The sequence below is a fragment of the Saccostrea cucullata genome, unplaced genomic scaffold (genome assembly GCF_032062105.1).
Source record: "Saccostrea cucullata isolate Sc308-1 unplaced genomic scaffold, CSIRO_AGI_Scuc_v1 ctg719, whole genome shotgun sequence".
Lineage (NCBI taxonomy): Eukaryota > Metazoa > Mollusca > Bivalvia > Ostreida > Ostreidae > Saccostrea > Saccostrea cuccullata.
The window spans coordinates 12,471-84,559 of NW_026927445.1; the positions used below are offsets into that span (position 1 = coordinate 12,471).

General features: G+C 31.9%; 2 protein-coding genes, 1 long non-coding RNA gene and 1 pseudogene across 5 annotated transcripts; 3 read left to right on the forward strand and 1 right to left on the reverse strand.

Annotated features, from left to right (window-relative positions):
• The first annotated feature begins 82 nt into the window (after positions 1 to 82).
• Positions 83 to 2,639, forward strand: LOC134274510 (alpha-(1,3)-fucosyltransferase C-like). Its single transcript, XM_062756795.1, has 2 exons — positions 83 to 193; positions 1,369 to 2,639. Exon 2 carries the CDS (start codon positions 1,369 to 1,371, stop codon positions 2,614 to 2,616), a length of 1,248 nt encoding a protein of 415 aa, XP_062612779.1. The 5' UTR covers positions 83 to 193; the 3' UTR covers positions 2,617 to 2,639.
• Positions 2,640 to 8,953: 6,314 nt separating this feature from the next.
• On the forward strand, positions 8,954 to 47,540 carry LOC134274514 (beta-1,4-N-acetylgalactosaminyltransferase bre-4-like; annotated as a pseudogene).
• Positions 27,483 to 32,880, reverse strand: LOC134274511 (uncharacterized). Of its 3 annotated transcripts, none has more exons than XR_009993636.1 (4): positions 32,579 to 32,880; positions 29,857 to 29,992; positions 28,633 to 28,728; positions 27,483 to 28,151 (listed from the first exon to the last, which is right to left on the reverse strand). XR_009993636.1 is itself a non-coding variant. In XM_062756796.1 (4 exons), the coding sequence occupies exons 1-4, from the start codon at positions 32,712 to 32,714 to the stop codon at positions 28,071 to 28,073; spliced, it is 411 nt and encodes a 136-aa protein (XP_062612780.1). In that variant the 5' UTR covers positions 32,715 to 32,880; the 3' UTR covers positions 27,483 to 28,070. The 3 variants fall into 3 exon arrangements, 1 of the variants encoding a protein (XP_062612780.1); XR_009993635.1 differs by having other exon boundaries at positions 29,857 to 29,996; positions 32,579 to 32,877; XM_062756796.1 differs by having other exon boundaries at positions 29,857 to 29,996; positions 32,621 to 32,880.
• Positions 34,927 to 36,115, forward strand: LOC134274512 (uncharacterized). Its single transcript, XR_009993637.1, has 3 exons — positions 34,927 to 35,013; positions 35,135 to 35,212; positions 35,939 to 36,115. It is a non-coding gene; the product is annotated as an uncharacterized LOC134274512 (long non-coding RNA).
• Positions 47,541 to 72,089: the final 24,549 nt, after the last annotated feature.

Consider the following 72,089-nt stretch of genomic DNA (forward strand, 5'->3'; position numbering starts at 1 on the left):
ATCATGTAATCATATATACAAGTATTACAACTTGCAAAAAAACGTATGACAGCTGTGTGGCTTAATATTTTTTAAATATCATCTTGTTCGATTATCCAAAAAATATCACTTGGGTGGATTGCTTAGGTAATTAGCACATGTCCCGATCAATGGAAAAAATACAAAGCAAACCGGAGCAAAAACATCTAAAAAGGTCAGTAATTGTGTTCTTTTCTTCATAATGCAGGTAAATACACCAGAGCTGCTTATGTATTGATTCGGGAACACGAATGTGTACTATTTATCATAGTTTAATAATTTCCTGCTTTTAAATTGTACAAATGAACCTCTCCGTATTATTAATCATTAAAAGCTAGCTATACACGTGTGTGATCTTTCCTCAGTGTACAGTGTAAAAGAGATCGATATGTTACGAATTATTACGTATTTTGTTGCAGTAAACTTTGATGATCCCTACACCACAGCGACTTGCCCCCGGCGTATGATTTTTTATTTAAAAAAAAATCATAAGTGGAAATAATAAAACAGCATTGGAAAATTCATACTATTAGACATGCTTTGAATGAAGAGATTCCTCAAGTTTGTGACCAGATAAACCTATTTAAATCAGTTATGCTACTATTGCAGTAAATTTCTAAGTAAATGACCGAGTAAAAATGTTAAGAGACGATCCATTTGTCTCAGTCTTGCTTCAATTACTGTAAATTTCTAAGTACATGTATATGGCCAGGTAAAATTGTTTAGAGCAGATTCGTTTGTCCAAGTCTTCGTCAATTACTGTATATCTTTCAGTAAATCACCAGGTAAAATGTTTAGAGCAGATCCATTTCTCCCAGTCTTGCTTCAATCACTGTTAATCTTTAAGTATATGACCGAGTAAAATTCTTTAGAGCAGATCCATTAGCATAATCTTGTTTCAGTTACTGTAAATGTATAAGTAAATGACCAAGAAAAAATGATCAGAGAAAGCCCATTTGTCTAAGGTTTTCCTTAAGTACTGTAACCTTTAAGTAAATGGCCTAGTAAAAATGTCCAGAGCAATGCCAATTTGTCTCAGGTTTGTTTCAACTACTGTAAACCTTTAAGTATATGACCAAGTAAAAATGTTCAGAACATACCCATTTGCCTCAGTCTTGATTCAATTACTGTAAAACTACGTTTGTTCAAACGATAAAATTTTAAACTTCATTCAACAGATTTCCATTAATGTAGTTGTTTGTTTCCATTAATGCTCTTAATGTCGAACAAAGTATAAGTGTATTAATAAATACTGAATACTATTTAGCGATATCTTTTTTTCTAAAATTTAACGAAGTCAAAGCATCGTCAAATTTAGGTTATATTCTCTGTATATAATTTATTTTTCAGATGAAAAATCTCAGAAAAAAGAAAAAAACCATCGGAGGATTTTCATTAAAGTGTTATCAATGCTTATTCGGAGGAATCATTCTTATTGTGGTTTTACTTATCGTCTTTTATCAAAAGCATAACTGGACGAACTCTTTTATCTATAACAATAAGGACATACATGTATTTCCAAAAATCCTCGGGGTATCAAAATTTGCAAATAATTCCACTGACCAAACCAAAACAGTGCTTCTTTATAATCCCAAGCACTGGGAAATACAAATACTGAACAAGTTCACAAAAGGAAGACTTTGGGATAATTGCCCATATTCTTGTCAAATTACGACCGATATTAAATCATATGATAAAAGTGATGCTGTAATATATGTGATCGACTTGTTGGGAGGAGGTGAATTACCTGTTAAAAAGACTCACCAAGTTTGGATATTTGCTCAATATGAATCGACCGATTACTTGATAAAAGAAATAGGTTCCAAATTTGTAACGCAGAGGAGTTTAAAAAAGTATAATCAGAAAGTGAACTGGACAATAAGCTACAGAAGGGATGCAGACCTTCCATTTATTGATGGGTATTATAGTGTTAAGAGAAATAACGATAGAGGAAGAAAGAAAGACTCGAATGCTACTAAACGTGGTATCGCTTGGTTTGTATCTCATTGCAATACCTCTTCTAAACGAGAAACCTTTGTTAATATACTAAATAAAACCACGGCAATTGATATATACGGTCATTGTGGCCATTTGAAAGCTCCAAATTGCCCGAAAGCAAGAATAGATGCCATCAGGGAAAGTTGGGGCTTACAACACAGTAAATGTTTCGACATTCTTGATAAAAAGTATATATTTTACTTGTCATTTGAAAACGCATTGTGTCGTGATTACATCACAGAAAAAGGCCTTCATCACGTGACTCAACATGACGTTATCCCAATCATGAGAGGAAGTGCAAACTATTCTATTTTTAAACCTCCAAAATCATACATAGACACACAAGACTTTTCCTCTGTACAACAGTTATCAAAATACCTTAAAGAGGTGGAGAAAAACAAAAATATGCAAGAAGAATTCTTACACTGGAAGAAACATTATGAATCCCAGTATCCAATAGAGAACTGGCGCAGTAATATGTGCAATATTTGTCAGCGACTAAATAATCCCACAAAATATACAAGAATATATAATGATATATACAAATGGATTGTTACACCAAATAATCAAGATGGATGCTATTCATCCAGAGATTTGTAGATCTTGATATGGATGTGATAATAAATAGGGTTGTAATCGTCTACATATTTAAACTTTTAATACACAATGTCTCTCTTTTGATTCATTGCTACCTTATATAAATCAACAGTAAGGTCTACATCATATTCGCACCAAACTTTACTCACTCCCTTTGAAACTTTTAAATAGTTTTCTTCAAAAGGTAAAGGAGAACCCATTTCTGATCGGGATATAGGCTCGGATCTGTGATTATGGATATTGCAAATCAAAGGCTTTTAAACGTGAACGTTTTACTGAAGAAAATGCAGCTAAAACAATCAGTTTTTTCCTATAACAATATGCCAATAAAGGAATTCGCGCGCCTAGTATGAGATATTCTTCATCACAAAAAGGTCAATTCTTGTATTCCACCATATTTCAACCCAAAGACAATACCCATGTATTTTTTACAAATATACATCGACTATTGCTTTCAAACATTTTAATTACAAGAAAACTTTACATGACCTAGTTATTGAATATCTGAAACATAATCCTCTATTGTGTTCATGTTCTTCTTCACCCTATAACCATGGTCCTGTTGAACACGTTAATATTACAGGTGACGTAAATATAGTTTATAATGAGGACCTTAGATCACTTATTTTAAAAGGACCCCGATCTGTCAACTGACGTCGGAATTTCATAAATATTATGGATTCCATTGATGATTACTCCAGATGATGGACCAAATATAAAAAAAAATGTGGATACTTTGTCAGAATGGATTAAATGTATCAAATCTATGTTAAAATTACGTATTTAAAAAAAAAAGATAGAGGAGCAATATAAAAACCATCTCTCCTTCTGTATTCAATAAACCAGAGGTGAAAAAGGACTAAGATAGAACATCTGACCAGTACATACTGGTCCCTGCTGACAAAGCAAGTAACAACATTGTCTTCGTTTGTTTTCGTTTCGTCTTCATTATATAAATTGTATTGTAGAAGAAATCTTAGATGGATTTAATTCTGCATGTGCTAATTCGACTTAAACACATAGTTTCCTTTCTAAGGAGGAAATTCTTTAGTTTTGAATATTTTTGATATCCTAAAGAATCAAGATGAATTTGTACTACCATTAATATATATTAGATTCCAAAAGTTCATTAGAATCTTTACAAACAAAGATACATAGCTGGTTCCAGAAAATGTTCAATCAAGCCTCTTTATTTACTCCTTACTAAGATATTGATAGTACTGAAGGAGAAACTTCAAGAGTACATTGCAACAATATTTTCAAAAAGTGGTTTAAATCAGATGTGGATGCTTAAAAATTCCAAGGATTTTTTGGACAATTTGATATCACAAGATTTCACCAAAATGAACAACTTAAAAACTTTTGACTTTTCAATTTCATACACAACAATTCCCCATCATATATTAAAGAGCAGGTTTTTTCTAATCATTGACAGCTGCTTTTTCAATAAAAAGAAACTCGTAAATTTACTTACCTTGTGATTGGTCATTTGCAAAATTATTTTGATAAAAAACATTCTGGTTTTACACACAAGTACTTGGAAGTTAACATAAAAAAGATGCTTCAGTTTCTGATGACAATATATATTTTTGGAGAACATGTCTTCCAGCAATCTATTGGAATTTCAATGGGTATTAATTGCGCTCCGTTATTAGCAGACCTATTTTTGTATTCATATGAAGCAGAATTTTTTCAGAATCTGTGTTTTGCTTGAAAAGAAGAAAACACTTTTTGTGGCCTTCAACTCGACATTTAGATATATCGACTAGGTATTGTCAATTAACAATGACAATTTCCAATTCTTATGTCAATAGGATGTATCCTGGTGAGCTTGAGATAAAAGATACCACAGAGTCTGACACATATGTTTCATAATTGGATATTTTACTTGAAAAAGATGTTAATGGTAATCTAACAACCAAGTTCTATGACAAACTGTTCGTTATGTTTCACGTATGTCTTCTATGATCAGCTGTTTCTGCTGTATGTGAGTATTGTTTGCTTCCAACGGCCCCTGTTCTTTCATATGATTGTCATGATTACATAGCTTAGAACCTTAATTTTTTATTATTAATTTGTTTCAGTAAATTTGAAACTTGAATGCATAGATTTGATAAGCAAGAATGTGGCCACTTATCGGATAATGAATTGATGATGTCTTTTAGAAATTGCATCTATTGTAGTCGTAGATTAAACATATTTACGTTTGACCAATGAAGATTGTGTCAAGAACAAGATGTGTAACAACAATTTCTTACAAAGTCTGACACAGAATTAACTATATTTATAAATTAATAAATTTTGCAAATTAACTCCAACACAGGTGCACTAAATTTCTTACAAATTTCCCTATCAATACACCATATACAAGATGATGTCCGCATAGTTGATATGGTGCATTAAATCAAAAGTTTCTTTAATTTTCTATAAATTAAAATGATTTTACCACCAACCCCCCCCCCATCCCCCCTCACAAAGGGAAAAAAATTCTCAGTAAAATGTGCACATTCGTTGTTTTTATCCTTCACAGAAATGAAACAAGAAAACATTGATGTAACCATCGATTGCGCCCGGGTAATATATAAAGTTTACAATGTACGCGAGACTTCATCTTCAAACCGCTTCGGTGTATGTGTGAAAAAGGCATGCGTCTAAATGATGGAGATTATATTCGATAATATTTTGACAGTCGAACAAAAAAAAAAAGATACCCTTTTTAAACTTTATCAATTCCTCAAATAAATTTTGGCTGCATAAAATAAAAATTGAAAGTAAACTGATGCATCACCCTTTTTTTTTTTTTTTTTTCAAAAATATAGTTCATTTAAAGAATATACAAGAAACATATTGGCGCAAGCGTCAAAAATCGGCCGCAAACCAATTATTAATTCTTTCATAATACAATTAGAAACTAAATTCTTATATTTATCTGTTAATATATATCCCTATGACATTAATCATTTGAATGCGACATTCCAGGGTTTTCTTCAGTACATAATACCTGTACATTTCTACATGTACAATGTATTTAAGCAACTTACTCATAGTCCTCTGCGTCCCCGCACTCAAATTCATTTGTACAAACGAACTCTGGCGGAAGTTTGATGTTTAAGTAGTTTTAACATTTAACCATCAAAACTAACGTTTAAACTTATCTAATTAGAGATAGTTTAACTTTAAATAAAACGTAACAACTATGTGGGGCTCCTCGCTCGCTCAGAGGATGTTGAAATCCCCATATTCCCTCTAGATCCGCCACTACATTTTTTCTCTATCTTGTTTTGGTGTGAGATGTGGCGGGAAAAGGCTTGGCATATTGTAAAACGCGCTTTGTCCTTGTCTGTTGGAGAAAAATCTCCTAATATTCTGTCTGATAATAAACTAGATTAAGTCATATTTTTGAAAACTTTCAGTATTAAAAGTACATTGTATATTTATATTTACACGTCATTTTAAATTATATATACAACAGATCCTGTTGAAGTAGAGAAAGTAAATTTGTTTATACATGTATATAACGCGGCCCTTGCTTTAGACTATGCCCAACATGTGTGCTTATTTCTCCGCACTTCAGTTACGTCGGAGTTTGTCAATCAGGATTGGATGAAACATTTAACCCATTATTTATAAAATTTTAATTTTATGATTATTGTGCGTTTTTGTTTAACATTTAAAAAATCTGTCTTAATATTCTATTACATGAATGTTAAATATTTTTTATTCAAATTGTTCTAACTCCGCAGAAACGCACGGCGACTTAAAACTTTCATATCATATAACCGACCGCCTCCTGGCGGCCGGTAAAAACACGAATCGAACTGCGTAGAGAACGTTTTTATGCGATAAGTAAAATTCGATGTTTAAAAAAATAAGGACATGTCGTTTTTACGATAGTAAATGATGAGCAACTTTATTTATCCCGCTTCAGACAAATTTGTTGATTACTGATTGGATAAAGGCTGATCACATGACGCCCTGAAATTTTCCGTATTAGGTCTCCGTTTCCGTATTACGTCTCCGTCGAGGCGTAATATGAAAATCGGGCACGCGATTCCGTTCGAAGCGTATCGTAAATAAAAATGGCGGCTAAGAAACGGTTCACGTAGGTAGTTTAGTTAAATTTCTTGTTACAAATTCACTTTATGGAAGTAAATATATATCTGTATTTCTTAATTAATAAAGGGAAAGAGCATTCTGATTAACAATCCTTTTAATGTTAAGAAAATTTTTCATTCTGATTAACATCTCCAACCTCAATACCCATACACCAACATTTAACTTATATGTATAGAGCAGCCCGGTCCTTCGGGCTGCATTAAGCGAATGTAAAATACAGTATAGTATCCATTACAAAGTATATCAAGTTTCATAATAAACGACAATATATAATGACATTGTAATTTTTTCTGCATTGTTTTTGCAAAATGGGGGTGGTTTGGAGACTTGCGGACGTTTGAACAAAGTAAGTTAAAGTAGGCTGCCTGTAGAAAGTTAATGACTCATTTAGGTGAGGCGACTACCATAATCGCACGCTGTATTTAATCCGTTTCGAAAAGTCTATATTATATTGAATTGAAATTTTCAGGTCTAATTTGAAATAAATACAGATTTTATCATTTGTAATATCGTTGACTTAAGTCGACTTTTATCAATTTTATCCAAGTTTTGACATTACTTTTGGATGAACCCTCGTATTTTTCCTCATTAACACGCAGCATGGGTCTCTTTTGCTTTCATCACAATGTCTATACACTCTACTTGAATTGGATCATGGAGCAACATCAAAATTGAGTAATTTACTTATTTTCACTCAACCGGGGTATAAAGTATTTATAGCTATACCTCTGATTAATGGAGCTGAAAAGAAATAAAACTTACATGTATAAATTACGTCTGCTGTATTACTTAGGATTCTAGTCAGGTAATGCAATATAATGCTCCGTTTAAAAGATGTCAGTTTCTAAGTCCACGTGGACTTGATTTAAAAAATGCAAAACCCATGACGTTAGAGGTTGTCAAGGAGCAGCGAGTAACAATAAAGTTTTGCTTTGTATTCGGAAAACTTCTGTTATAAACTTTTTAAAAAATGTATTAACATGGAAATGTATGAAAAATATGCAGTGTAATTGTATGGTATGGAAAATACAATTTTAAAATGGTAGCGAGTTTGAATCGGACGATGGATGGTCTGCAAAGAACAGGTTATAGTTCAAAGTGTTGTCAATAGAGTTAAGAACGCCATTAAACGTGGTGTGCACTTTACTGTTGCGGATCTAATAAAGTTAAGCGGGAAATGATTTGAAAACACTGACAATGTCATATGTTATTCAAATTTGGTAGAAATTATTAAAACAATAAATTGAAATGATTTGTATTAATCAGTTTGAAATATCACGATTTATTCAAAACTTATCCCGATTTTAAAAATGCCAAATTTGAATCGCGGAGCAGTTCAAACTTTAGTAAGTTACAAGGAATACATTAAAAAAAGTGTCTGTATTCATATTCACTGTATAATGGAGCGAAAACGAAAATCAGTCTAGAAATTTAAATTGAGAATTGTTACATCCATTCGTATTCCATTTTATGGCGTAATATTTTGCTTTGCTGAAAAGAAATAAACTTGAGAAGATAGGTAGTCCTCATTGAAACCGACAAAAACGATGACGTTTTAGAACGTCACGGAGCATCAGATAACGATGCAGTTTTGTGTTTTACTCAGTGAAATCCTTCGATACTGATCATATTTTGTAAAATGTCTTACAGGAATTAGGCATAAAAAAGGGATTTAGGGAGCGTTTGGGGAACATCTGTAACGGTCCCCGTTACAATTAGCACTAGTTGACATGTGCATTACCCGTGCCAAGATTTTTTACGGACATTCTATGATTTATGACCCTTCACCTTCACGATTGACCTTATTTCTTTTAAAAAAAAATCAACTTCAGTGAAAATTTCTAAATGACATATTAAAGGACCTTCGTACTTGACAGAATACGTCATAAAAATATGACATCTCATCCACACAAACACCGAAATCGGGGGACTACAATTCTTTGAATTTGCTTGTTTAAGCACTGTAATGCACTTTAAAAAAGTGTTTGCCCTATGGGAAGTATGCTAAAAATTATTTTTTGTCCTGTGGCTCTCTTCGATTAAAAAAAAGCATTGCCCCATGCCTGTTTGTGCAAGTCCAATCATTGTGATAAATTTTGCCTGGTCCCTAATTATTTGCATTTGAAAGATTTCCTTATGGCGGTTATCTCACCTTTTGCCTAGAACTCGAAAATAAAAGGTTCTTTCTGGAGAAGTCTCAATCCTTTGTTGATGCATTTAAAAGTTGGATTTTTGCCAAGGACGCTCAGCGCGCTCGTTTTTTCAACGATATTTGTTTACCTTCTCATATTATGCGATAGAGCTAAATTTATTTCATTTTCGGTAAGCAGCTCTCGACAAGGGTAAGATTTTTTTTTTTTAAATTTTGGTATTTTGTTTTTTATAAGCATTTTTAATGGTTAAATTAAATAGACTTTATGTTAACGGTTTCTACCGAATGATAGAAACAATAAAAATCATCTTTTTGCATGGTTTTCATGTCTGCAAAAGTCAAGTTGCAAAGATTATTGTATTAATTCAAAAAAGAATTAGTTTAGAAAAAATTCAAACATTTACCTTTGAATTTGAGAAAGTAAAAGTGGAATTATTCTGACAATTCGATATTTTTCCGAGTTATCATCAATCATGTATTAAAAAAAGTGAATTATTGTATTTTACGTAATTTACAAAAACTATTTTCAATAAATTTTTTCTCTAACACTTGCATTAATAGGAATGGAACTAAAGATTTTTGAAAGCGCCAACAATTAGCACCCTGTCTTGTTCTATTTCAAATTTCGTATTTGATATTTTACCATAGTTTTTATTGAATCAAACCATCTAATAACTGCAACTGCGTTTTTGTTTCTTGCTTCACTAGAAATCGACAGACATTCACCCGTTTCAACAAAAAAATTTTATTTTTCCTATTGGGTTTCATATTATCATAGTTTTCTTCTGAAGAAAGATGCTTCGATATATAAGAGAAATTTTGGTTGAAAAAAAATGCGATTTAGGAATAATCAACTCTGAACAAACTATCTTGTCAATTTCGATGACATAAATATTTTACAATCCAATGTTCTTAATTAAGAAAATGGCCAAACGCTAACTTAATGGGATTAAATAACAGAGTTCTGCAGTAAAAATAGAAAAATATTACAACTGTATTGCAAAAAGACTCGGACAATAAAATAAAAATTTCAAGGCATTTTGCCTTTTTTATGAATATTTATTTATAATTGATATTATCTAGCGATTCCCCCCTTGATCATAAACTACAACATAAATACAACCAGTAAAAAGTTTCAAATTTAAACCTACGTTCAGCACTTAGGACCTTTGGAATCATCAACCTCCATCGACATTAACGTTCTTAAGTTTTCACTTCTATTGTCTGTTGTTTAGCCTAGAACAATGACTACCATCTCTAACGTCTTAGGTTTGACACAGAAATCGGGAACAAAGAGCATGAGAAATAAAAACAACAGCAACTAGTCAATCTGTCTTGAAATTCATACTGCTTTTGAAACACTAAAAATGTGTAAGAATTTCACTATATCCTCATAATGCTAACATGTTGATTTTTTTACTTTTAATTATTAGAAAAAAATAACCCGTTAGTACAAAAATGTTTAGTAAACAATACCTTACTTTTCATATAGTTACTTCTGTTTTAATATTTTCAAATTATTTTCTGTACTTCGAAAAATGTATGCTTGACGATCTCCGTCAGTTATTTTATTTTAATATACGCTTTAAAACCAGTTTATGATTCTGGCTGAAAACATTTTTTTAAGCTACTGCCTTTCTGACAAACAATCTCATGATGCTTAAATGGTGTTTCTTGAATTGAATAAAAATCCACATACAAAATAAACCTGTGAATAGGATATAAAACAGAAACCCTGGAAAATCCAGAGCTGGAATCTTATGTAATTTTAAACAAAGCTGGTCCATGTCAGTGATCGTATCTTCCTGCTTGTAAACGTAAATCGAGATCTAAATTACGCTTAAATAAATCTATTTCAGTGTCATTTAGATCCTTTTCTGAAGAGATTTTCCAAAATTAATGGAAATATTATCCTAATAAATTCTGCTTGCTCATCCTCATACTCTTTTAAAGTTTTAGAGTTATGGGTTTAGATTTCTATTAGAAAATTTTATTCGTTCTCTGATTGTTAGTTGACAGTCGATTTTGAAGACCACAATTGGCCGTTCTCATATCTTATTTTTCCCAGTAACATGCTAAATGGCTCTCTTTTGAATTTATCAAAGTGTCTACACTCTACGAGGGTTTTCCCGTAAAATCGTGGACAAAGAGTTTTTCTCGAAAAGTAATGGGCGCACTAAGCTGAAAATTTCAGTAAATGTTTATTTATCATATTTTTAAAAGTGCATGTTAATTTTTTGATAAAATATAGGCAAAAATAAAGATTTTATTATGCCTGAATGTGCACGAGGTATTGTCCTACGGCGCACGGTCAAAAAAACCAAGGTTTTATTAAAGAATGCACAAGTTTGAATTCAAAAAAAAGTTTTAAATACATAAAATTTGGATTAAAATTATCCTAATTCAATTCCACAATCAATTTTGTAGTCTTTGTAAACATTTTAAGGCATTTGCTTAATTTTTGGCAGTTTCTCGAGAATTCGAAATGGGAAAGTGGTAAACACAACACACGAAAAATGGCGACGTTTTATGACGTTACGGCGCACCGGAGAACAGTTCAGTTTTATTTCGATGTTGTAATGACACCTTTAGAGAATTGAAATGACCATAGAAGAAAAAAGATTATAAAGATATCACCATCTATGTATACAAATGAAATAGGAGTTTTCTTAGCGAAGTTTTTTTTGATCGAGTCCCTGGGGAGTACAAAACATACGGACAAACTCCTAATGTAATAGCAAAAGACGCTGTCACAGTAGACCGCCGATATGAGATTTTCTATTAGTTGAAAGATGGTGAGAATATTGTCCGTAACTTACTAATAAATCTTTAGAAGATCGCATGAGGGTGCCAATTGGTTCTTCGACTGTTTATGGAGACTAAAGAATGTGTATCAATGAAATTCCTAAATTTAAGTCGGACTCATCCAACTTCATTTTCAGCAAAGATAAAACGTGACGCTGTTTACACTTTGACGTAATAATCCATGCGCCGTAAGGTGATACAATATATGGCATAAAATCTCATAATTTGTTTATTTATGCATATGTTCATCTGAAATTTGCTGTGTATATTACTAAAATATGTACTAAATAATAGTGAAAATTTCAGAACGCAGGGATGTTTATTTTTCACACTAGACAACTTGTCCACGATTTTACGGGACAACCCTCGTATATATGACGCTGCTTGGCTTGGTTACTTAAAATTAATAGAATTTTTTAAGTCTTCTTGCTTAGCCTAGGATTTTCAATAGTTTTATATTTTTGGGTTTAGATTCCTTTTTGTATAGTTCGCTTTTCCTCTGACTGCTTGTTCACAAACCAGTTCTGAGGACCGCCATTATTGTCCCCCGCTTTCGCGAAAGCGAGGGGACATTTAATCTCATTCGTCTGTCTGTCTGTCCGTCTGTCCGTCAGTCTGTCCGTCAAAAAAACTTTAACCTTGCCCATAACTTTTGATTTAGTGGAGCTATGACTTTCATATTTCACATGTGTATTCCTTGTGACAAGACCTTTCTTTGGGTACCATCAAATTTGACCTTTTGACCTTGACCTTGGAGTTTGACCCACTTTTACACAAAAATTCCAAACTTTTACTTTGGCCATAACTTTTGAATAGTAGGTACTAGGACTTTCATATTTCACATATGTATTGTTTGTGGCAAAACATTTCATTGGATAACAACAACCTTGACCTATTGACCTTGATTTTGGAGATTTACGTACTTATGAAAAAACTTTAACCTTGACCATAACTTTTGAATGGTGAGGACGAAGGCTTTCGTACTTCACATATGCAATCCTTGTGAGAAGACCTTTCATTGGATACCAATAACTTTTGCCCTTTGACCTTGACCTTGGAGTTTTAATTACATTTTAAAAACTTTAACCTTGGTTACAACTTTTAAACAGTAGATACTAGGACTTTTATATTTCACATATGTATTCCTTGTAGCAAGACATTTCATTGGATACCAACAGCCTTGACCTTTTGACCTTGACCTTGGAGATTTATGTACTTATGAAAAAACGTTAACCTTGACCATAACTTTTGAACGGTGAGGACTAGGGCTTTTGTACTTCACATATTTGATCCTTTTGAGAAGACCTTTCATTGAATACCAATAACGTTTACCCTTTGACCTTGACCTTGGAGTTTTAACTACTTTTTAAAAATACTTTAACTTTGGTCACAACTTTTGAACGGTAGATACTATGACTTTTTATATTTTACATATGTATTCTTTGTGGCAAGTCCTTTCATTGGATATCTACAACTTTGACCTTTTGACCTTGACCTTAAAGATTTATGTACCTATGAAAAAACTTTAACCTTGACCATAAATTTTGAACAGTAAGGGCTAGGGCTTTCGTTCTTCACATATGTAATCCTTGTGAGAAAACTTTTCATTGGATATCAACAACTTTGACCCTTTGATCTTGACCTTGGAGTTGACCTACTTTTAAAAAACTTTTTACTTTGGCCATAACTTTTTAACGGTCAGGATTAGGGTTTTCATCCTTCAAAAAAATCAACTTCAGTGTTACTTTCTAAATAAATGACATATGATAGGATGTTCGTATTACACACAATATGTCATAAAAATAACATCTCACCCACAAAGACACCGAAAGCGGGGGACCACAATTCTTTTTTATCCTGCATCATAAAGACTGGTTCTCATATTATTTAATTTTTCTCAGTAACATGCAGAATGGTTTTCTTTTGATTTCATCTTTGTTATGTGTTTAGCAAAGGACGTCGTTTGGTAGCTGAATATCGTTTGACTTCATCACGGTGTCTACATATAATATTTGACGCTCCTTCTTTTTGGTTATCTGGACATGATGAAAGAGTTGATTATATGATGTATGTTCTCATTACTACGTTAGGCTTTTGTACTTCTGGGATGTTCTCTTATCTTTCGTTCCTATGCTTTATGTCTTGAATTTTAGAAGACTGTTTCAAGCGATTTCATCTCTTATCTGGACACATCTGTTATCAAAATAACGTTTTCTTTCTTTTTTTTTAATTGCTGTGGTTATGTATTCCTTTTTCACATTTTTATAGGCATCTTCGACACGATTCTTAAATAAAACATATTCTTCTTAGTACTAGAATACTATGAATGGTTTTTATCAAACATGTGTTATGTTCCGGATTTTTATTTGGTTTCTCTCACAAAATTCCTCGTCAGCCTGTATGATAATTCTTTTCAATATCTCCTCTTAAAATTGCCGGGCTTATTAGTGTGTGCATTATTTTCATTCTTATGGCATATCAGTATATTCCAAAAGAGAGTTGATCAGATATGAAACATTCCTTAATGCTTCAATTCTTCCAGGTTTATTCCTACTAGTGGTGTACCTTATTTTAAGCATGCTGTAATTATCCCGGTGTGATTTTTTTTCAAGCACTTGAAATTTTAACTCTTTCGGAGAATGATTCATATCAACAATGAAATATATATTAAGATAACAAACATTATATTCGAGCTCAAAAATCCATTTAACAACACAAAATAGGAGCATAGCAAACACAGACCTCCAAAACATCAGGGGTGTGATGAGGTGCCATATCTTTAGGTGGCAGGGGATTGGTTTCTTTTTTAATGCTATACCTGTGCTGAGGGGTACACATATATATGCAAGCCATAAAAACATTTACATAGTAACAGTTTTCCAGGGGCTAATTAATTACACTACATATGCCCATGACTCACAAATTATGTCAACAAATAACGTTATCTGCCTTTCAGAGTGCACATGTACCAAAAATGCACACTGAAACTACCCAGATTTTTGTTTTTTTTTTCCGAGATTTTGGCCTAAGTCGCACCCATACAGCCCACCTCAAGGTCCGACCGAGCAGGACAAAACACCTAGTATTCTGTAAATCAATATATGCCCTAAAAAATTCACCAATTGATATGGGATTATTCACCTTCCCTCTGAGATATACATCTTCTTCTGAGGCCTACGGCTTTTCAACTGAATTTCCTCTGCAACTGACCTCGTGTATTAGTTTCGCATTTACATCTCTGTATATGCTAAGTGTCTTACATGTAGTAATACCTACATGTTGCATATAATTTTATTCAGCAAGCACTCTGCTTTACTGCAAATGTATCCCATAATTATTCTATTCATTTTTCTACATAAAATATCACATCAAACGGAATATCGTATTTTTTAAGAAATTTGACCGGGTCTTTAGTACGAAACTATCCCCTGCCACCTTAATCAAAATACACGTACGAACAATTCTCTGCTTATTTCAATGTTTTTATTGACTTTCTCAAGCCTTAAAATTTTATGTCAAATACAAAATGATACGCCATGGATGAGTATGATGAGTATGCAATAATTAAAGGAGGCTCATTCTGAAAATCACTTATTTCTAATTTATTTTTTTTTTAGTAAAGACCTCAACATTACCTATTTAGGGTCTTATTTTTCTTAACCAATAGCGCCCACAGTTAATGTCGAGTACGTTCTTTTTAATATAACATATATTTAATTCTTAATAGGAGATGCATCTATTTTTTATAGTATAAAACGAGTACTGAAAATCAAAATATGAAAATAAAAACGGGTAAAAGCAGAGTTGCACATCTTGATTAAATAACTGGTTTATTCAAAAAATATTTAAATAAGCATATGCGCATGCCGAGTTTGGGTTTTGAAAACACTTTCATATTTCGGAGCCGAATAAATACTAAAACATCCTATATTTCTCAGAAATGGTCTACTACCCGAATGATTTAACTAACAATTCGAAAACACTTAATCTTCAAAAATGTCAACCAAGCTTGTTTTCAAATGCATGAAGAAGTTCTAACAATTCAAAAACACATAAGTAAAAAGAAGGGAAATTCTTCTTTACCTAAGCTAGACACTAAATATATTATATTGTTGGTCTGACATGTAAGGAATTTTTCAATAGACAAACAGGAAACCTAATCTGGGGACTATAATAGCTAGTTATAGAAATATTTGACATAAGCCTTTTTTGTGAATTTAATTAAAAAAAAAAGATTTAAAATGTCTTTTTCTCTTTGACTTTCCATATTAATAATATTGTAAGTTAAGTTCAGAAAAAAAATGCTTTATTTACAGGAAACTGTTTAATCGTTTAAAAAAAATCAATTGTAAATAATGCTAGATTTTGCCATTCATAATTTTATATATATATTTGTATGTGTCACACTTAAATAAACTTTTGGAAATTTTCATGAGACTTTTTTATTTTGAGATCTCAATGTTGTAAAATAAACATCGGCAAATAACGTTATCCGATACCATAGCTGATATAAAAATAAATATCTTTTGATCTAGAACTTGTCAAAATCTGACAAAACGCTAGTCTTTTGTTAAGTTTTAAACTTCCTTCTAGATCAAATCAGCCAGGGACCTCTAATGATTTCCTGTTTTCTGTTACTTATATCCTTATTTTGTAAAATTATATGGTGAAATAAAATACAACTATAATTCCTCTTCTCATGTTTCCTTATAGAAAAAAGATCTAGGTTCACTTTATGCATAATATGGCCCTGTACTTATATCAATTAAATAACTATCACCTTCTTTCCCACTTCATATATCAAAATGAAGTAAAAACTTGATGCTTTAATTTCCTATAATAAAATTTCTTTTTGAGAATCGAGATATTGGAAAGTAGGCATTGAGAAATTGCAATGTTCTTGAAATTTGTTGAGAACATGCGTATTTGACTACCTTCAGCAAAGAATTAAAATATGAGCACAACCCACGATCCAAAAAATAAAACATGTTTTTGATTTCGAGAAACAGATCTTTCACTATGTATTAGCTTATTTTGGATCAGAGGTTGTGCTCCATATGAAATATTGAAAAAAAAATACTTCATATTTAGGCCATTTTTAAAGGAATTTACAGGATATGAGGAAATGACGCATTTTATGACGTCATGATGCATTGACTAGAGGGAAAATTACGTCATGATTAATAGATACGTACGTGGTCACCAAGAGTCCATGTGAAAAAACTGATCTGAAATTCTCAAGGCCAAATTTTTCCCAAAGCGGATCTTGGCAACTCTTTGATCGTTAAATGTTAATAATTCCCTAGAAATCGTTGTGAATGGACTATTGCCCATGCATTAGTTAAATGATCTTGTCCTTGTTTCGGAAGAATCCGGATAATTTCCCAAAAGTGCCCGTTACACTTATGTCATTTCCGACCAGATCATTTCTTTCCAAGATCATTTCTTTCCAAGATCAATTCCCTCTAGAGGTCAGGTCATTTCACAATTAAAATTACAATGTAATCATTTAATTATTAAAATGTATTCATTTAATTTTTAAAAATCTCTGCTATATGCTAGAGTACATGTATATGTATTACTGCGATTTTAATTTGAATAAATATTGAAATTTGTGTGGACTTTGTGGTGGGTTTATTAATTTTATTTATTAATTCATGTTTAAAGATCCATCAAATTATTATTTTTAAACAGTTTGGAAGAATTCAATGTCTTTTTATAGTTTTATTATCTAAATGTTTTTTATGCTTTACATTATCGACCGTAAGAATTAGAATAGTATTCTGTATATCAGAATTTGTTCTCTCATCTTTATTTGCCTTTTGTTGCTTTCATCAAGAATATTAATGTAGCAAAATGTGTTTGTGAAATACTGATGCCCCCGTATGGCAGCTTATGTCAAAGTTTCTCCAATGCAAATCTAACTCTTAGGCTAAGACCAATCGGTCAAAGGGTAAAAACTTGTGATACTCAGAGGAAGACTTTGATGTAAAAAAAAATATACAATTGTAATAAAAAAAATCTCTAGCACATAGTGTTTAAAAGTTAAGTTTAAAAGTACACCTGTGAAAAATGAAAGGCGTAATACTTACTGTTCACAACTTTTGACCAAGGTTAAAGTTTTTTTTAAAAGTGGGTTTAACTCTTAGGTCAAGTTCAAAAGGTTAAAATTATTCAAATATACATTTTCACAATAAATACACCTGTGAAGTATGAAAGCTCTAGCAAAAACTGTTCAAAAGTTATACCAAAGGTTAAATTTTGGTTATTTTTCCTGCAAAATTTGGTCAAACTCTCTTAAAGTCAAGGTCAAGACGTCCAGTTTGATGGTACTAGAAGAAAGGTATTGTCACAAAGAATATACCTATGACAAACGAAAACATTTATCCCACCCACTCAAACGTAATGCCCGGGTTTTTTTTTTTTTTTTTTTTTTTTTTTTTTTTTTTTTTTTTTTTTTTTTTTTTTTTTTTTTTTTTTGCTTTTGCGAACAAACGAGCGAGCAGACATACATTTCTTTTGATATCATTTTATGAAATTATATCAACATCATTTTGGTTTAAATGGACTTAAATGTTAAAATGATTATAACCGTTTATAGCATATATGTCTGTATTTAAGGAGTTGAATTTCTTTTTCAAAACTCTATGATGAACTTTGTAGGCGAGTAATAAAAAGTTGGTATTTTCTGGACGGCGACGTGTAGTTTTCTCAAACGTTTCCGATGAATACCATTGATAAAAAGTCGGAAATGTTATATTATATGCGAAATACTTCAAATATCCTTTAAATGTAGTACACTTTATTCCCGATTACTTGCAAAACATTTTATAGATTATCCAAATTGTGCTTGTGGAAAATTGAAACAACAACACACTCTTCATTCGAAAGTTTTGTTGACAATCGTGTAAGAAAAAAGCATTGACACAGAAGTACAAATAACTGTAAACATTTCCTTATTTTAAAAGCCCAAGTGGATATTTTTCTTTTAAGTCGAACATTTTTAAACATGCACTTTATTTTGTCATCTAAAAAGATTTTTAACCTGAAACTTGTCGGTTTTACTTTTCATGGTTATATTATTGAATTATAAAAATTGAAATTTATTTTATGAATTTTTCAAAACATATCAGTTGATGCAAAAATCAATTATTTAGTCTTTTAACAAAAATTCTGAAGTGCCATTTTAATCCATTATCTTCTAGATTTTACTTTTGTATAGAATAATATTTTAATGGACTAATCCCTGTGAGTAAGTCAAATGAGCTAATCCTCGCTCTGAAAGCTAGTTCCCAGATATCCTTATTATTATTTTTTTTTCAACTTTTATATCGGTATAAGAAAGCAGTTAAAAAGTTTACAATGAAGAAGATAACAAAATAGTTCAATTGTATAAAATCTAAGATCCAATCTGGAAAAAAAGAATTTCTATGGTCAAATCTTTGATTTCATAGTAAAAACATTACTATAAGAATAAACCATATATAGTTATCTAAAGTATACTTATTAACTACATGTAATCAAGTTAACTATAGTATACTTTTTAGATAAAAGCCTGAAAACCTTTCAATCATAAAACTTGCAAAATTATAATTTTAATCGAAAATCATGATATCCTCGCTAAATTCAAATCTAAATTCATTTATAAATAATGCTGTTTTTATAATTCAATATTATATGTGTGCTATGTGTTACAGTCAATTGAAAGGTGCGATGAGGTTTTATTTGTGCCTTTAAAGGTCTCTTTGCCACCATAATGGTGTTGTAAAATATCGATTATAACGTTATCCGATCCACATCTGATTTGAAAATAGTTACGTAACTATTGGTGTGGAACATTTCAAAGAATGACAGAACAATAGTTTTTTGTTAAAATTTAAACTATCTTCTAAAATTGCTAGGGAATTCTATTCATTTTGCGTCTCTAAGCGTTCGAGACCTTTTTTTCCGAGCTTCTTTGTTTTTTCCTTGATAAGGGATGTATAAAAAGGAAATCGTATAAAACTATTAAGGCGGAACAGGACCTTTAACTGAAAAAATTCCTGTCAATGAATTTTTTTTGTATTTTTTATATTACTAATTTAATATGTACTTAACATTATAAAACGGTCCTGTCATGGGATTTCTTGACTTATTTAAAAGATATCGCCCCACAAATACCGCCCTGTTTAGAGTTTGTATGGAGTTTAGATACTTATGTTTACGGGCCCATAATGGAGTCCATAATGCGAATTTTTACGCACAAACGATAGATATGCTAGATAACACTATATACTCAAATATTTCATAATATTCATTGTGTTTAAATTATCTGAAAGCAATTGTTTTAATTTTGTATAGTATTTGGGTGGGATAATTTCTGCATTTTTCAAGGCAACTTCAATGACAAAAACCTCATTTGGAAAAAATTCTGTGAATAAATATTTACTGCATAAATATCACAGGGTGAAGCTTACCTCAATATCGCACATGACATCATTGAATTAGACGTAAGCATGATAAAAACGCTTCACGTTTGTATTTTCTAAGTGCGGGAAATCAATTGTGACGTCACACGATAATATAAACATTCAAAATTATCTAAGACGTCGTGCACAGAATTGAGGCTGATTTTGTAACGTCAAAATATACTTTTCTGACGTTATTGCATGCGTCGTTTAAGCGTAAAAACGTCAAAACTTAAAGGCGTAACAAATGAGACTAGACATCCAATTCTTGCTCACGTTTTCCTAAAAATGTCTTACTTTTTAGTGTTCCTTTAAATACAAAATTTTAATTATTTGCACATTTTAAAAATAAGATTTTATTTGTTACAAGTTTTCCCAGTAAATAGAGAATACAGCTAATATTGGTGCTATACACCCGGTTAAATACCATCAGCGCATATTTGTGTCCTAGTAACAAAACCGACTAGACATCAAGATCGCTCTATTAATCTGTCCTACTACTTGCTTAATTTTTCTAAAGGAACATTTCACTACTTTTTTTATTTGCACATTTCATTTAGCAACTTAGTTTACGAAAAGAACCTGTTATATATTAAAAAAATCTTTACCAAACATTTTATCTTTTCTCGTTACTTGACAAGAACATGGCAAATTACGGAACCCTTTCAATTTTACGAACAGTAGAAATCGGCCAGTAAATTGGAAAATTATTAATGAATATTGTGTGACATTATCACCAGACTTTATAGAAGCATCGTACAAATTGGCAGAAAAATCCATGTAGCCAAAACGATAAAATGACCAAAAATACCAACGCCCGTCGTTTACAGTGTTACAAGTTACGCAATTTCAAACCCCAATACTATGCGCGACGTCTTAATAGAGAGAATCTCTGCTACTAAACACGAAAAAATATTAATTTTAAAAAATCTGCTTCAGAAATTTATCACGATACATTGACTGTGACCTGTTTCTTATGAAATAATACTGATCATGACGGGGGTGTGTACTTGATCTCTCTGCATTGAGAATTCGAAAACTACGTCTATGACGTCACTGACGTCAGACTGCAGGGTAAAGAGAAACAAATGTGTGGATTGGGCGACTTCACAATATCTAAATGGCAAGATCTTTAAAAATTTTATTAATACTGAGTAATAATTTCTAAAATTAAATGTTTAGAAAACAATTTTAGAATTTAGAATAAAATTACACAAGAACTGTTGATTTTAACAAAGTTTAACATGTATATCATCATCGGTTATGACGTGATCTGTCTTTTTAGTCATGTGACATGTGTCCTGTCTCCCCTTAATATCTATGAAACAATGTTTGTTTGCATTCTACGGCTTCATTTTTTTTTCTGTTAAATGTTCCTCATAAAATTGTAGGTGCTAAGTATCGCCCCAGTTCATTGTTTAATAACCTTTCGATTGTTTTGCTCTGGGTGGGTTTCATTTTTTCAGCTTTGCTGTATCACCTCTTTTACACGTAAAGACTCAATTCTAGTGTTAATATTTAGTAGTTGTTATCATCTATGTCCTAAACTTAAAATAAGAGATCTATATAAACGTAAAGAAAGAGAGAGAGGGGATAAATACTTCACAGAAACACATTTTCTTCTGTTAAAAATAAAAGTATACAGTATATGTATATACATATATCATTGAGGGAGTCAGCAAGATTTCTATTTCCTAAAAATGATCCTTTTTCTAGTGACTCTCTCATCAGTGATATACTAAAACTATTTTATCATACCAATAAAGAATAATTCAGTGAACAGTCTATTCAATGCATAATAAAAAAAATATTACTGAGGTGTGAAATTGTAATAACTGTCATTCAGAATGTAGACTTAAATGATATTAATTAATTCAATGGAAAGGCTTTGCATTTGAAAAATTGGCTTATAGAATATATTGATCTACAAGCGATGCTCTATTTGTTAGGTCACAGCTCCTAACATATTCTTAACTTTCACTGAGCTGTGTTAATCTTCATTATAGATAGTGAGATGTGAGTATATGTTTCCAGCCGTTTCTTAGTTAACATTTCGAGATATTGACAACGTACAGTGTATTATCATTTTCAGATATTTACTTCCATTCATATAACGCTTCGATATATCTTAATTTGCTTAAAATAGAAGATACCAAGGAGTGTGACATTCTGTTTCTTATTTGAATATTTCACTAGAAAAAGACATTAATGAAACCTAACAAGAAAGATAAATAATTCAATTTTGTTTATATTCTCGCCTCTCATTGGTTAATTTCCAAAAAGGAACACAAAACATTTTGTATAATTTGGTTTGGTATGGGGACACACCCCCTTGACGACCAGCTTAATCATCTTATACATGCAATCCCCTCATTTCCAGTCCTCGGAATCCATCGAAAATTCAAGTTTTAATAACTGTATCTTTAACTTCAAACACTAACTCGATCTTACCTCATGTAAACACACATAATGACCGCTAGATCTATGTTTCAGTTATTACCTCCCCTCGCTTCACATCACTTCCGTTACTACGGTTGTATTATTGCGTATTTGTAAATTTGAACTCGTAAAAAGCAACACAATTTTACATCCAAAGTTGTTTAATTATTTTAAAATTAAATTATAAGGAATGACTCTAATTCTTGGCCAAATTATTTGGCCAAGAATTAGAGTCATTCCTTAAATGAAACACGTGATGACGTAAAATTTTCAGTTTAAAACTTCCCTTACTTATGTAGTAATATACCCTTAACACCTGCATAAAAGGATGATGCCTTTCAGTTAATTATATAAGCAAAAGTATGCTCTACATATGAACAATTTCTAAAACGACGCAATGATAATGATAAACAATTTGATAAAACAGGGGTAGCGTCAGGGACGTTTGAAGTCATCATTTAGCAATTTTTTTAAGGATCGATACAATGACTTTGTCAAAAATACAATATTTCATTATTGTCAAAACATGCTGACTGACGCTTTTCATACTAATTTTTTTTTTATTTTCCAAATCTTTACAGGGAACACATGGTGAGTGTGTTCTGTTGGCAGGGGATGCTCACTCCTTCATGGTACCTGATCCGACCTCTGGTGTTTTGGAGGAATGTATTTGCTCTGCTCCCGAGTTGTATTGTTTAAAAAGTCTTTGGGCTTAATTTCAAGATCTCATGTGTTTGATAATGATCCTTTGATTTTTTTTCTCATTTTGAGTCGCAGCCTTTGTTGATGGAAGGTTTAAATTTAGACCTGTAGTTGAAACATTCAGACTTTGAGCAGTGAATGATCTTTTCGTTCCAGATTAGAACCCGCAATGTAAGGATCAAATCCTAGCTTCGCGACTTTAGAGCAAATGCCAACTTTAGCATTCTAACGTTCACTATAGTATGCGGGGGACTGATATACTTGATTTATTGATAAAACAAATTTAAAAACTATTTTCCTAAAAATTGCAAAACTACTATCTTTAAATCCGTATTTTGTCGTTTGGCTGAAGATGACAAAGAGAAAATGGCAGATTTTATAACTTAGATACCTAGATCTTATAAGAATGTTAACACCTTCAAGGAAACTGATTCCACCTCTATTGCTTTTTTCTATTGCGCTTGAGCTTCATTATTGTTTGCTCTTCTCAATTTTTTTTGAGATGTGTATGTGTGTGTGTGTGTGGGGTGGGGGGGGGGGGGGTCACTCAATAGTAGAAGTAATAGTAATAGTAGAGGGGGGGTAATAATACAGGTTTTCGAATTCTGAATTAGTGGGAGAGCAAATCAGCTAAATGACTAAAGGGTTTGTTTTTTTATTATGGTGAGAATTAAGAATTAAGAACAAATAAGAAACAAAAATGTTAACATTTACCTGAGCGGAAACAAATAAATAATCATTAAAAGGCTTATTATAAGCTCACGACACTGAAGTTTAGACTGTATGATCTGCAGTAACAATAAAAATTCTATAAGATTTATATATAGGGTCCGGTAAATTAAAATAGATCGGACTAAAATATATCTGTAAATGGCATTAACAGTTCGACTAAAATTTCCTTTAGTTACAATGCTACGGAATAACTTATTATTAAAATAAATACATATTAAAAGACATAATTTTAATTTAGCTTTATGGAATAAAAAGTCATATTTCTATCTGACTGCTCGGTTCTATTCTACTGCAATCTTATATATGATTTTTTTCTTTCCCTTAACAAGCAGATGCGTGACCTGAAATTACGTATGCAAATCAGAAGTAGAATCAAATGATTTATACTCTTATTGCGTTTAAATTTCGTTAGAATGAAATTTTGGAGATAACGAATAATATTCAAGATCTAAACAAAGGATTCCCATGCTTTACTTTACATTTGAATAACTATCTTACAATATGAACTTTTTTCTGTTTAATGCTTAATCAAATTCTTTATTTATACTGAAAGGAAAAAGAAACGCATAATAAACTTTTGAATAAAATTAAAACTTTTATTTCCAATATGTTTTCCAGTCTTGTTATCAAACAATTTAATCCAACTTTAAACAACAAGTAACCGAAATCTTGTTTGACTTTGACTAATAATTCCTGAGTTGTTGAAATTGATATATCGATACCCCCCAAAATTAAAATAAAAATTCTCATCATCTCCCTTGCGCATCGGTAACAGCCTTGATTTTCTTGTGCATTGAGTTCATCAGAGCATTTATCTTTCTCATAGAATTATCATTCAAGCCTTCCGACGATAGTCTTAATGGTTGAGAGTAGCTGTGTTATTCCAAAGCCAACAAATCCCCCCGCCCAATGAATCCCACGAATTTTCGATTTAGGATAGAATTTACAGAATTGGTACACTTGAATGTTTGTAAGGAAGTCTCGACAAACACTGGCTACATTTTCTCAGCGTGAACATGCTAAAAATATTACGCATACTGCGCGTACGTGCGCGTGTGAGAGTAAAATCGACGTAAAGTTGCCAAGCTTGCGTACCAAATTAGAGCAGAGAGTTTCTGTCAGTATTAGGGTGAAAATATGAGTCTGACTGTCTGCTGTAAAAATATCGGTGTCAGTGATAATGACTTGACAATAACCGAGGTAGCATGATGAAAACCCCTTTCTTGATGTGACGTTGTTACGCGCCAACGTCACCGTCATGGTTGGTTGGAAACCTTTTAAGTTACTCTCTGACAACCGAAAAAACTGTTTTGGTTGAAAATTTAACAACAAACTGCACAGCAACATGTTGTTGCCTTTTATTCACTTATGAAATTCAATTGCTGCACCCAACGTAACTTCTATCAGCCATACCATGATTGCAAGAAATTAAAACTGACTTCAAATATCGGAAAACGATGTTTGTAACTCTAATGCATCGCTTGGCACTACAAAATGGGATCACAAAAATGTCATCATCAACATGCACGTGTATTTGGCTTTTTATCACTTCCCATACGTGACGCCATACATTTCATGGTTGAGTAATTTTGACCAGCGATTTTAGTGCACAGTAAACAAGTTACACATCTGACCAATTTTCATAATTTTCGGCCACATAGTTAAATATTTTTCGCTATAATGCTATTATGCGTTTCTTTTTCCTTTCAGTATATATCAATATCGCCTCTCTTTTTGTACCTTCATTTGATAAACAAAATAATCAGACTTCCAAACTGCATTATAAACAATTGCCTTACTATTTAAATAAAGCATGCCAAAATTTGACAGAATGTCAGCCTTAAGAGTACACAATTTTTTTGTCGCGTAGCCATTTTTGATTTTTTTTAAAAATTAGTTGCATGAAATCAATATGGGCTCTCCTTTTCAAAAAAAAAAAAAAAATGGAGATATGGAGTTACTGTTCGTTATCTCCATATGTTTCTTTTATTCAGGAAAAGCGCCAAATATTACACATGAGATTATATACACGAATTTTAAAGTCAAAAGAAACCTTATTTCATCTTAGGAAAAAGTGTGCATGTTGTCCCTTTATTCTCTAAAAATAATATCAATGTTACTTTTGTTCTCTCTTATCCTCGATTATGCCATTTCCTCGACGCACAGTTTGCAATGTAGAGGAAGTAGAGTTTGTCTTGTCAGTGATAATTCTCAATTTCTGTCTTATATCTCCCTCAGCAAACTTGGCAAGGATTTGTTTTCTCTTCCACTTAGCGACTTTTTTTTTTATCTATTAACATGTCATCAATATCAAACAATATATTGTGATCAAATTGAGCAACATACAAAACAAAAATGACATAAAAATAAAGGCGATTCCTTAATAATATGCAGTATTTGTTTCATAATATTATTTTTTTACTTGTTCAGTACTCATTGCTCACAGTACCTCTAGTTTTAATCAGCATACTCCCTCAAGGAAAATATTAGAGATTACAAAGACTTTTTCGTTAATATATTTACATTTTCCAATCTGTTAAATTTTTCTTTCGCGAATCGGAAATCTGTATTTGGGTCTACATGTAACTTGATGGTATTTTAGGCTTGCAGGCGTCGTTATAACCAATTTCATCTCGCCCAGCTAGGAGCTGCTCTGCAGGATGGATTGAATAAATATCTCTATAAGAAAGACAAATGTGCTGTAAATAAATGAACTCCATGCAGAGGAGAATCAAGATTGTAATAGATGCTCAAGAGAAATATTGAGAATTTCCATTATCATTTAATGGGGTAACGTAATCTGGATTTCAAAATTATATGAATTATCAGTCAAAATCAAATGAAATTTTGGTAACATATTTATATAAGATGTGTTTAACTTTTAAACTCAAATATTGAAAAATACCTTCAAAATATAGTATTTCATCACTTCAAAAACTTACCTTGCATTTTTCCTCCTTCAATAGATATAAGTACAAAAATTGTTCACAGATTTCAGTTTGGAAGAAAGTTAAGATTCCTTTGTTACACTATTTTACTAACATCAAGGTTCAAAATTTCGAATTATTCTCACGACGTTGTAAACAGCTATTACACTTTATATATTTTTGACTTGATAGACATCTGTGTTGCATCTACTATTGAAATAACGACGACTATTGAAATAATTCTATCAATAGTGGTTGAGAGTGCATTTCAATAGCAAACATAGTTAGTAACCACTATTGAAATACGACCACTATTGAAATAATTATATCAATAGTAGTTGAGGGTGCATTTCAATAGCAAACATAGTTAGTAACCACTATTGAAATCGGACCACTATTGAAATAATTATATCAATAGTGGTTGAGAGTGCATTTCAATAGCAAACATAGTTAGTAACCACTATTGAAATCCGACCACTATTGAAATATTTTTTTCAATAGTGTTTGAGAGTGCATTTCAATAACAAATGTAGGTAAAAACCACTACACAGGCAAAAGTGGCTCGCATGAACTTCATATGAAATTCGCACGAATATCGTGCGAATTCTTCGCATGAAAAGGAGACGAAAAGGACCACGCATGATATTCGCATGAAAATATCATGCGATTTTGACATGAAATTCGGACGAATATCATGCGAATAAAAATTCGAACGAAATTCATATGAATATTTTTGCTACTTTCTTTACAGATTTTCACATGAATTTCATGCGAATTTCATGTGAATATCATAATATATTCATATCAAATCCATGTGATGTACTCAGTATATATTTTTCCTAGTATATTGGACTTTCAATTCTTTTAATCCATTTGATGAAAAGTATTAGGAAATTCTAATACTTAGATCTGTATATGAATTTGTACAACTAATCATCAAGGTTTCACTGTTACTGATATTCAAAAAAATGCAATAAGTACAATCTCAAAATCTGATCCAGCAAATGACTTAATGAGCTTTATCTAAATCTTAATTTGAAACTGCTTAATTTGAACACATGCAGATTTTGAGGAAGCACCACTATGATTATCCAAGTTATTCTTTTGATGAACAAACAACTGGACACATTCTGTTTCTTAATCTTCTCTATTGCATGCTTCAATTCTTTTTAACATTCTCTGCTCAAGGGCCACCCATCTGTCTGGAGATTGTTTCATCTGCAAGAGAAAATAATTGTAATGACTACTGGGTACTGGTAAATGAAATACAGTCATGAATTTTACAACTGCATTTCCAAAGTCAATATTTCCCTATTTATCAAGATAACATAAAATATGAACAAATGTAGATATAGCAATCTCATATCACCCCTAAGTTCAATTTGGTAAAAGGTTGAATTTATATTGCCTACATTGTAAATGATCTTTAAAAAAATTAAAAATCATACATTATAAATTATAATTAATTCAAAATCATACATCATAAATCATAATTAAAAGTATAATTATAATGTTTCTTAAGTATAAAATTATTGACAAAAAATGAAAACAATTTTCCTGCAAATGACTTTAAACTTAAAAACAATCTTGTGTCAGGTATCGATTAAACCTTGAGATAACTGTCTTTGTTTCATTGACCTAGATCTGATGATGCAATTTGTATCTGTTGCAAAGGAATTTAAAAGCAAAATTTACCTACCATTGCATCTATGTTCCTTTTGAGCGCACGCCAGAAATCTGTGGCTGTGGTAGCTGGATTTTTTCTGAACAATCTGTGTCCATCAGCGAAAGATCTCTGTAAAGCAAAGAACAGAAATAAATCTAAAAATATTATGAAGACTAGTCATTAATTTTATATCTTCAAAGTTCAACTTTTTAAAGGAATAAGTTTGAATCTGTTTCATTATTTAAACCGTCATGGAAAAATTATGCGCTAATTTAGCCTCTGTTATCAAAGATTGTTGGGTTTATATTGTTTTTGTACTGTATGCCCTGATCTTTCTGTCTATTTAACCTTTAAACACATTACTTATGAGTAGGTGGGTCTATGGCTTCCTATTCCACAGGTGTATTTCATGTAACAACTTTATGTACTATATAGGGTACTATAGAATTTGACCTCTTGACCTTGATATTAGGGTTTGATCCACTTTTACAAAAAAATCCCTGAACTTTAACCTAGGCTATAATTTTGAACAGTTAGTGCTATCAATCTGATACTTCACATTATTTTGTAATCATTGTGACAAGACCCTTCAATGAGTTTTTTTTTACCTTTAGGTCTTGACCTAAGAGTTTGACCCACTTTTAAAAAATATAATCTAGGCCATAACTTTTTAATACTTAATTCTAAAATTCTCATATTTCACAGGTTTATTTCTTAGGACAAAACCTTCCTTCAGATGCTAACAATTTTCACCTTTTGACCTTGACCTTTAAGTTTGCCTTGCATTTCAGAAACTTCAGTCCTCGCTTTAAGATGTCATATAGGCATATATAAAGGCTTAAACATAGGATAAAATAAAATATGTATGCATTAAGTTTATTTGCTGAGTACCTAGGAGCAGAAAAAGATGACTGTCAAAGAATTAATGCATTTTTGATATGTCTACTATAACATCAGAACCTATTACTGGGTACCCAGGGGCAACATAATGTACAATTTTGGAAATGGAACTCTTTAATTCTCATTATAACCATACATGTACTTTACATGTACTTAGTTTGTTTGCATTCTATCAAGAAGCACTTTTACCATGCAAAATTTGGTTGATAATGGTTCAGTCAGTAATGGATAATTTGTTACTGATGACACACAACAACTGATGAAAAGAGAAGCAATAGATCTAAAAACAAATAACAATAAATGGACACTTGCATCCCTCAAGTGTCCATACTAATGAAATTAAATCTCAATCCTTACCAATGCATAAGAGTCACCTTGAAGTTGGTCTTCTCCTCTGAATCGGATGGTGATAACCAGAAATTCCTGAGAAGTCAGGTATACCCCTGCAGTCGAGCCTTTATTGGCATTTACTCCACATTCTTCTCTTGTGTCACTAGCTGCAATGTATCATATTATTGAGAATCTCACAAACTTAAGAATTTTTAATAAGCTGGTATTTTTACAATTGTACTTTTTTTTTATAAAATGCATTTAAAGTTTCGATCAACAATGCATGAAAATAAAAAATTTTACGACAAATTTTGACCAAAAACAAGATATGTTTGTGAAACACTGATGCCCCCGTATGACAACATAGCAAAGATTAAACTTTTCTTAAATGCAAATTTAATTAATAGGTACCAAAAGTAGGATATTCTCACTGGAAAGCAATTGTGAAATTTGATAGTATGAGGCCATTATTAAAAATTTTTTTTTATAAGTACAAAAATCTCCAAGGTCAAGGTCTAAAGGCTAAGTTACTTGGTATCCAATGAAAGATCTTGCCACATAGAATTACTTATGTAGAGTATGGAAGCCCTAACCCTAACCTTTCAGAAGTTATGGCCAAGGTTAATTTTATTTTTAATTAGGTCAAACTCCATGGTCAAGGTCAAAGGGTCAAAGTTCTTGTTATCAAGTAAAAGGTCTTGTTACAAGAATTAAATATGTAAAATATGAAAGCACTAGCCCTAACCCTTTGAAAGTTATGGTCAAGGCTTGTTTTTTTAATGTAGGTCAAAGTCAAAGGTCAAGGTCAAAGGGTCAAAGTTCTGGGTATCCAATGAAGGGTCTTCTAACAAGGATTACATATACATATGAAGTATTAAAGCTGTATCCCTTACCATTCAAAAGTTATGGCCAAAGTTCAAGTTTTTCACAGGTACAGAAATCTACAAGGTCAAGATCAAAGGGTCAAGGTTGTTGGTATCCAATGAAAGGTCTTTCAGTAAAAAAATACACTTGTGAAGCATAAATGTCCTGGTGTCTACTGTTCAAAAGATATGGCCAAAGTAAAAGTTTAAAATTTTCATGTAAAAGTGGGTCAAACTCCAAGGTCAGGGTCCAGAGGTCAAATTTTGTGGTACCAAAAGAAAGGTCTTGTCAGAAGGAATACACATGTGAAATATGAAAGTCATGGCTCCAATAAATCAAAAGTTATGGGCAAGGTTAAAGTTTTTGCGGACAAACAGACAGACAGAGAGACAGACAGATGGACACAAGAACAACTATATACCCCGAAACTTTGTTTAATACAAGGGCATAAAAAGGGCTAACTTAAGCTTCTAGCTTAGGTGAGAAAAATTCAATGAAATATTCCCAGCTTAGTCATAATTGTCAAAATTTTAAACAAGAGGCCCAGGGGTCACATCGCTCACCTGACCATATCAGCTAAGAAAACACACAAATCAGATCAGAATTAAAAAGTTTACTGAAAAGGTGTGGTGGTGGGTCGACGAAGAAATTTGACACCCCATCATTTCCATTCCTACCCCAAAGGGTACTCATGATTTGAACAAATTTATATCTTCAATACATGAGGATGCTTACATGTCAATATGACTGTGAACATAGCTTTTCTGTTCCTGAGATTTTTCCCTTAATTATCCTATGTAAAAATTTGATCCACCATTGAGATCCTTACCTATCCTTGGAGGTTATGATTTAAACAAATTTAATTATACACTACCTGAGGATGATTCCATATGAGTTTAATCTTTCCTGTCCCTGATAATATAGATCTTGAGAATTGAGATTTTTTTTAAAAAAATTCTTATATATTCCAATGTAAAACTTTGATCAGTATTTTTTGCCCCACCCTTGCCTCAGAGATCATGATTTGAACAAACTTTAATCTACACTACCTGAGGATGCTTCCCTATAAGTTTCAACTTTCCTGGTACAGTGTTTCTTGAGAAAAAGATTTTCAAAAGAATTTTCCTATATATTTCTATATAAAACTTTGACTTCCCATTGTGGTCCTGCCCTACCCTCGGGGGTCATGATTTGAACAATTTAGAATCTACAGTATCCAGGATGCTTCCACATAAGTTTCAGCTTTTCTGGCCCAGTGGTTCTTGAGAAGAATATTTCTAAAGATTTTTCCTTTATATTTCTATTTAAAACGTTCCTTCCCCATTGTGGCCCCGCCCTATCCCCGGGGGTCATGATTTGAACAATTTAGAATCTACATTACACTCAATACAGTGTTTCTTAAGAAGATTTTTAAAGAATTTCTCTATATATTTCTATGTAAAACTTTGATTGGCCATTGTGGCCCCGCCCTTCTCCTGGGAGTCATGATTTGAATAAAATTGAATCTACACTACCTGAGGATGCTTCCCTGTAAGTTTCATCTTTCCTGGCACAGTGGTTCTTGAGAAGAAGTCTGAAGATTTTTAAATCATACCATCAAATTTTCACTATTTCAAAATTATCTCCCCTTAAATAGGGCATATGGCCTTTCATTTGAACAACTTGAATCCCCTTCACCTAAAGATACTTTGTGCCAAGTGTGGTTGAATTTGGCCCAGTGGTTCTTGAGAAGTCAAAAAGGTGAAAAGTTAATGACAACAATGACAACGACAGACAGACAATAGACAAATTTTGATCAGAAAAGCAATAGACAAATTTTGATCAGAAAAGCTCACTTGAGCCTTCCGCTCAGGTGAGCTAACAAAAAATATTATAAAATACTTACATGTACTTTTGACAATCAGGAAGATTTAGGAGTTAGGACTACCTTGGTACTTGAATTCTGATCCTTGTGATGACAAGTAACTGTGCCTACAGAGAAACTCAGAAATGTCAGATAGTGTCTGTAGGTTCAATAACATTTAGTTCTTTATCCCTTTGTCACTTTATTTAAAACATGTATTCTATAAATTAACGAAGATTATATACATGTATTTACATTAAAGAAATGCAAAGATAAGCAAAAATAAGCTGAATGGTTAAGGTTTTGCTACATGTGTACATGTAATAACAAAATTGTTATACATGTAATAATATATAAATATTGCATGTAGTTGAGTGTAACATTGAAAATTTCACCCCAAGAAAACCATTGTCAACCGAGGCGTTGCCGAGGTTGACAATGGTTTTCGAGGGGTGAAAATTTTCAATGTTACACTCAACTACATGCAATATTTATTATATTATACTGAATGTTTTATACAAATACATATTAGAGTGAACCGTGCGCGCTTAAATTCCGCGCAGTCGCTAATTTTTTGGAATACCACCCGTCGTCAAGCAATGTTGACTGTTGCTACGCAGGAGGGCGTGGCTTCATTATTCAGCGGGTAGTAGTGTTTTTTATCAAATGTTTCTCGACGAATCAGATTCAAGTAATTTACATGAAAGTATAATATCAAACAATGTATACCTCAGGCTCTGCAAAAAATATTTCTCTCTTAGATTTTTTTTACCTGTTTACACATGTTACATGTATCATATTTATAATCTTTGAGAAGCTATCAGTGTGGTATAATGGAGTGCCATGCATAGATCTGCTTATTACTGGTCAGCAAATTATACCTGTAAGTATAGAATACAACATTTAATAGATTATTTTCGAAACTTAAATAAATTTTTTGTACCAGTATATATGTACAGTTCAACTAATTTTTGGGAAGTGACTAGGACTTTCAGTCTTGCAATCTAGATGTAAGTAAGCCTCTTTATATCTGCATATATTTTGGAATGCTCACAGGTACTTGTGGACAGGATAGTGGGTATTTTTTTTTTGAGGGGTTGAAGGTTTTTTCAAAGGGGGGGGGGGTGTTATTATAATGTACATTTTACACGAGCATGTAGTAAAATAACTCAATAGGACACCGGGTGGAATATGCATGGTTTTTAAAGGAGGAGATTGATTAAACTAGAAAAAAGTATTTGTATGGATTACCTGAAAAGTTTTTGAATAATATAAGAAAGGAAAATATTGATCTCAGAACCAGAGAATCCTAGCTATTTTGTAAGGGGGACATTTTGTATTCACGACCAAATTTTTTATACATTACAACATTAGCTTTTTACTGAACATTTTCTATGGTAAAAACACAAACAAACAAAAATTTGGAACTTTCTTCTTATTCTTTCTTCTTCTTTTTTTCTGCAAATCCAAAGGGAGAGTTGCAACCCCCGTAGTTAGAATAATCTGTGTCTCGGGACAAGCTCTCACCAGGTCTGTAGGACATTAATTTTATCATTTTAATGATAAAACATTCTATCTACACCCCCCTTTGGATTCGCCACTTTGTGTGTTATTTGATTGCTGCAGGTTTAATTTTATATACCAGATCCCGGTGCAACAGGAATTAAAAACAAACCAAAACATTAGGCCTACCCTCGTTCAATAGACCTTTTCAATAATATTGAAAGAAAAGCAGAGAACCTGTATCAAGCCCATCTTTCATTTTCAACACATACAACATGTAGGCCTAACGTTACCATAGATAATGTTAGATCCATTTGAATCTGTTATTAAGTCCATAAGCGCTTGGTTACAGGATGGTGTATTTTGTGCAATGTGTTTTTCTATGTGTGCCTGAATACCCTCATTAAAATAAAACTCAAAATTCGCCGAAATAAGCACGTTTTAAAAAATGTCATATTTACTGTAGGCCTATATAAAAAGAGTACACAAAACACACCATCCTGTAACCATAAGCGCCTATGATTAAGTCAACAGATATTCCCAAATAAAGTTATTACATCTATCTGGTATAAAAAAAAGATGAGAATCTTACAAACTTACAGAAAATATGGAGTTGAAAACATTCTGCTCTTTCTTTTTTTCTGCTTTCTAAGCCGCATGATGACGTAATTTGTGACGTACGGCATTCCATAAAAAAAAAAAAAAAAACTAGCTTTGGTTCCATAAAGTAAAATTATATCACTTAGTCATCAACGTTCGTCTTTGAAGCGGAGATACATTTTCAAGATAAAAATTTGAACGACGAAAATTATAAAAATTAAGGTATTTTCCGATTCTAGGATGAATACGAAACTGAATAGCCAGGTTCCATTTGCACTTCCTGTTACAAAAAAAAAAAAGTCAGCGAGAGTTCCCTTCTATGGTTTGTTCAAGACTCCTTCTGGATGATTGTGATATAATTCTTTAAAACAATGGTAAATATGTATGCTTTGTTAATTGTTTGTCATATTTTGTGTTTATAAAGCACATTTTTATTGATAATTCAACTTGCAACGAAATATTTCAGAGTAAATTCGGAATTCGTTCTCATTTCAGGTTCTACGTAACGCAGCCAGGTGAATCGAATGGTCTTTATGCTTAGTGACATCTATTTGAAGGTTTACTTAATTTTGAGTAAGTAATTTAAAGTTATTTTTATTTTAGCTAACTGTCATTACAAGTCTCTACACAAATACACAGACTGTGTGTTTTGTTCTGACACATATGTAGAGACTTGTAACCACAGCTTCAATAGACTAAGTGTATCCTACAAAATAATTTAGACATAGGATGATAGGTCCAACAAAAGGTTCCATCTTCTAGGGGATTAATCTGTTAATTTGAGGTCTATGCAAAAAAAAATTAACTATTGCATTTGATTTATTCACAGTTGAGGTACTATTCTAATAATTCTATCCAGATTAAAAAATCAAGCTTTTCAGTATTGTACTGTTGTATGTAATTTTTTAAAAAATCATCAATGACATGTTTATTGTCATCCAATAGGAATATCACAATTAAAATGAAACATTTTATCTCATTTGGTTCAATAGCAGCCTGATATCAGGATATATAGAGTAGGTCAATAAGACACTGTATGTATTAAAGTCTATTATGCAGTTATGAATGTGCTTAACACATTGTCTTTTGTTTTGCTCTAAACATATATATATATATATACCATTTAACATACTCAGTAATATATATACAAGTTGCCAAAACATGGGCTTTTCACATGATATAATTGAATTCATTGTATTTTATGTCATCTATTAATTTAGGAATTGGTCCCTCTGACCTAAACAATTGAAATATTAGTATGGGTAATAGTATTTTATAATAATCAAAATTTCTTTGTAGGAAACGCTTGTCAGGACACAAGACTGAAAAAGACGTACTGAAAAAACTGCTTGTAAACACAGCTATCATTAAAGTCAATGGATTACCTAGGAACATTCAAGCAATATGATATCAGAGACTTGCAATTCTTATCACTCAATGTGGCAGAAAAACCTAAATAAATATTGAAATGTTCAATTTCTTTGTTCATTGATCTTTTCTCTTGTATATGAATATCGCATGATATTTATGCGAATTTCGCACAATTTTTACATGAAAAACTGATAATTTGGAATTCGCATGAATATCATGCGAAACTTTAGTCACAAGAAAATCGCATGAATTTCGCATAAATATTGTATGAGGACATTCGCATGAAATTCGCATGTGGAACTTTTCGCATGGTTTTTATATGATTTTCGCACGAAATTCATACGAAAAGGCAATCGCATGAAAATCATGCGAGCCACTTTTCCCTGTGTATTGAAATACGACCACTATTGAGATTATATATCATTAGTGGTTGAGAGTGCATTTCAATAACATACGTAGATTTTAACTACTGAAATAATTACTTCAGTGGTGGGTGAGAATGTATTTCAATATGATAACCATAGGTGTCAACAACTATTGAAATACGAGAACCATTGAAATAATTATTCAATAGTGGGGAAGAGTGCTTTTCAGTATGATTACTGTAGGTTTCAAGCACTATTAAAATACGACCGGTATAGAAAGAAAAGTTTCACCGCGTAAATTTTAATTTTTTATCCAAAATTTCACAAAAATTGGATTTGGGGTGCAACATATATAGATTAATAATTAAAGTGTAATTAATAAGGATGGTTTTAGTGAGGCAAAATTTCTTTATATTCTAGAAATTTAGTATTTACATGATTTTCAATGAAATCAGACAAAAAATATATATACCAATCCAGGCATCCATATTTTGTTTGTATCATCTGTCCTTAACTGAAGATTTAGATAGTTATTGAAATTATAATTTCAAAAGCGATTTAAAAAATTATTTTGATAGTTGCTGATAATACTTCAAAACTAAAACCATAATTCAATCCATATTGAAATCTTATTTCAAAAGTGAACATTATTTCAATAGTGGTTGCAACTTCAATAATAGTCGTATTTCAATAGTGGTTACTAGCTATGTGTGTTATTGAAATGCACTCTCAACCACTATTGATATAATTATTTCAATAGTGGTCGTTATTATACCCCCCGCTTGAAAAGTGGGGGTATATAGTAATCGGTATTTCCGTCCGTCCGTCCGTCCGTCTGTACGTCCGTCCGTCCGTCTGTCCGTCCGTCTGTTACGCTTTGGGGTACCCATCTCTTATCCGCAACTCCTCTCATACCACTGAATGAAATTTGATGAAACTTTCACAGAATCTTTATTACATGTTGCCATTGTGCACCTCCTATTTTACTTTTTGATCCGACACATATTTTGGGTTTCTCGGCCACAGGAAAACATGGACTTTTTCACCAGTTATAACCATATGGGAGGCGGGGGGTATCATTTAGTGAGCTCATCGCTCACAGTACCTCTAGTTTCAGTAGTGGTTGCAACACAGCTGCTTGTTCAATAAAAAAGGAATTTGTAAATAAACTATCCTTGTCATTTCCAAAATTATTTGTTAAAACATTCTGATCGTACAAATGAGTACTCCAAAGTTGATATTAAGAGGATGTTTGTTAATTGCGCCCTATTGTATGCAAACAAATTACTTTGTTCAAATAATTCTGATCGTACAAACAAGTAATCCAAAGTTGATATCAAGAGGATGCTTCATTTTTAAATCCGTACCACCATAGACATATCTATTTTTGTATCCACGTGTAGTAGAATTTATTCAGAAACGTACTGTGGTTATTTTAACACATGAAGCAGATGTGCTTAACTCTGATATTTTTTTCTCATATTTGGGGAAGAATCAAGTCGACAAATGAATGAAGAGATAGACATTGTCAGCAAATACAATTTATCATTAAGTCAAATGCTGACTCACGTTTTTCATACAAATTGTTAGTTCATTATTTATACACTGAATTGACGACGGAATTTTTCCGTTATTTCCCGATCATGACAAGGAGCACACAGCGGATGTGATCGGTCGGCAGGGGATGCTCACTTCTTCAGGGCACTCTATCCCACCTCTGGTGATTTAGAGGTCCGTGTTTGCTCTTCTCCTATTTGATATTGTTTTATGGACTTTTGATCTTGAATACTATTCGTTATCTCCATATGTTTCACAAGAAAAAAAGAATGAAAGAAGAAAGAAAGAAAGTGAATCTTCTCTTAAAAAGTGTAAAATTCTTCTTTTTTTCAGAATATGCCCAAAGCCCCTAAGTGGAACAGATTAAGACGTCTTAGACAACATATTTTTATGTACCTCGTTTTATTGGCATGTGCAACGTATTGGTTTGTTTTTCTGTTTATATTGGACTTCAGCTGCACAGCGTATTCCCCTCTGCTTGGTGAGTTCAATTAAGTTTTTAGAAATATTTTCTTAAATAGGGTCCAACAATAATTGACATCGTCAAGATTTTTATCCTGCCGAAAATTCTGCCTGTAAAGTGTAGGTCTTTAAGATCTAGACTTACATTCGTTTTCCATTTCTCGAGTAATGCACAACAATCCACATTACTATCTGATGTATAATTTTGCTTAAAGAATACAACCTGGTTATTGCAAAATAGGTTTGCCTGTAATATAGTATATAAATATTGCTTGTAGTTGAGTGTAACATTGAAAATTTACACCCAAAAGAAAACCATTGTCAACCAAGGCGCAGTCGAGGTTGACAATGGTTTTCGAGGGGTGAAAATTTTCAATGTTACACTCAACCACTTGCAATATTTATTAAATTATACTGCATGTTTTATACAAATACAATAACAGTGAATCGTGCGCGCATAAATTCTGTGCAGTCGCTATTTTTTTGGAATATCACCCGTCGTCAAGCCTATTGACTGTTGCTACGCTGGAGGGCGTGACTTCATTATTCAGTGGGTAATAGTGTTTTTTAGCAAATGTTTCTCGACCAATCAGATTCAACTTATTAACATGAAAGTATAATATATATAAATGTTTATCTCTTCTTCAGTCTGTGATCGTAAACATGTAAACTATAAAAAGGTTAAGGTATTTTACCAGGCATTTGTGCAAGATATTAGGCGATTGTGTTTCATACCAGGGGTATATAAGGCCTTTGAAACATCTTTAATTTCCAATGTAAAGAAAATAGCATTTTGAGTTTTCGAGAACGACTGATCGATGGTATTTTGTTTAACGTCCCATTCGAGAATTTTTCACTCATACGAAGACGTCAAACCCCGGGTGCAGGTGACAGGTTTCAAATTTAGACCTACACTCGGCATTCAGGGTCATTGAGCAGTGAGGGTCTTTTATCGTGCCAATGCCTACCGTAACACAATTTAAGGTCATATCCGAAAGACCCGTGACTTTCATCTCTAGTGCCGAGCGCTTGACGAAGGAACAGTCAATCCCTATGTTTACGTCATTGGTTTGACGCGCCTCCTCCAACGAGAATAGAACCCGGGCCTCCCGATCAAGAAGCAAATGATCTACCCCTATGCTACCGTGAGCGGTTTTCGAGAAAGAAAGACTGCTCTTCGCGATGTGGTTTGGGTCTTTTTCGGTAGCTACTGTTGCTTTTAAATCTTAACCTAATTTCACTTTTGTACATTTAGTACAGGTGTCTGTCAATTTGACATCCAATTTAAATTAAATTAATTTAACACTAAATGACAATAGACAATAAGGAAATTCATGTTGTTGTCCTTTCGGTTTTCCAAATACAGATAATTTCCAATTACCTGCCCTTGATTGAACATTATGTATCTATGAGAGGAGGAGTTAACATCTTAAGGATGGATCTAAAATTAAATTTGATGAATAACAATGACATGCATTTAAAGATACGAGATTACTATTTTCTATCTTTCTATTTTTCTGTATGGTAGTATATCATTTACAAAGGTTTTAAACGTCTGAACCCATCCATGTAAGTAAAGAGTATTTTGAATCAATGGTTGAGCATTTAACGTGTTCAAGCAAAGTGTCCTAGTAAGCACAAAACATGCTACCAGTAAGTCAACTGATGGAATTTAGTTTCACAAAATTACCTGAGGAAAGATATCACGTGGTGACTTATTATATTCAACGTGGCATAGCCCTTGGTTATAACAGAGAGAGCGAGTGTAAACTATGAGCGCATGTTTGTCTATAAATCTCATTTTAACACATTACTAATGCAAATATACAACTTATATTAAAAGGATAACAATCGACAAACATGCGCTGACTATGTATAAAGTCAGTAAAAAGTGGGCGTCCTCATTATCGAATGAGATTGAAGAAATTGTGATGACCCCGCCTTGAAAAACAGATTAGTTCATCGTTAATACACACTTTTATTTATTGTAATTAAGTAAAAATGTAGAATAAATGTTGATACTTTCTGCACTTAAAAGAAAAATGTCTGTTTTGAAAGTTTATTTTGACACAATTTCGCATATCTTTAAATGCAGTCATCTTTTATGGATAACGAAAACATACAAAGAAAATACCCGAGGAACGTATCATCTTATCTTAATATGTAACATGTCTATTTTATACATTGTAGACACATGAATGAGATTAGATAATGAGAATGAAAATTTATTAATATAACTTTGATTTCATTTTTTATTTCAGTAGGAAGAATTAATCCAAACATCACCCCTGTATCATATATGGAGGTAGCACAAAAATATTTATGGCTCAGCAATGGGGGACACTACAAGCCAAACTGTACCCTTTTGCAAAATGTGGCTATAATTATTCCATTTCGAAACAGGGAGGCCCAGCTTTCTATATTTCTGAATAACATCCATCCTATTTTATACCGTCAGCAAATTGAATATACTATTTATGTTGTAGAGCAGGTGAGTTCATGTTTAGATGAGTTAGTGTTTTATATCTTTGGTTAAGATTAAGTTTGTTTAGTTCTACGTGTTAGGCTACACAGACCTTTTAACAAGCTAAAAGATAATTTAAGACCAAGGAAATAATAAAATGTTTGAAGTAAAAATTTTAATGATTTTAAAAATTTTCATGTATTTCCTTTTTATTTCCTTTTTTCATATTTTTTATGGTTTTATAATGAAACGATTATTAAAAAAGAGAAACTCGAATTGATCAACTTGTACAATTTTAAGAAAACAATTCGGATGTAGAAAAAAGTATTCACATGCATATAAAAATGTTTTGACCCAAATAACTTTTTAATTGGTTCCAGGGTTCTCCACATTTGAAAATTTAACCATGGAGGAAGCTGCACGAAGGCGAAATGTGACCTAAAACACAAATGCGTGTTAGACTTCCTACTCTTCATTAATCAATGATTGGTTTTACATTTTTTAAAATTAACCACTGCAACACAAAACAATGGAATAACTATCACTTTTTAAAGTAAAAAAAAAATTGAAAAGGATTTATCCTGTATCTTAGTTCACAAATGTACTAATTTACTAAATTTTCCCAAAACTATAGTAACCCTCTGAAGGAATTTAAAGAAAAATTGTTGATACAGTGAATCAGTAACCATGGCAATATTTTTTCAGAAACTAATAATCATAAGAATTGTAGCCTGTTGTTTGAAATGTTTTGTTCCACTATAATTAAAACTGATGAATGGGTAGTATTTTTTTTAAGTTAAAACACCAAGGAACATTTGGACCATGCAGTGCCCCTTTTTTTCTAAACGTTTTATTTTTCTAGATATTGCATTTTCCACCAAGTTTTGTTTACTTCTCCACGTGCCCAGTGCTAAAAATAGCGCCACGCGACGTTTCATAACAACGGGAAGTAACTCTAAAATTACGACTATACCCGCGATTAAAACTAAGAATGTTAAGACGGCGATTGAGACGTAGACCCTATGCACATTTTATCAAAAAGATAATAAAGTTAAAGCTTAAAAACGGAGCATGGTAAATTGATTAACTACAAAGGAATATGAAATTTTTACAAAGTATTTTTTTTCTGACACAGCATGCATGCAATGATGCATCTTTTAAACGAACGCTCAAGCCGTTGTATATCTAATCATGTAGTGAAAATGTTGACGTTCCCCAATATTATTTACATGTGTACAGGATAATAAACTCTCAAAATATTAATCATCTGATCAGCTGATTGACTCTCCATTGATTGTCACGCTTCACAGCATAGTCGGCTCGCTGATTAACGAGTTTGTTTAGTACAGTCGGCTTTCCTTCGAGGCATGCGAGGTGCAGGGCAGGCGTAGTATAAACACAATTAACTATTCAAGTCATTAAAAAATAGGTGGCAGGACTGAAATGCAATAGAATTTAATCATGGCGGCTGCAGATTTTAACCGTGGCGCGGCTCGTTTAACCATGGCGCACAAAAATTTAACCATGGCGGGCCGCCATGGTAAAACCCCTTGTGGAGAACCCTGGGTTCACATGTTTGTTCCTGAAATAAAAACTTTAATTAAGTAACATTGATACTAAGTAAATTTGTTACCTTCATCAAAATGGTTGTTGATGGAATCTTTAGGACAATCTTTGACTTAATTGAATATATATATTCATAAAACTCCATGTACTAGTATCCTTGGTTACTTCTTACCAAAATCATATAATCAATCAATTGAGTTTATAATTCTTAATTCGCGAGAAAAATTTAACACTTCAGGTATGAGAAAAGTTGAATTGTATAAAGTACACATCTTTCGAGAAAAATTCCTATTTTAAAGAAAATTTTGTGCTTTGAAACATACTCAAAATTGAAGGATAATCAATTAAAATATAGCAATTAAATTTTAAAACTTTTAAAAGAAGACTCATTAGAAACATTACCTTAAACATCTACCTTACTCCTTAAACATACTTTGTAGAATTTGTATGGACCGGAAATCAATAATTTAAAGCCCCCTTGAATCAAGTTTACTAAAAAAAAATATTGGGATTGAAATTCGATTAGATAAAACTTTTTGATCAACTCTCGTATTTTGCAGGGATTTTTGTGAAAATGCTAGAATGTACGAGACGACAATATGTACAGCCCCGTGTTTCCTCTTTATCTGAAGATAAGAAGTTAAACATATTGAAGAAAATTGCTTTAATATTATTTAACGAGGCCCTATGTAGTTGAAAATTACGAAAACGGAATGATAAAAAAAAAATTAATTCTTGGAAATATATTTGTATGTTTTATGCTTAGAAAAATTAGAATGAAATTTTGTTACCTTGTCTTTATTGTAGTCAAATGGGGGCTCTGTCAAGATATGGAACATTTGTCGTGTTTTTATACACAATTACATACTAAAACTCTTCAATTAACAAAGAAATTTACAAATAAAAAAAAATACAAGATGAAATTCTTTGTTTTTCACATATATAATGCAATTTTCATTCTTCTTATAAAAAAATGAAAAGAAAATTTGAGGTAGCCTTTATTGCAGTGAAAAAGGGGCATGTCAAAACACAGAATTTTGATTTATTCTATCCAACTACGTATTTTATGAGTTGCAATGGGTTTACATAACACCAACAAACGATTGCAATACTGTATTATTTTCTAAAATACAAATAATTCTTATATTATAAAATAATTTTCTCGCCATGTTTTTAAATCATTTTTCTCTTAACACACGACGTTGTTTTACGTGGAAAAAAGGGGTAGAGGGAGGAGGGGGGTAAAGGCGACAAAATTACGATTTTTCCTAATATCATGTAATTTATAGAATAAAATAATTCGGGGGTTGCATTAAAATGATTCATAGACTTATTTTATTTTAAAACTGAAGTTTATCCATGCATATTTAAATCTGCAATAAAAAGAGTGTATAAACACTTCAACATGTTCAAGGAGAAAGACTAAAATCGATTACTTTTGGTTGCCGTGTTTTTTTTTTTTAAACTTACAAATTGAAATAAAACAAGAAAAAATTAATATATCTGTATCAAAAAATTGATCCCTCAAAATTAATTATGTTCCAAAGTTGATTATTAATTTTCAATGTACAGTCTATAGAGCTACCAGGTAAGCATGATCAGCGGAACATTTTCGCCTGAGTAGATGCTGCGTTAAAACGTATGCGCAGATCAAGTAGATCGGGCCTCGTTAATTAAGAGACATTTTTATAAATAACTAACACCTTACTTTCAACATCTGTTCAGTGGCCTTCTTAGGTTGGACACTTTGCAATATTAAATACGTGAGTGTTAAAAATCCTCGTGGTATTTATTTATGCTATATACGTTATAAATATTCTAAACAGCATTTAATAATGCTTTTAAAACACGAAGTTGATATCCAAGAAATGTGCTTTTTTTCCTACCAGCGAATTAAACTGAAATAATGATTCCACGAATAATAATCACGATTATGTTCGGAAGCCCATGTTTGACATATAAACTATTTTTCGAAACGATTTTTTAAAAAATCGTTATAACGAATAAAATGTGTTATTAGAGATTTCTTGAATTCGTTATAACGAATTCAAAGAGTTTAATTCGTTTGAATTGATTCTTAATTCTAAATTCGTTATGTTTAAATTTGTAATAATGAATTAGTTTAAATCTCATTCGTTCTAGCTAATTTGACATTTCGTTTTATTGATTTCAAAATTATTTTTTGAAAGGTTATAAATGGGATTATACTATGTTCATTTCCAGTAATCAAATGTGTCTGAAACATCTCAATTAATCCTACTTAGGCTGATAACAGAGGGTTTAATAAAGGGAAGTATACAATGTCGGATATACCGAGGCAGCAAAGCGCAACCATTACTGTTTTGTATTTCAAGACGTCGATCTTATTCCAGAAAATGATAATATTTTATATGGATGCATAAGAAGTCCAATGCATCTTTCTAGAGCAATAGATAAATTTAACTATAAGTTTATGAAGTTAAAATTAATTTTAAAATTCAGGCTTTCAAAAATGCAATGCTTAAAATGAACAAACAATACTTTCAATCTTCAGTTGATGATATTAAAAAGTAATTACAAAATGTTCATAAAACCGTTTAGTTTTTAGAGTATCCGGCTAAGCCAAGTGTCATTTGGACAAGGATAAGGCACTATTCCCCACAATTTATTATCATGTTAAAAATATATATCACAAAATGTTTCACTTTTCATGCAACTGAGACAATGAATTCATGGCATAATTTACAAAAAGTTTTCAAGACTGAACCTATTTATTTGCACTCATCAAAAAATGAAAACTTGCAACAGTATTCAAGCTTCAAGCTCTGAAGTCCATTTAAAATACAAAATAGAAGCAGAGCAAAAGCGGATCCTCGCAACATCAGAGGTAGGATTGGATGCAATGAAGGAGTGACCATCTAATGCAATCAGGTCAAACCCCCTCCCCCCGTGTGCTCCTTGTCCTGATCGGGAAAGATCGGTAAAAAATCGTGGAAGATTCAGTGTGTAAATAATAGCCTAAAAATTAGTAGAAAAAACTTTCAGCTAGCATTTGACTCAATAATAAATTGTGTATTGACAAGGCCATTGTATCGACCATAGAACTTAAGAAATGACACTTTAAACAAGACTGCTGATATTCCTGTTTCATCAAACTGTTTGTTGATAATTAACATCGGTTTAGAAATTGTACACATGTAGAGCATGTAGAGCATCAGTTGAGATATATAATCTCTATATGCAGGTGGAGAAGGTATAATTCTGCATAAGCAAGGGAAGTTGACGATTGAAAAGTAAAAGTCTTTATATTTAACATAAAGTTTTGTTGTTAGATTACCATTGACTTCTTTTTCAAGTAAAAAATCCAAATATTAAACAGATATACCAGACTCTGTGGTATCCATGCTTTTGATTTAATTATGAAGTTGTAATGCACATCCCTGAAAGCTGCTCTCTCCTTCTTGAAACTGCCAAAGTCTTCCGTGACACAAAACCCCAATTTTTCAGATCTCATCCGAAGAAGCTGCATCATACAAATTAAATTAAAGCACCCTTTAGGGATTTTTAGGAAATACTATCTGAATATTTCCTGACCAAAAGTATCAGTTTGTTCCTTAAATCAATTAACGCTCTGTCTTATTTGCTATTTTTGAAGGCATTAAGCATGTTATTTAAGAGATACTATCTTTTTATCGATTTTTGTATGTTGTGACAGGAACTTGAACCCACCCACTACCTACCACGGAGCGAGCATCCTTCAACACACGTTTAAGATACCGTGGCGGTCATAAAGAATTAAAGATAACGAACACTAATCGATCTAAAAAAACATATCAAAAATCAAATTTGTCAAAAGGGAATATATAACTCTGTCCTCAGGAAATAACATAGGTGAGATCAGAAACCTATGAGAAGTAAGCATCCCATGTGGACTGATCACACCCGCTATGAGGACTATGGATTCACTAGGTACACGGAAGATTCCATATTTAAATTCAATATAAAAACAAAGGCCTAACAGATATTGAAAAATCAGATGAAGGTGAAATAGGACAGATTATATAATTGCGGGATTAATTCCACCTGTCTGTGCCAAAAGCATAAAATTTGAAAGTTCGTTATCTTCATTTTAACACATGAAAATGATGATTTTAAAACATGAAAATAATAGTGAAACGTATATTTGTATACTTTATAGACTTCCAGATGAAAAATTTATTAGAGGTGTGTCTGCATGGAGGATGAAGGAATTTGAAATGGTCAATGGCTGGTCAAACGCGTTCATAAATTGGGGCGGAGAAGATGACGATATGAGCTACAGGTTTGAGCCTTTTAGTAAGGAATCCGCAATACATGAAGATTGTCATTCTTTTATTGTTGAAAACATTTTTTACCATTCAGAATATTTTGTGTTAGACTTTTTACATAATCTACTAGAAACAAACAATTTATTTGTAATAAAGTGTGCATGTATAGGTTCAGATCTAAGTAATTATATTTTAGATTGTCGTGACTCATTCTGAGGTTTAGTTAAAGTATATATTTCTTTTTTTAAAAATATTCAGTACATGGTCTCTTTGTAAAAAATAAGGTATTTACAAGTTGTTGTTTTTTTTCTTTCGAAAATTGCAACTCTTATCCTGTATGGCTTAGTTAAAGCAATATATTGATGAAATGTCAAAGTATTATCACTCGATGTTGATATTTTTCCAGGATTATTGCTAATGGACTGAAAATCTATCGTTTTCGAAATTCCATTGCTAGATACAAAATGCTTGAACACCCTCAATCTGTTATTAATACTGCAAGGTAAAGAAATCTGATGACTCATTCTTAGTTCAAGTTAAGAAAGAAAAGGGAAATACTTTGAACGATTTATGTACTATGGATTCAAAACGAAAATTAGTATATATATTGTTAATATGATCTAATAGCTGTAAAGGCTTTTTTTTATTTTTGTAGATATACATTGCTGCAAAACAGTTTTCTCCGCCATAGAATAGATGGATTGTCCTCCTTGAACTATGCTGGGGTTAAAATAACAGAATTTGAATTATTTACCAAAATTTCTGTTATTTTGTTAATAAAAGGCATACGTCTTTACTTGCTTCATTTTGCTTTAAATATTTTCACCTGAGACCAGCTGGAAACAACAGTGAGATGTAAAATCAAATTCCTGGCTCTTAACGAAGGTTAGAGCGGTTTTTTTCTCAAGCCGGGGAGAAAGAATTTGATCTTGGTGGTGTGGAGGTTCTTCCGGTGAGACCGAGAAAACTGAGTACATGTCGCAGCACGTGCTGACAAAAAGATTGATTCCTCAATGCTTAAAGGTACATGGACACAGATTTGAAGTTAATATTTTCTGTATATTATCACGAATTATATATTTTTATAGCATTTCACACAAAAATTATTCAAAAATCTTATTTCATTTAAAAGTTATTAAAACTTTAAATTTTCTGGCGGGTTTGATTGACACATCCTTGCACTTTTCACAAATTTTAACTTTTTTTCTTAATCCTTAGGAAAAGTGGCAATCTTGATGTGTATTGATTAAAATTATTAATACTATAATCCAGAAAATTCATAGTAGACATGTTCAAAAGCAAAACAAACACACAATTTAATGTCAGTCCGTGCAGTTGTGGTGAACAGACTTTGGCGATTGTACGCACCCGGTAAATCGTAAACAACAAACAATAGCATGTTTACAAAAACCTGTGTACATAACACGAGTGTGATCGATTCGCAAAACTCTGTACACAACGGAATGACGATATTTGTGAAGGAGTTCTGCTTTCTAACATTTCTACTTTGAATAAAATTATTTTTCTGGATTTAAGTTTTAATATTTCTCATTAATACACAACAAGATTGCCACTTTTCCAAAGTATTAAGAATAAAATTAAAAATTGTGAAAGTGCAAGGATATGTCAATCAAACCCGCCAAAGAATTTAAAGTTTTAATAACTTTTAAATGAAATAAGATTTTTGATTAATTTTTGTGTGAAATGCTATAAAAATATATAATTCGTGATAATATACAGAAAATATTAACTTCAAATCTGTGTCCAAGTACCTTTAAATGAAAAAAACTCAGAAAAGCTGTTAAACAAAAAAGTTAACAATCAAACTAATTATAGGAATATGTTTAATATGATTAAGTTATTGAGCTGAAATGCACTTATCCTTTGGTCTGAAAGCTTCCCCCCCTCTCTCTCTCCCGCCCTCTCTCTCTCTGACTCTCTCTGACTCTCTTTCACTCATATCATACATGTCTACTGAAAACAAAGTATAATTATAAATCAAAAATCTAAAACGTTTGTTAAATTAAATGACTTTCCTGTAAGATGTATACTCTTTCATACACACTCACATTCCGATAGCCATCTGTGATTTTGTAACATATTGAAAAACATATGGAGATAACAAACAGTATTCCAGATCAAAAGACCATGAAACAATACAAAATAGGAGCAGAGCTAACACGGACCTCTAAAAACATCAGAAGTGGGATCAAGTGCCATGGAGAAGTGAGACATACATGTACCAGAATCATGGAAAGTTTGACTAGAAATGCAGTTCAATAAATGATTAAAAAACAGTTGTCTCCCAGCCACCATATTGTTACAACACAGAGATGTGATAATGTGGTAAAATACAACATCAAACTTTATTGAAAACAAAAGTGGTGCATAAAAAGCGCCATCAACCCAAAGGGTTGAATCACCACTCAAAATGTTGCCTTGGTAAACCCTCAAATATGATAAACAATGTTAAATTTGTACGGACATGGTTGATACTAAGGTAATGTAACATGGTACATATAACCAATAGACTATTTACAATAATAGGATCTGGGGAAAAGTGCAAATGAAGACTTCAAAACCCCAACCTATGATAGTCTTAATAGACACATGTTACTACATATTTATCATGGTCTTCAGGTAATAATAACCAGTAAAAATTTGTGAAAAAACTTATTGGGCAGACAAATTGTGAATCCTTTAAAATTAGACTTAATACATGTACAAACATTACAGGCCAAAACAATCAGGGGAATCTATGAACGTGGATGGAACGGATGGATAACCTCTAAGCCTCATAAGATTTAAGAAGAAAATTATGTACAAAAACAAATATGTATACAGATCTACACCTATTGCAGATACCTAAATTTTAAGGGCATAGCTAACAGGCACACAAAATCCGACTTTGTCAGAAATATACAATACAGAAAAAGGTAACAGGCAGACAAATTCTGACCCTGTTAAAATTAAACAATACTATATGGTAACAGGCAGACAAATTCTGACCCTGTTAAAATTCATACAATACTGACAAAGTAACAGGCAGACAAATTCTGACCCTGTTAAAACTTAAGGTATCCGGCCCATATAAGGACCAAAATTTCTAACCTTAAATACCAATTGGTTGTAAAATATCCTGATATTATTTTAATGCATTTTAGAGTAGAAAGGGATTTACCAAGAGAAATTTTCAAAAATTTTATTACCTAAGCAGAAATAAATTATTGAAGATTGCATCGAAATCTATGGAAGGAAGTAAGTTTTTTAAGATATAAAAAATAAATACTTTAAATATCAAAAATTGCTGTGGTGGAAAGATGTATTTGATAAATGGGAATAGAAAAACAATTAGAAATAATTTTTTTACCAAACAGATTTTTTTTAAATTAATTTTTATTGACTAAAATCAAAGGGAGATAATCGTCAAGGGCAGGAAAAGGTCATAAATTAGGACATGTCCCACCCTTCCATTCTTATACTGAAAGATGAAAATAAGTTCTAACTACACTGAGTATTAAGCCCATACATATCTATTATGCATTTAATTCCATTGAATCTGAGGTTAATATGGATCGGATACCGTAATTCAATAGATCCACTGTTAAAAGGCAGACAAATTCTGAGCCTGCTAATTTAAATGTCACTTTAGGTATGTCACTCGTCAAATTTGTTAAATCAAGGATTTATTGAGAAGTATATTTTGGATAAGTACTCATATAGAGCGATTCAAAAACACAGAGAAAATAGGGGGTCAGTGTGCATCTTACTGATCTACGGTACAATGAAGTTGACCTGTTTGCACTTAAATTTTAACTCTTTGGTTATTACTTAAACCTTTATTATATTCTATCAGATGTAACCATGGCAAAAAATATGATTTTATTTTACGTAAAATATTTTGAATAAAATTTATCATTGAAAAAATCTTGCAAATTAATGCGCTTTAATTATTGTGTGACCTTTTTGCACTAAAAAGAAACATATTTTGGGGTATTAAAAATCTAAATAGGCAATAAAACATTTTCTTAAATCAAGCTTTTTACGACTTAAGTGTTGATCAGTCACAAGTATCGAGTTCTTTAAAATAATGAAAGAAAAAGTTGGGGTCAGTGATGTTAATTTTTAAATATTGGTCAAAATATGTAATTTTCAAGCAAAAAATGGTGTAAATTTTATATTTACTTATTTGAATTATCCTCATGTTTTGGCAAAGTTTGTTGAAGGAAGGTGTAAAACTTGTTCAAAAAATATAAATTAAGACCTATATTAAATATTCATAGCAGAGAATAAGGACTATAAGGAAAATATTGCAAATTTAGTTAATGAAGTAGATAATGTACAAAATCCGATCGACAAATGGGAACTTTTTAAACGTAAAGTTAAAGAATTTTCAATATTTTTCGCAAAAAATAAACGAAAGAATATGAGAGAAAAAATAACCCTTATTGAAAAAGAGATAGAAAATATGGAAAATAGCCAGTGTAACAATACTAATAATAGAAAACTTAAGACACTCTACACAAATTTAAATGAACTTTATGACAAAAAAATAAAAGGGGCACAAATAAGATCAAAAGCAAAATGGATAGAGAGCGGCGAAAAAAATACAATATATTTTTTAAATCTTGAAAAACAAAATCAAACGTCTAATGTAATTAAAGAACTTAAAACGCCTACTGGCGATTTAATAAACACTACAAATTCATTAATCGGAGAAATGAATAATTATTATACGAATCTGTTTAAAACTACAAATATTCCAACCGCTAAGATTTCGAGTTATCTAAGCAATATTGAAGTACCAATGCTGAACGAGAAGGACAAATTAATGTTAGATGAATTCCCTACACTTGATGAATGCAAAAATGCCGTACTTGAAATGAAAGGAGAAAAGTCTCCTGGCTTAGATGGTATACCATGTGAATTCTACCAATGTTTTTGGAACATTATAGGGCCCATTTTTTATGACGCACTTAAAGAAATCTTTAAACAAAAAGAAATGTCTGAATCTCAAAAGTTGTCTGTGATATCCTTAATACACAAGAAAGGCGAAAAACAATTGTTAAAAAATTATAGACCAATTAGCTTAACAAACACTGATTATAAAATCATAGCTTGTGTTTTAGCTAAAAGGTTACAAAATATATTATCATATTCAATCAATAAAAATCAAACGGCTTATGTTAAAGGCAGATACATAGGTGAAAATGCTCGGCTAATCTTAGATATTTTTGAATATTGTAATTCCGAGAAGAGAGACGGCATATTATTATTTCTCGACTTTGAAAAAGCTTTCGATTCCGTAGAATGGAATTTCTTCTTGAAACATTAAAATAATTTAATATTGGCGATCAATTTATTACATGGGTAGAGATATTATATAAAAACCCTAAATTCAGAATGAAAAATAACGGATGGTTATCTAAAACATGTAATATGACGAAAGGAATCCGACAAGGATGTCCAATATCAGCTTTACTATACTTATTTGTAGCTGAAATTTTATCCATAAAAATCAAAAACGAACCAAATATATCAGGAATTAGTATAAATGATAAAGAAATTATTAATATACAACATGCAGATGACCTAACAGTTGCTCTGAATGACAAGAAATCTTTCGATTTTAGTTTGAAAAACATTAACGAGTTTTGCGATCACGCCGGATCAAAAATCAACATAAACAAGACGGAATGTATCCTGTTAGGGGGGCTCAAATATATGTATGATGAAATCAACGGTATTAAAGCAACAAATAAAGCAATAAGATGTCTAGGTATTTATATAGGACACGATAAAGAAGAATGCTACAATAAAAATTGGATGAAAATCTACCACGACATTGAAAAGTTATTTGAATCTTGGAAGCGTAGAAAATTAACGGTTTTTGGTAAATTGTGTATAATCAAAACATTAGGAATTTCAAAACTAGTTTATGTTGCATCTATATTGTGTATACCTAATAAAGAATATATCTGTAAGACTTTTATTTAATTTTTTATGGGACAAATCGGAAAGAATCAAACGGAATACACTGATCGGCGATTTAACTGACGGAGGTTTATCAATTACAGATACTGAATGCAAGTTTAAGGCTCTGAAAGCAGCGTGGATACCGCGACTGATATCTTCTAAGGGCACTGTATTTGAAATCTTTGAGAGTTTTTTGAAAAAATCTAATTTAAATCTGAATTACGTCTTACAATTCTCTGAAACTAGTTTAAAAGCGCTTGACAGAATAGGCAAGCTTCCGCTTTTCTACAAACAAATTCTAATCTCATTTAACGAATGTAAAAAAATGTGTAACTTCGAAAATACATCACCTAATGATATTTTAAAACAACCCATTTGGAATAACAATAATATCAAAATAAAAGGAGAAACATTATTTTTCAACAACTGGGTCAACAGTAATATTCTCTATTTAAAAGATTTAATAGATGATAACGGAAACATAAAAACACTACAAATGCTTTCCACTGTAATTAAAAGAAAGTCGAACTGGCTTTGTGAATATAAAACTTTATTATCAGCAATTAAACCATTGTGTAAAAAATGTGACTTATCTAATGCCAAATATTTAAACATAAAGAATGAAATGAGATTTCATTTTGCAACAGGGGATTCAAATCTAAATGGTAAGAAATGCCAATTTTTTTTTTATAAAATTTTGATACATAAAAAATTCGTTAAACCGTGTTATCAAATTAAACTTTCTCAAGAGTTTTCAATTCCTGCAAACGACTCAAATCTAGGCAAAATATATACATGAGAAAAATCAAAGATATAAATGACAACAAAGTTGCTGAATTTAATTATAAAATGCTTCATAATATTCTCTGCAACAATACCTATTTAAGTAAATGGATAAAGGACAAGGGGGACAACTGTACTTTATGCAAAACAACTGAAACTACAAAACATTTACTTTTTGAATGTAAAATAGTTGAAAAGATTTGGAAAAAATTAGGAACCTTTTTAACTATGGATATAAAATGGAAACACATCGTTCTTGGCTTTTATCTAGAAAAGAACGATAAGGTTGAATCTTTGAATTTATAAATATCTTTTATAGCGTATAAAATATATAAATACAAAATGTACTGTAGAATTGAATCTCTGAAAGAAACTGAAATAGATTTGTTAAAATATGTCAAAAATGCACTTATTCAATATTCTTCTGTATCACGTCTTATGAATTGTGATAAACATATTTTTTCAAAATTTGCAGAAACATTAAGAATATGATGTATACTTGTTTTTTGTTTTTTGTTGTTTTTTTTTAATTAAGCAGCTACTTCGAGAGAACAGTCTCAAGTTGCATCGTCCACTGGGGAGTGTTTGGACTTTTTGTGGTTTTAGGACCCCGGTGGACCATAATTGCTAGTTCAAGTCTGTTTCAGTATATATTTTGTATATTTATACTTTGCAACACTTTGTCTTTAAAAAAAAGACCATTATTCCATTATATGTATATGCACTATAAAAAAAATGTTATAATCGAAAAAACATCGGATTTACTCTTTATTTTTGTAATAACTTGGTATTTAACAACATATAGATTTTCATGTTTCTCTATCATTATTTTTGTTTATGTATTGTTGTTATTTATAAAAAATACTGAATAAAATCTAATTACAAAAAAAAAAAAATATTTATAGCAATATCATAATGGAAAATATTCTCCAAGTAAAAGTATGTGAGTCTAAAGTTCCAAGATATTAAATTTAATAAATATGCAGATTTAAGAATTATCTGCTAAATATCATTTCACCACAAAAAATAGTCCCTCACAAATCTTGCTTCTTTGAAGCTTTTTGAGCAGTTTTTTCGGGGAATGTTAAAACATTAACATTGTTGAAATTAGATATGTTATAAAAATTGAATTTTGATAAATAGTTTTGAAGTAAGAGGTTCTGCGTGAACTTTTCCAAAAAGCTGACGAGTGACCTACCTTAACTCCGGGTAGACAATAAATGTAAAATTTGAGATGGTGAGTCAGCAGTCATTGAAAATTTTTAACAGGAAGGTGGATTTTAATTGTGTAGGGAATTTATGCAAATGTATTTTTGAACGGCATCTGATTTCCATCTGCCCAGCTTTTGGATTTGAGTTTGAGAGAGGCCTCTATTTGCTGCTTCAGTGGCTGCACCTATTCGAAAACTGTGGCCTTTATATACATGTGAATTAAGACCTATGAAAGATACTGTCTTTTGGAGATTATTTGTAACAAAGTAATGAGTTACCGAGGAACCTGAGTGGAACTGAAACAACGGTCCCGATGAGTGCTTGTGATAGGACAGATACATTTGAAGGGACTGTACTGGACATATCTCTTGAGGGGTTGCCTTGGAAAGATATATGGCAATGGGATGTGCAGTTTGCATTGTTTTTGAATATCTTAAGATGATTTAAACTTTTGAATTGCCCTGTATACTGATGTCTTGTCTTTGAATAATGCAAGAATTTTGTGATGGCGTTTTTGCAATCAATTCATCATGAAAAACCCATGAAATGCTACGGTGAAAATGCAATGAAGAAGAATTCTATGAGAAAAATTGGGAACTGGAAGAGGTAAAGCATTTACTAGTTTAAGGTAGGATTCTTCTCTAGTTTCTGACTAGATGGAATATTCAAAGTACATTTGTTGATACGTCTTATATATTTAGATGTACGAGATTTTAAATATCATATTTTTCTTTCCTCATCACAATTATACAACTTTAAATAGAAATGGTAAACTGCGTTTGAAAACTAGCAGGGACTATATTTTTGGCGGAATGGTGGCGTATGAAAATATCTTCTTTTCTGCCTCTCAAAATTATTATTGAACATTGACTTTAGTTATTATTTTTACGCAATCAGAGATGGCAGGAAATTTTCAATGCAAGTTAAACTAATAATAAGGGACTTAAGTTTCAAAATATATCAAATAAATAAGATTTTTCACACATACTAGAACTATGTTGGTTTTTAAATGCTTTAAAACTAAGTACAGATTTGAGCCAAAAATCCCTAAAAAGTGTTATTTCTCTCTTAGTAAACGATCAAATCTTTTAGTTTTTGTATCATTTTGTACCTTTATGTGACAATTTTACTTTATGTGAAAATTGGAAAAAGTTAAATATAGGAAGCATATAAAACTAACTAATAAATCCTAAAAATTTAAGAAAAGTAGAGGAAATTCGGATTAGCAAATATCCATTTTATTTAAATTATCCATGTCAATTTGGTAATATCATCATGTAGGCCCTATATGGTAGTATCTTTTCATGCAAAAAGAAATACATTCAATCTTTTGAATTACAAGTAGGGATCGCATGATTGGAAACAGTAATTTTTTATTCTTAATATCCAGGAAAAAGGTAATGACCTTGACCTGACCTTGCCTCTAATATTAAACGGTCAAATTTAATATCACTGATACCATCACTTAGTGATATTGTCCTCTTGATTCTGTGAAAATTTCATTAATTTTTAAATACGAGAAATGTAAGAAGAATCCTACCTTAACTAGGATTGAAGTTGTAATTGGGAGTCTGTAATCTGACGTTCTTGCAATCTTGCTTGCACAATGAAGAATTTTTCGTATTAAGAAATTTTGGGAATGATCAGGTAAATTTAAGACTTTGTGAACAAAACTAATAGCAGAAACCATTGATGTAATGGAAGAAGGACTGTAGTTATGTTCGAAAAGATGTGCAATAAAATTACAGAGGGTCATTACAGATACAGGTAATTCTTTGTTTAAATTCTTCTGATCACAAAACTGAAGAAAAAAAGGAACCAACTGTGCTTGAAGAAAGTCTTACTCAGATGACAAAATATGAAAAATAGAAGCTCAGTTATCGAGTTTTTCCATGCGGAAAAAGATCACTCTCCGTGAATTACAACCCTCATTGGGTTGCTAAATTTTGCTTGCTCAGTGATAACTCCAGGGCGTGATTTCTTGCGTAGGCTTATTGACATGTCCTTTAAAGTCTCGAATCCTAGACAATTTATACGCTTTACATGTGAAGCCCGAGCTGATATACAATGCTGGTTGCAGTTCATTTCACACTTTAACGGCAAGTCAGTTTTTCTCAATGACGCTTGGTCCTCTTCTTACCACCTCACCCTTTACACTGATGCTGCATCTACACAAGGTTTTGCTGCCATTTTAGGAGCAGTTTGGTTTGCAGCCGAATGGCCTGATGAATTCAAACAATTGCACATTACAAACTTAGAACTCTTTCCAATTGTACTGGCTATGGAGATGTTGGGTTCCCAATTTCAAAACCATAAGATTTTGTTTCTTACTGACAATGAAGCAGTTGTTGCCATTATCAACAAAACTTCAAGCAAAGACAAGACTGTTATGAAGTTAATCAGGCGTCTAGTGCTTATTTGCTTACAGAATAACATTCTCTTTAAAGCCAAACATGTCCATTTATAGCTGACAAATTGTCTCCCCTTAAATTTCAGGAAACCTTAACCCTGGTACCATGGCTCAACCCATCAAGCCAGCCTTCCTTTATAGATTTTGTCAAATCAATGTTTTTACAATTTTCAATGCATTTCCTATGTAAAATGTTGATAAAATGACCCTATATTATTTTCAACCATACGTTTTCTCCAAAACTCATGTATTTCATAAGGTTTACACATTAAATACATTGTTGAAACCTTATTTCCGATGACATGCATATACTTTGGCTGAAAATGAAAATATTGAAACAAAACACAGAAATACTAGCACTGTTTTTAATTTCGAGTTACTTCCCTTCACTTCTAATCAATATTCATTATGATCAAGAGACTGGTTATTTGTTTCTATTCTATAATTTACTATATTGGAAGCGAACTGTCATAAAACATTTTAACAAGGATTTATAGTAACTTTTAATGGTGTGTCATTCATATAACCTATAGAATCGTTCTCATTCGGTCTACCTGGCTATCACCACTTTCAGCAAAATTAATTCACATCTTTGCACTTCCCAGCATTCAAGTACCTATTCTAAATTACGGCCTGTTGACTGTCTGCCCCCTCAGCACAATGTTAACAAACCCATCGCTGCTTTTCTTTTATTAATGTAGAGTTGAATATATCCCATAAAAAGCACACGTGCTTTTGATTACTTCTCAGTCTGTAACCTATGCTTTATTGGTTTTCAGCGCCTAGAGAATTCCATACGGGAGATCACTCTCAATGACTTTTATTCATGTGAGAAAACCTATGTATAAACCTTTTTTTCTCCGGAAACCCTGCGTTGCCAATGACCTTAAGCACAAATCGCATTCTGTAATTATATTCCTGAGTGATATTTATGTCTAGTACTTTCACAAACTTAGCATTATTTCTCAGCCAAAGGAGAACATATGAAACTTTAGGAAATAATGAACAATATTCAAGATCAAAAATCCATAAAACAACCGACCGGTTACACCCACCGTAAGATTTTTATCGGGGGCGAGAAATAACGGAAAAATCCGTGTAGGCAGGGCAAATTGGCCGATGTTCATTCCAAGAATAAAACAGACATTGTGGAAAAAGCTGTGAACAATTCAACAAATTCTATCAATATAGAATGCGCTGGAGGAATATTGACCACCAGAAACCAACAAGGAACCATGATTGTACGGCTGACATTCTTCTTATTGATTTGCTTAAAGAAAAATAAAGGAACAACATGTTGCGGTGCAATATGTTTTTAATTTTCCACCATAGAACATTTCATCCTTTGTCAGATAGAAACAGGAACGATTTCCAATCAACTAAGACCGTAATATTATCGCAAACAAACATCATATAAAGATAGGACTTTTTATTCCAGCACTTGTGTTATCATCGCGGTATATCTTCTGAAACTGATTCTAATACAATAAACAATCATAAGCATTACATTCACTATCAAACTGGAAAAATACCTTGTTAAATTTAACTCCCTTACCTGGTCAACCTGTTTTCGCTGATACTTCTACTCACGCATGTTTGTTTCGTAAGTCTTTATATTCAGCAAACTCTCTCCAGGAAGATATTAGAATTACAAAGACTTTTTCGGTAATAAATTTACATTTTTCAATCCCTTATTTTTTTTTCCTCCAGTCGGAAATCTTTGTGTAGGTCTACATGTCATTTGATGATAGGGTTTGAAGGCATCGTTATACCCAAGATAATATTGACGAGCTAGAAGCTGGTCAGACGGATGGATTGAAATAATATCTAATTATTTATATAGAGGAAAATAAAACAAACATGATTTTATACACGTTTATTTTAATATATTGGCGATTGTTGGTCGTGGCATATTTTAAAGCAGCAAGGGGGTGCCAAGCAGGGCGACCCCAAACAATTACAACAAGCAGCAGCAACAATCAATATGAAAGCAAAATATTACATGTACATGTACTTATAATAAGCATAATAATGGCCGTTCCGGGTATACCGCAAACGGTAATTAACCTTACAATTAAATTTGATGTACATGTATTTTAAATAAACTATACAAGTTTATATGTTTGTAGTTATCGTTCCGGGTTATCAAACCTCGAACGTTACTAAAGATATTTAAGCAAGCAAAGCACTGTCCATGACATTTGTTGGAAGCAGTATACATTTTGCACAGCAATTGAGTTTGTTTCAATCAATCAAAGCAGATCAATTCATGAATTTGTTGAAAGCAGCACACATTTTCACAGTAAATGAGTTTGTTTTAAGCAACAGCATCACAATGAATTATAGCATCCGTTGAATGGCTCAGCGCAAACGCCACATGGCCGAAACCTTTGGAATCCACAGGTTTCGGTCACCCCACAAAATGGGGAAGCCGCATTCAACGGACCTACGACCAACCGCCCTAAATTTCACCTATTTACTTGGGAAACTGAAATACCCCCTCCCCCCTGAAAATAACTCTAGACCCCCATACCTTCTAAGTTGATTACGTCTGTATAAGAAATAGACTGAAAATATGCCATTTGTGTCATAATTTATATTAAACATGATGAATTACATGTAATAAAATTTTAAGAAACATTTATATGTAGACAAAATATTGTCCCATCATAAAAATGGCTGACCCTGATCTACCCTTCTCAATTCAACAGCAGCATGTATGAATTTATTCTGGCTGGTTTCAAACAATAGTTCTAGAAAACCTATTTAACTTACTGTGTAAGATTATCTATGGAAATAAATCATGTTAATTGTAATATAATAAGGCTAGCTTTATATCTGAGAATTGACTCTCCAGGCTTTTAGTACTCACATGTATTACAAGGTGTTACAACGTTTTACTCCCAACTATGACTCCAAATGGGATCTTGAGATCAGTTCTTAACTTAATCCTAATTAATGCTTTTCACCAAACTTATCTGTATGAGCTTTGAGCCTATACATCATAAACTGGATGTTAACAGATACTTTATTAAATGTACTAAGAATATGGAACTTTTTAAATTTCACTTCCAATGACAATTACAGATCTATGCCTATTAAAATAATAATGTGACTTCACTACCTAGAACTAGGAACAGGACAAGTATTACTAATAAATGGCTCACACACAGAGCAAAAACCCTTTCCCCCATAAACTGGCTTGCAAGAATACATGATTACATGTGCATTTTAATTATTCCTTTAGTAAAAAAAAATACTAGGAATTATTCTGTTGACCTTGCCTGACAGTGCATTATTCCTAAATTACAAACAGTACTGTACAGTACTTGCCTAAAACATTTGTTTAATTCACCAAAATTGATAATGTGATCAGAAGGAAGCATTTGCATGTTAGTAAAGGTTTAATTCATACACTAAACGGGTATTGCCACCTAAAAAGTACTGTGAATCATTTTAACTTTTGTCATGCCTTAGAGCCTATGGCTGAGAAATAGAATTTTGCTGTGGTTTCTGAATGAATGATATATGTTTACCTGGCATGAATCTAATTTAATAAGTGCAATTATATATATATATATATATATATATATATATATATATATATATATATATATATATATATATATATATATATATATATATATATATATATATATATATATATATATATATATATATATATATATATATATATATATATATATATATATATATATATATATATATATATATTGGTTTAATTAACAAATAGGAAATTCATACTATTTAATTAATTATGAATAGTAGTCTCAGCAAGAGAGTTATTTCAATAAATGAAAAATATTTATTTTTCCTTTCTAATTACAAGTATATCTATACCAGATATCAGACTTTAAGTGTTATCAAAACACAATTCACACCTCTTATTCTATTTCTAATTACCAAATGTGTGCAGAGCGGGAACACACCTATAGGCTACCGATAAATTCAAATATTGAATTAAAAATCTTATTTCATATAAAAGATATTAAAATTTCAAACTTTTTGGCGGATTTGATTGCCACATCCTTGCTCTTTATCACAAATTAATTCTATTCTTATTCCTTAGGAAAAGTGGCAATCTCATTGTATATAAATGAAAAATATTAATACTATAATATGTTAAACTTTGTTAAACATAAACAATAACAGAACTCTTGCCCTGTTTACAAAAACTGTGTACATAACACGAGTGTGCTCGATTTGCTAAACTCTGTACGCAACTCTTAGTTCGGAATGAGGATACTTGTGAAGAAGTTTATCTTTCGAACGTTTTTACTCTGAATAAAATTATTTTTCTGGATAAAAGTTTTAATATTTCTCATTAATACACTGCAAGATTGCCACTTTACCTAAGGATTAAGAATAAGGTTAAAATTTGTGAAAGTGCAAGGATGTGTCAATCAAACCCGCCAAAAAATTTGAAGTTTTAATAACTTTTAAATGAAATAAGATTTTTAATTAATTTTTGTGTGAAATGCTATTAAAATATCTCAGTAGTAATATCATAGAGAAAATATTGACTTCAAATCTGTGTCCAATTACCTTTAAAGATTTAAGTGTCATTGATGCTAGTTTTAGTACTTTATCATCATAATGTGTCAAAGTTCATGCACCTTTTAATTATTTTCCATAAAGATTTTTTCTTTGGAATAAAACTATCGGTAAATGTGCAGCTGGCTTAAGAATAATTGCGTATCTATCGGCCTAGAGCATGTCAAAAAGCTACAAAACGATAGTTTTTTTTTAAGGTTTAAACTTCCCTCTAGATCATAAATGCCAGGTACCTGTATTCATTTTATGTCTTTAAGGGTTTGCAGCATTTTTTTGTATTGATCACTACTTGTGACATGATTTATAAAATGATAGATAAATAAATAAAAGCTATATTAAAAATTATTCCTTGTTCCCCTCTTCCGACTCAGAATAAAAAATAAAGTGCATTGGTAGCTAGGCTGAAAAGTAGGAAAGATGATTAACTGTATTACTCTTAAAGCTGAATAAGGGTCGCTGTTCTTATTATATAGGGGAAATGTGTAATGCAAACACGAGATACTTAAAAATGAATACGTTATTCAGATCGATACAACTATATTAATAAATTTTAACTATTATAAATGTGTAAAACGTTGCACACAACTTTGTCCTTTGATATTTCTTCAAACGTTTGATTAAAAAGGTAAGATATTGATGTTGTTTAGAGTGAAAGGGCATTTGATATTAATTTTTCCGATTCCCTATCATGACAAGGAGCGCACGACGGTTGTGGCAAGTTGGCAGGAGATCATCACTCTGAAATGGCACGTGATCCCACTTCTGTTGTTTTAGGTGTCTTAGACTTCTGGTCTTAAATACTACTTGTTATCTCCATATTTCATAAATGTACAGTTGTATTTGGTGAAAATAAAATTCAACCATCTAAAGTTAAAATACTTATTTATTATTAAAACTGATTTGATACTTACAATTTTTATACTAAAAAATAGTAAACTATAGTGAAGAATTGAAAGTCCAATTTTACGACCCCAAAAATGCCATTAAATATCATAACTTTTTTTTTTTTAAATTCCGAATTGATTGACAGGCTAGCTAATCTGTGGTACCTGCTTAAAATGCTGCCATTCTCATGTCGGTATTTTTTTCTTTTCTTTCACAATTACCACGGAATACCATGTTTAAATCAAGGTAAATTTTAACATGATACCAAATTCCCAAACTTCTGTTATGTATTTTTATCTCTCTTCGCTATCTAGCTGGTTGTAATTATGATATAGGCAATGTAGTGCATGTAAATGATAATGCAATTTGCTTATTATTTTATCAATTATTTTAATGGAGAATAGAGGACACTCTTTATAATGTTCTTATTTGAAGATAAGTAAACATTGCAGAGAAACAGAGTTTTTAAATATAATATTCACCTTGACGAACAGGAAGGTTCAAAGAGTTAGATGAAGCTAAGAAAGAGTTAGGAGAAAATAGGTTAATGAAAGGTAGTAATGATAAGATCAAAGATCAAAAGGGATAGATGAACGTACTTTATATCTCTGCAATCTAGAAAAGGGGCATTTCACAAACAAAATAGTACAAAGAAAAGAGAAAAGGGTAGTGAATCTAATATGAAATTATAAGGCAGATATTTTAAAGGAAATATTCAAATATGAATACATATTATACAAAAGTAAAATACAGAATTTAAGACAATCGAATTGGAAAGGGATAAAGTTTTTGATGAAATCAATTATCTATCGTGTGAAGAAAATACAAAATTGGAATCATAAGCAAAAATAACCTTAAGAGAAGCAAAAGCACTGAGAGAATGGCTTATTACCCGTCCTGGTAGTGATGGGTTAGCTATAGAATTCTTTTATTAGAAATAAGGTCAATTTGTGGTAAGGTTTTTAAATTTTAACTTATCAAAAACAAGGCTAATTGTTTGTTTACCCTATACATGTATAAATATATCAAAAATACTTAAAGAATTTTGAGACAAATGAAGGATATGGAGATAACGGACAGTATTTAATCTCAAAGTCCATAACACAATTCGAAATAGGAGCAGAGCAAACACGGAACTCCGAAACATCAGAGGTGGAATCAGGTGTCATGGAGGAGTGAACATCCCTTGCTGACCGGTCACACCAGCCGTGTGCTCCTTGTCATGATCAGGTAATAACGGAAAAATCCGTTGTCAATTCAGTGTATAAATAATGAAATAACAATTAGTATGAAAAACGTTAGTCAGCATTTGACTCAATGATAAATTGTATTTGCTGACAAGGTCATTGTATCGACCATAGAACTTACGAAATGATGACTTTAAACGAGTCTGCTGATATTCTTGTTTCATCAACTTGCTTGTCAATAATTTACCTCCTTTTAGAAATTGTTCATACGTAGAGCATGCTCTTGCGTATCGAATCAACTGAGATATATATATAGTCCTTATGCAGGTGATGAAGGTATATTGCTGCAAATGTAAGGCAAGTTGACGACAGAAAAGTGATAGCCATCACGTTTATCATAGAGCTTGGTTGTAAGATTACCATTAACGTCTTTTTCAAGTAAAATATCCAAGTATAAAACAGATGTGTCAGACTCTTTTATCTCAAGCTCAATAGGATATATCGTATCGACGTATGAATGATAATTACAATTGTTAATTGACAATACGTCGTCGATATATCTAAAAGTCGAGACGAAGGCCATATCAAGTGTTTTCTTCTTTTCACGCATAAGATTTTGTACAGATTCTGCTTCATTTGAATATAAATATAGGTCTGTTAATAACGGAGTGCAATTGGTATGGGAATTCCAATAGATTGTTTGATTACCTGGTCTCCAAAAACCACACAGATATTGTCAATCAGAAACTCAAGCATCTCTTTGATGTCAACTTCAGAGTGCAATCAGAATGTGTTTTAGCAAAATAATTTGTAAATAACCAATGACCAGATAAGTAAATTTACGAGTTCCATTCTTATTTTAAAAAAAAACAGCTGTCAATGATATCAAAAAACCTGGACTTTAATTTATCATGGGAAATGGTTGTGTATAGACTTAAAAAGTCATAAGTTTTTAAGCTGTTGATTTTGGTAAATTCTTTTGATACCAAATTATCCAAAAGTTCTTTGGAATTTTTGAGTATCGACTTTTGGGAATTGAATAGGTTGTGGAGAGGAAGAATCAATATTTCAATATTTATTCTTATTATTTGCGGAAATTTTGGCAATAAAATCATGACCCGGAATGGTAAGGATATAAGAACTGGGAAAAAAAAATACATCTCATATCGCAATTTGCAGGTACAGTGCATTACACCTACCATTTTAGTAAATGAAACTTTTAAGACCCTAGGCCTGTAAACAACTTTACATAAGCTGAATGATTTCAAACATTTGTTTGGTTTAAAAGTATATTAAACTAAATTTCAGGTTATTCGGATTGGTAGCAAAAGGGTTTAATATATGTAGTGAAGTTAATGAAGTATTCAGAACTGATTTGCGGAAGTAAATTTATTTACTGTAAACCAACTTTTCTTCGCGTGCGAGAAATTTTCGCGAAGTTCGCGACAGCCTCTTCATCGCGAATATTTCTCGCCGCGATCCAGTCCTTAAGGTCTCTTTCTCTATTAACAACAGATAAAAAAGGCTTGATCGCGAAAATTAATCGTCGCGAACTAGTTTAACCTCGGTAAATCGTGAATTAAAGTCGTCGCGAATAAAAGTTGGTTTACAGTAAGTTCTAGGAATACAACTAAATGTTGACTTTAGGGCAAATCATCAAGTATTTAGCTGTCAGAAAAAGTACACTTGTTTATTTTCTTATATTTACATTTCCATTTAATTGTCTTTGCCATTCCTTATATTAGAATTTAGTTAATTTTCTCATGAACTACCAAGGATGAGCATGAATATCTCCATTATTACGTCATAATGCCATACTTTACGTCAAAACTATAGTGCAAACTGTTTTGCTTTAAAAATGACAATTGAATGGCGTAATTTGTGGTATCTCATAAGAAAATAATGTAAATATAAGAAATGAAGTTCATTTTTGAAGATTCATGAGGTACATGAACTACAACGCTTCAAGCCGGCATATATTATCTTGAAGCTTCATGAAATATGCGGGCGTGAATCGTTGTAGTTCATGCCGTTATGAATCTTCAAAAATGAAATTCATTTCTTAGATAATTAACACTCCTACCTTCAAATATTTTTTAAAAACTTAATCATAATTTCCAGTTTCCAAAATGAAAAAAAATTCACACAAAGGACACATTATATTTTAAATATTTTTCATGATGATGAACTGAATTTAGATCAGCTATGTCAAGCAAAATTCTCTGGTCAGAACCGAGGGTACAAAAAAGTCGACATTATGGCATACTGTAGACCTAATATTTTGTTTAGCATGTGGTTTTTGTTTTCTATATTCTTTTCTCATTATAACACAAAATCAAATATTTTAAATCAGATAATTGCATTTTGATACCTTTTTCTAATAAAAAGCAAAATGAATCATCATCTTTGATATTAAAATGAGATATTCCCAAAAATCCGCATTGGTGATCGCTTTCCAGCTGTTTCGCATAGAAGGAAAAGTTAAGTTTATGATGTGGCCACACCCAACAAACAAAATAAAATATGCCGCATGTATTAATTTTTATATCTTCTTTCTAATTACATAAATTTTATTTTGTTTGTAGGGTGTGGCCAGGGTCAAATTTTGAATTAAAGATGTAAAAACGGTAATGTTTGCTAAAAATTAGCAAAGTGCGCGTGTTTGGACGTTTATTGTACAAATATGACGTCATCATATAAAGAATGTGATGTAAACCTTTTAAGTTCGATTCTAGTAGATAATATTTATACCATTATTTTTCTGGTTTACTTCAGTTAAATTTTCCTGAAAAGTAAGGGCCGATTATGCACCTTCGTGGCTTTACTTCTTTCACAAGTGACATACCTTAAGAAATGTTTTTTTTTTTTTTTTGTTGATTTGATGTTTTGCATCAATGTAAACTTTTAAATTTTGGATCACTCTAAATTGGGCCATTTTTCAACGGAGGTCACTTTTTTATAGGACTAACATATAAAATAATGACCCCTGGGGCTCTTTTTCTAAAAAAAAAAAAATGATTTTTTTCTACGGGGGGGGGGGGGGGTCATTTTTTGTCGATGACGGGATAAGATGAATAAAACAAGTATATACTAACAAAACGTCAGAGATACTCAAGCTGTAGAAAGTCAACTAGGATGTGTCATTAAATAATATCCTAAAATCATGGTATAAGATGAGGGCTATTAAGTTCAATCTTCTGTTAAATAATTGGAACAAATATGATTAATCGTACTACTTTTTAAGATGAATTTACATAACACACTTTCAGGAATATTTCATAGAGGATAGTTGCCGTTTCTCAATTTAATGAAATATTTTTTTTATGTATACTTCAAACTATATACGTTTTCGTATTTTTTGCTTAATGACATACATCACAATATTTAATATATATTAATCCAAATAGCTTAATACAAGCCTGCAGAAAAGTAATTTTTTAAAGTGGGAAGGGGGGGGGGGCTCCAAATAATCCACGTGACTACAGATTCATCTAGCTGTGTGGCATGTCCAATACATACTCCAACGAATCAAACAGATTTTATATAGGTTCCGTTACCAAAGCTGAAGATAATAGTACGAGTATATTTTAAAATTAAAAAAAACAAACGTATAATGGAGAATTTAACAATAATTTATTTTGTGCTATTATTTTATTGTCACTCAGAATACAGATCATTTGCAGGCCCATGACAAGCAATATCAGTTTGAGGGGCACAGCCATACATTTTCTGGCCATGCGATATAAAATTTGCTAACGATCGGGTAACCTGCGTCACCTTTCAGAGTAACCAGTGGAATCGTCCAAGGATGCTTTGTCGGCGACCGAAACGTCGGCGAATGAAAGTTACCTGAGATTCCTACGCAGAGGAAAGCGCGAAATCTCTGTGTAGAAATTGTTTCGGCTGCGGAGCTTCATTCATTGTTCATTTGCCATAGAATAGAATTCGACATTTAACACTTAATATCTATGAATATACAGACGTTTTCAAAATAAGCTTCATTTTTGTTTCTAGAAATATTTTTATCTTCAAAAATATTATATTTTCGTGTTTTTAAACTGAAAAATCGATGACCTAGCATCGTTTTAGATAACTCAAGCCCCTCTAGTGCTGGAGTAAAAAAGAAATATCGTGTCCAGGAAATTGAAAAAAAGGCTCTGAGTCGGCATATCAGTCGGTCGGGAGAGGGCAACCAAGTAATTTTCTAACGATTACTAGTACCTAACAATCATTCAAATGATTTGTAGATAATTTCTTTGGTTAAAAAAGAATTGAATGCTTTTTGATTCTTAAAAAATAAATGTTCTTTTTTGCACACTGTTTCTATTCAGTAAACAGACTAATCCGATATCCAAGCTGATATGAACAATTACCTAACTAGATCTAGAGATGACAACAATTCTTTCACAATTAAATAAAGCATGTCAAAATGTGGCAGAACGTCAGTCTTAAAAATCACCTAATTTTTTCCGTCGCTAACCTATTGTAAGATTCTTAGAAAAGTGTCCTGCAAGAAACTGATACTGGTTGTCTTCTTTGCCATCAACTTCGTTTTAGAATTTGTTCATACGTAGAACATGCTCTTCCGTATCTAATCAACTGAGAGAAGGAACACCGTATGCAGATGACAAAGGTATATTGCTACATAAGAAAGGAAACTTGACGATAGAAAAGTTAAAAGTTAAAGTAATAGGTTTGTATAAAACATTTAAAATGCATTTTCATTAACTTACCTTGTCATTGTTCATTTGCAGAATTTTTTTGTTAAAAAACAATTTGATTGTACACAAAAGTATCTGATGCACAATTTTTATATATGGTTTTTGGAGATTAGGTCTACAAACATTTAATTACCTGTGAGTTCATGGGTACCAAATGCATCCCGTTATTAGCACACCTATTCTGGTATTTATATGAAACATAGCTTGTTAAATCTTTTACGTGAAAAGGAAACATTTTCTGTGGCCTTCAACTCGACATCTTGTCAATTAACAATAATTATTTCTTTTCTGATGTCGACACGATATATCCCGGTGAAAAGATATCTCAAAGTCTAACACATCTCTTTCACATTAGGATATTTTACAAGAAAAGGACGTTAGTGAATGGTTATCTAACAAAAAAGCTTTATGATAAACGTGATAATTTTAACTTTTCAATCGTAGAATTTCCTAACATATCCAGCAGTGTGCCTTTGTCACATGCACATCGAGTTTATGTCTCTCAATTGATTCGTTAAAGATGAGCATGTTGTACGTCACCCCTACTAATGTCTTTGGAACCTTTTATTTTTCGGTGTTCTGTTAATTATAAAACCGATGGGTTCAGAGTATCTCCAGCAGTGGCTTTGGCGAGAGTTAGCGAGACTACAGCGAGGTAGGGTAAATTATTCACGGAAAGGTGGCTAGAAAGTGACTAGCATATGAAGACAAGGTAAACATAAAAGTTATGTTGCGTTTCAGTTTCACCACCCTATATTTATCTGTAGAAATGTACTTCAATTAATCTCTCTTGAATTCATTTAAACTTAAATAAGTATTCTCTGTGATACAATTTTCTTTAAGTCATGAATTAAAATTTCCTATTGGACAAATATTTTTGCATGGGAATCGAAACTATATTTTTGGGCGCCAGATTAGCAAATGTGGTACCAAATGACTTTCACTGAAAAATTAGCTGAATGAGAGTTGCAGTGAGAGTTACCACGAATACTACAGGAATTTTACGCTTGAAAAAAAAAGAAAATCTTAGGTCGATTGGAAAGTCACAAAAGTCGAGGTTTCTCAAAGTCAAACTGCAAAGCGATTTGCGTCTGTATTAATTCCTTTGTTGTACTATTGGTGAAACAATTGTCAGATGGATTCCCTGGCCAAAACACGTGATCACAAGTATAGTTATGAAAAAAAAAAATTTAAATGCATGAGATGCTGCTCGTTTTCTATACCCTTGAAGCGCTGGTGTTCTGAACCTGACAAAGACTACATTTTATTAAGCATATTTTTCTAGTTAACAACAACATTTTTTTTTTTATTTTGCACTCCATTGACATTATGAAATATTGACCTAAACCATGTGTTCGAAGTAAAATATTTACACCTATTTCGCGTAAACTTTGCTATTTATTCAACGACTGGTCAGTTGCCATTAAAATTTCGCTTATTTGTAATTATCTCTCTTTGGACTGGGGCCTGGCCCTTCATTTGAACAAACTTGAATCTCCTTACTCAAGGATACATTTTGGCAAGTTTGGTTGAAATATTTCTAGTGGTTGTTGAGAAGAAGAAGACAAAAATGTGAAAAGTTAAGAGACGGACAAACAGCTACACAGACAGAGGGACGCCGGACAAAATGTGATCAGAAAAGCTCACTTGAGCCTTCGGCTCAGGTGAGCTAACTAGTGTTGAAGGTAAGAGACATTTTCAGTCTATGTGCTGTGGATTTAAAAAAAATCAAATTCAACAAAAAATTCTATTTCAATGTGAAAATTTTGAAATATATATCTCAAGAACACGAATAAGAAATTTGGTATACATTTTGCTAAAGATGTATGGCTGGATAATTTTTGTCTCTCCAGAATTTCCTGAATTAAACAGACTAAATAAAAAATAAATCAAATGTCAAAAGTTTAAAGTATCCTAAGTTGATTTGAAAAATCTGAATAGACATTTGAAAAGATTAATACTCTTTTGGCTTAAAGTATTTGTAACACAATGAGCGTATAAATTATAAGTTTAATTGATATATTAATTTGTAGCGTACATATATCTATATTTTAATATTGTGTTATGAATTTTAATTGATACTATCAGTGTGTAGAGCGACGGACAATAATATCTTAATTACGAACTTGTTTACAAAGTCTGGGAGATAGAATACAATAACAGAGCGTCTTCCTTTGACGGACAATTAGTTTTTACGGTGTGTTGTTCTTGAGTATTGACACTTCCAATCATACTTTGTGCAGAGCTGCAGCCATTTAATTAACTGAAGAATGTGTCAACAGAGGACATTGCCGTATCCTATAAGGAGATGGGAGACAGGGTTTCAGTGAGGGGTGGACAATATAAATATTAATGAAGTGACACTCTAACTAACTAATTGCAATTACCAAATATGTGAACCCTATGATGCAGCTTCTTGTACAAAAGATGTGCGCACTGAGTATCAATAGCTTTTACCATCCTAGCTCCGAGACGGACCATGAGAGCTTTTAACATCTTAGCTCCGAGACCTATGTGACATAATGACTATATGAGCTTTTAACATCTTAGCTCCGAGATCTTTGTAAATGAACTTTTCATGTACCATTGTTTGTTACCTTTGCTGTGACTTTATAATAAAACTATAAACTTACAAAAGTCTTCTTAATCCAAACACATTGGCTAATTGTGTTATATATTCTACTAAGAAGTTGTATTTCTATTTAATTTTTTTCTGTACAGAAACCTCTTGTGGATTAACTGAACATAAAATATCCCAAAACTTATTAATTTCTCATATATTATATTTCCGACGTTATAGGGAAATTTTGAAATGAACTTCATAGTCCTGAATTTGATGGTCAAGTGGAAACTTAGAACTGGAACTTAATAAACCCCTTATTATACACGTTTATCCTGAACGATTTTCCTGATTTTTTTCAAACCAAGATTAGGTTAAAATTACGGAAGCGTATAAGTGCCACCAATATTTTTTTAAAGTTGGTAATTTCAACTTTAATCTTGGCTTTTCCAACTTTAAAGTTGGTAATTCCAACTTTAATCTTGGCTTTTCCAACTTTAAAGTTGGTAATTCCAACTTTAATCTTTGCTTTTCCAACTTTAAAGTTGGAAATTTCAACTTTAAAATTGGTTTTCCAACTTTAAAATTTGTAATTCCAACTTTAATCTTGGCTTTTCCAACTTTAAAGTTGGTAATTCTAACTTTAATCTTGGCTTTTCCAACTTTAAATCTTGGCTTTTTCAACTTTAATCATTGCTTTTCCAACTTCTATTCGATCTTTTCTATCCCCCTTTCTTAGTTCTTTTTCTTTTGTTTTAAGTATCTAGTATTAATGTGCTAGTATTTATTTTCCATTGTAAAAGTACAATATTTTAACTCCCCATAGCCCCTTTCGCTCTTCTTACCCCCACCCCCCTCTTTCGATCCCTACCCCTAGATTGCATTGATTCATTGCTAACTAATCTATTTCAGTGTATTAATTTCACATTAATCAAGTTTGTGATACTTTGAATAAAAAAATAAGAAAGGGGGGGGGGGGGTAGAAGAGATAGATTAAAAGTTGGAAAAGCCAACTTTAAAGTTGGAAAAGCCAAGATAAAAGTTGGAATTACCAACTTTAAAGTTGGAAA

Coding starts and splice junctions, on each gene's coding strand:
- LOC134274510 (XM_062756795.1), top strand. CDS start 1,369: ATGAAAAATCTCAGAAAAAAGAAAAAAACCATCGGAGGATTTTCATTA.
- LOC134274511 (XM_062756796.1), bottom strand. CDS start 32,714: ATGTTATTGAACCTACAGACACTATCTGACATTTCTGAGTTTCTCTGT. Junction 28,729..29,856: donor AAGGTGACTCTTATGCATTG/GTAAGGATTGAG, acceptor TTTGCTTTACAG/AGATCTTTCGCTGATGGACA. Junction 28,152..28,632: donor AAAGGAACATAGATGCAATG/GTAGGTAAATTT, acceptor TTTCTCTTGCAG/ATGAAACAATCTCCAGACAG.